This window comes from Oryctolagus cuniculus, chromosome 1 (assembly GCF_051225735.1).
Source record: "Oryctolagus cuniculus isolate XC-2025 breed Fujian yellow rabbit chromosome 1, ASM5122573v1, whole genome shotgun sequence".
Taxonomy (NCBI): Eukaryota; Metazoa; Chordata; class Mammalia; order Lagomorpha; family Leporidae; genus Oryctolagus; species Oryctolagus cuniculus.
Window position 1 is genome coordinate 184484268 of NC_142867.1, and position 72089 is coordinate 184556356.

Consider the following 72089-nt stretch of genomic DNA (forward strand, 5'->3'; position numbering starts at 1 on the left):
TAATAAGCCAATCCCAAAGGGACAAATACCACTTGTTCTCCTTGATAGGTGACAACTAACTGAGCACCAAAAAGGAAACCTGTTAAAGTGAAATGAATATTATGAGAAACAGTGACTTGATCAGCCCTCACCCTGACTGTTGATGAGCAGCTTAATATGTTATCCCTCTTAGTATTTTTTTTGTTTGTTCTACTTAATACTTTTGGTAGAATACTGTAATCAATACACAATTCTTCTTAAGTGCTGAAACTTAACTGAAAAGTGATCGCTGTTAAATATATGAGTGGGAATAAGAGAGGGAAGAGATGTGCAATTCGGAACATGCTCAAGCTGACTTAACTCAAACGGTAGAGTTAGAAACATACCAGGGGATTCCAATTCAATCCCATCAAGGTGGCATGTACCAATGCCATCTCACTAGTCCCAGTGATCAATTTCTGTTCACAATTGATCATAATGATAGGACTAAGAACCAAAGAGATCACATAAACAAGACTAGTGTCTGCAAATACTAGCTGATAGAATCAAAAAGGGAGAGAATGATCCAACATGGGAAGTGAGATACACAGCAGACCCATAGAATGGCAAATGTCCTAACAGCACTCTGGCCTCATAATCAGCCCTTAAGGCATGCAGATCCGGCTGAAATGCCCATGAGGGTATTTCAGGCATGGAAAGCCAAGACACTCTGGGGGGGGAAAAAAAAAAAACTAAATGAAAGATCTCTGCGAGTGAGATCCCAGTGGAAAGAATGGGTCATCAAAGAAGGAGGTACCTTTCTCTGAAGGGAGGAGAGAACTTCCACTTTGACCATGGCCTTGTCTAAATATGATCAGAGTTGGTGAACTCAGGGGGCTTCCATAGCCTTGGCAGCTCATGACAAGAGCCTAGGGTGATTACTGAGGCCATAAACAAGAGTGTCAATTTGTTAAGTCAACAACAGGAGTCATTGTGCACTTACTCCTCATGTAGGATCTTTGTCCTTAGTGTGCTGTACATTGAGATTTAATGCTATAACTAGTACTCAACCAGTATTTTTCACTTTATGTTTCTGTGTGGGAGCAAACTTTTGAAATCTTTACTTAATGTATGCTAAACTGATCTTCTGTATATAAAGAGAATCGAAAATGAATCTTGATGTGAATGGAAGGGGAGAGGGAGTGGATAAGGGGAGGGTTGTGGGTTAGAGGGACGTTATGGGGAGGAAGCCATTGTAATCCATATTCTGTACTTTGGAAATTTATATTCATTAAAGAAAAGTTAAAAAAAAACATAGGAAAGACACACAAAAACCTATTTCTTATCTTGTTAATTGAAATTCTAAGGAAGCCTGTTAAGATTATCAGGAGCTCCACTTGCTGTCATTCAGGCTGAAGCCAGGGAGCATGCTGCACTGATGGCTCTAGGGCACCAGCCCAGCTCCCCAGACCCATCCAGGCCCTTGGAGTGCAAGGTAATACCTGAGCTTCTTAAAATTAATATATCTGCTTTATTATATTGTTGAAGAAAACAAAAATTCAATTTTACACTTTAACTGTTATATTTGCACCAATACTGATATACACATACTTGTATATGTATAAATTTCTTTCGTTCTTTTTTGTTTTTAAAAATTAAACTTCCATGTATAAAGGAGAACATGTGGTACTTGTCTTTCTGGATCTGGCTTATTTCACTCAACATGATGTCTTTGCTGCAAATGGTAGAATTTCATTTTTTATAGTTGAATAATATTCCATTGTGTATATATGCAACATTTCTTTATCCATTCATCTAATAATGGACACCTTGGTTGGTTCCAAATTTTGGCTATTGTGAACAGTGCTGCTATGAATATGGTGTGGTGCAGGTATCTCTTTGACACACTGTGTTCAAGTCTTTTGGGTATATACCTAGTAGTGGGATTGGTGGATCGTTTGGCAAGTCTATTTCTAGTTTGTAAAGAACTTGCCACACTGTTTTCCACAGTGGGGGCACTAATTCATATTCCCACCAACAATGTGAAAGTGTTCCTCTTTGTCCACATCCTTGTCAGCATCTGCCACTCTCTGTGTTTTGGATTTTAGCCATTCTTACAGGGGTGAGGTGATATCTCACTGTGGTTTTGAATTGCGTTTCCCTGATGGCTAGGGATGCAACGTACTCTTTAGGAAGAGTTAGCATGCCCTCAAACAGGAAGGTTTTCCTGGTTTCCCATGAAGTTTCACATCAAGTGTGCATATTCTCCTGCCTCCATGTGCCCCACAGGTCCTAAAGTCAGTGATTGCTCAGAAGGCTCTGGAAGGCTAGAGGCAAGAGACCCTTTCTCCCCTCATCCTGCTGTCCATTGCAGACATGTCTGTGAAACTGGGTTACTTCTCTTCTCAAAGAAACAAAAAGATAAAAAAAATTATTTCCATAGTTATCTCAGTTCCTTCCAGGAAAGCGCTTTTTTTTTTTTCTCCTGTGTAGAACACACCAGCGGAAGGAGACAGCCTTCTGCAACAACAGAATGGACCTTCTTGCCAAACTTGGCACTGTCTGTCTTTGCCAGTAGGTGGTGGCCTTCCCTTGAAAATCTTCTAGTAGTTCCCCGAGTATGATGGGTCCTGCTTTGTCTTTCCTTTTAGTTACATCACTGTGACAGGGGCATTCCCTCATTCAACAATAGTTGTTTGTGTAACTCCTTATTGAAAAACGTTTCAACCCTGTGAGGACCTGGACAGTATCCCTCTGCATCACTTTAGGCAACTCCCAAAAATGTAGCCACAGAGAGATCAGACTGTCCTCCTTCCAGCCCCACACTCTGTCTCTGGGAATGCTTGCTATGGTGTGCTAGAAAGCCCTCCTATATATCTACTAGTTTTTGACCCCCCCAACACTATTTGGATCTAAAATGTATGGAATAATTTAGCATTTTCAATTCTCCTTCTGTAACATTTCATGTAAGTAAATTCTATAATATCTTTTGCTTCTTTCCCATTAAGTCTGACCATTTCAGTACAGCCAAAACTCTGTTTGCTTCATTCACCTGCATTTACGGATGGCAAATCCACATACTGTCACTTTCATCATCAACTTATAGATATCATACAAATGCAATGAATGAATAAGAAAATAAATAATCTGTTGGTTTAAAATACCAGGGTTTGAAATTTGTCTCTTGAAGAAAAAATTTCAGAAATTTTCATTCATATCAATGTATTAAATAAATCAACTTACAATTTAATAAAATATAAAGATAAATGTTTAATAAATTTTAACATAATTGAAAGTGAATATCTGCTCTGAAATATTTAAATAATATAAACATGACAGCATGCAACAATAAATATATAAATAAACAGACACAAATAAGTTCAGGGCTGTCATCTCTTAAAGACTGAATATTTTAAACACGGATTTCCTTAAAATACTGATAAAATATTTATAGAATTAACTCAAAAATTCAACAACTAAAAACGAAATAAGAGACTGTGGAAATATTGAAAGACACATTTGCAAGTGGGATGTGGCAGACAGTCAATGAGAATCAACTGCTGATGAGTCCAGGTCTCCTTCCTTGCTTCTTAATCACTCTTGCAAGTCTCCTGTTGAAGAGAAGGCTCTCATGATTTCTGTTCTAACAATCTCCCAGGCACAGTCATTGTGTTTCTTCTCCTCCAGGTAGAGCGGATTCTCTGGAAGTACCTCTTCAGCATCAGTGTTGGGCTTTCTCGGTCACTCTGTCTGTGTGTCTGCCTCTCTGCCTCTTGAATAAAGATAGTTCATTCATTTGAAGGTACATTACAAGATTTTATAAAACATGTACTTTGGTTTAATATAACAGCCCTATAACTTTTCAACAGTAGTTTACACTTGGGGAACCAAACATTACAGAGGTCAGGTGAGTTGGTGTGTTACCTAGGATCATATATACAAACAGATAGAATGATTAATGCAAAATCCTATATTGGAGCCAAGGATGCATCCTATGTTTCATATTATGATTTCTGTTAATGCTTAAAAAATAATTAATTTGAGATGGAGCTGGAGCTGGAGCTGAGCTGGAAATGGAGATGAAGAGAGAGAGAGAGAGAGAGAGAGAGAGAGAGAGGATCTCTCCTGGGTCTTAACTCATCACTGCTATCTCACGGGATTTGTGTCAGCAGGAAACTGGAATCAGAAACCTGAGACTGTACTCCCTAACATCAAACCCAGGTACTCCAATGTGGGATGTGGGCATCCCAGCTGGCATCTTAACAGCTGGGCTAAATGCCTGCTTCTGTTCATTCTTTTAAAATTTAAATTCACGGACTCCAGAAGCTCCCTATCCCAGTTCTTTCTTATAATGGTGACTACAGTTGCACATCTTGTACAACACAAATTTATAGTTAAAATTTATTACTTTTCATTAATAATGTGTTCTTTGTTCTAGTTGTTAGTAGAAAGATTTTTTATCTGGATGTTGTTTATTTTTATTATGTGTCTTATTCTTTAATATACATTATAATTAGCCACTAAGGAATATACAGATAAGTGTGTATGAGTGTCATGAAACAAAAACAAAAGTCCATTGTAGTGCAATATGAAGATGATTAATAAATAATATAACAAATCATATTGCAAATGAGAAATGGAAATGGAATTTGTAGCCTTAGAAATGCAGAGATTACACTGTCAACAGTAAGGAAAAAAAGTTTAGCAACAAGGAAACTGTACTATCATATTAACAAAGAAAAGTACTTTGATGATAATCAGCAGTAATTTGATTTATGGTAAAGAATAGTGATGAAAAGAAAAAAAAAACAAAATTTAATAACAGATTATAGGAAGATTTCCTAACAGACAGGTATTTAGATCATCTCATAGATTCTATGATTTTTATGGGATACAGAGGTCAATGTAAAAACAGATTCACACAAGAGTTAAAGATACATCAAATAAAAAGAGAAATAAGATTACTGAGAGGCATGGCTATTCTGCGCTAGACATTTTGTATTAATAAAAAGAAACCACCTAGCCCCAGCCCTTTCTATAGAGGTGAGGTGGAAAACAAGTATCCATCAGGAGTATATGCCCACAGTTTTCAGAAAATGTACATGTCAAAGTCTAGAAATTTAGAAATCACAAGGTAAATGATCAACATACACTAGAGAAATTTTTCAAAATTTGGCTGAGAAGTTAATTGACATTAGTGACCAAATGAATTACCATTGTGCTTACTACAAAGTAATATTAATCCAAACACTGGAAATTTTTAACAAATCAATTGCTTACATCAAATATTTAAACTGTTTCTAAATCTTGTGCCAAAACATCCATTGTCTAGAAATAATTCCCAGAAAATATTCAGTGAAATCAAGAACAACATGAACCCACAGTCTCCTCTAGGTCCTGTATTATTAAATTCTGCCACTCAACTAACAAGCTTCCCCAAATAATTTTATGTGCGCATGGATCTAGTTCCCTTGCTTGTGTTTCCTCTTCGATCTATCCTCATATGTTTTCCTGTACCGTAACTCCATTAAACCAGATCTGTTAAAGCCACTACAGACAGATGATTTTAGGTGTATGGGGACAATTCACTCTGACTTCCCCTGAACGCGATTCTGTCTTTTGAACACTGTTCTTACCTATTTGCCCTTCTTTCTTCACTGGCCACTCATTTCAGTAACCTTTGCACATTTTGCTTCCCTATTCTCCCTTTATATATTGAGGGTCTTCTCCATTTGTAACTCACAAAATCCATCCCAATGTCCTTGTTATTAGACGTGCAATAAGGAATCTCAAATTATTCCCTTCACCCATGGCATTTGTTGTTCATTCTAGGACCATGTACCCAACAGCCAACATAACTTCTGTACTTAATTCTCCCAGGTACCTTTAAAAAAGAGATCTACCCCCTTTTGTCCTTTGTAGTATCCGCTGTACCAAAGCTTCCAGTATGAAAACATCTCTGTGCTTTACTCCTTTTTATACTGTTTCAATTAAGGGAAATTAGTACAGTGTTTATGTTTCTTTTCTCATATATATGATGTTGTTTCAAGGCAGCAGGGACTGTGTATTTTTTCAAAGCAATTCCAAAATCTGATACTGTTATTTTTCTCTTTACACATGTCATGTGAGTGGAATAATAAAGTAAATAGTATTACTGTCCATTCTTCAACTTGGTTCAGAAAGCCAGTGTCTCAATATAGGGTAGAAAAAAACACTTTTATTTAACGCACATCTTAATAAAAGGTCTATAGGTAAAAATAAGGCATTTAAACAGCAAAAAATAGTAAATAAGTAGACTTTATTATGATAAATGTACATATTTTAAAAATTTAATAGATAATAAGCACAATATTTCTTGAAATGGAAATGTGAGCCTGATTTCCAATCTTAATACAATGTAAAAGTGAACACCTGCTATGTGAAAAGTATGTCAAATAAAAATAGGATACAATAATAAATGAATAAATAAATAAATAAATACATTCAGTAAATAAATAATATCAGAGCTTTCATCCCCTAGGAATCAACACCCCGGAGCTGAATGCGCTTCACATATACTTCCTTAATATATGAACAAAGTAGTTGCTGAATTAACTCAGCAAGTTCCCTGATGTGACGGAAGCAGAAAGAAGAGCCTTTAGAAATGACCAAATACACATGTACAAGTGTGATGGGGCGATCAGTCAACGAGAACCATCTCAGGATGACGCCAGGTCTCCATCCTTGCTTCTTAAGCTTTCCTGCAAGTCTGCTGTTGAGGAGAAGGCTCTCCTGATCTCCATTCTGACGAGTTCCCAGGCACAGCCACTGTGTTTCTTCTCGTCCAGGTAGAGACGGATTCTCTGGAAGTACCTCTTCAGCATCAGCGTTGGGCTGTCAGCTGTCAGGACAGAGTCTTCCTCTCCCATGGCCTGTACCAAGCAGGTCTCCAGGCCTTGCAGCTGCTGATGAAGTGCAGTGTGCAGTTCCTCCAGGAGGGTGTTGTTCCAGGCAGCAGAGGAGCGTGCTGTGTGGAGGAGGTTGAAGATCTGCTGCAGCATCTCGTGCAGGACAGACACGGTCTGGTTCTTCTGGAACTGGCTGCCGTTCACCACCTCCCGCGGGAACTGGAAGTCTCTTCTGTCCTTGAGACACAAGACAGGGGAGACCCTCCTCATCTGGTCCAGAAGCACCAAGGTCGTCCTGCTCAGAGGGGCAGAGTTGTGAGGCAGGTCACAGCCCAGAGATCCAACAGGGCCATAGCTGCACAGCACCAGGGCCGTCAGCAGAGGGAGTAGCTGGGCCATGGGGAAATGAGGCTGCTGCTGTCCTGGCTGGGCTGGGGTCTGGGTGAACCTTGGACTCTAGGTTCTCTGAAGGCATTCTGGCTGTGCATGGCATTTATATCATACAGAATGGACTTTCTGCTTTTACTTCCCTTTTTTGCTTTCATTTCGGTATTCTTAATCTAAACTACTGATTTTGAAACAAAAGTTGAGTTTTCCCCAGAAACTTCTGACGTTCGACTCCAATAGACAAATATGAATTAAATGAGAAACATCTTTGTCCTAAAGTCAAACATGCATAGATAGAAAGACAGATGGGTGGATGGATAATTGTGCACACAAACACACACTCTTCTCACATGTTGCCCCTTTGTTTTCTAAGAACAAATGTCTAGCCATTTTTTCAAGGTTCCATTTTTGCCCTCCATACTCTGCCCAGAAGTCTGGGTACCTTGGCCCTATAGGTTTCTGTATTTGGTAGTGATTTCCCAGCTATCTTTGGTAAATTAACCTTTTAGAACAAAGACTGTGGTTGTGCTGTTTACTACACAGAAGATGCTGGTGATTATTAGTGGCTAAGTTTCTCCATTGTTTCTCTTCCTTCGAGAACCTCCATGTGCTTAAATTTCAGTGGGACTCCGTGGTCAGGATGAATGTAGACACGACCCTTTTCCAGTATATATATATATATTTTTTTTTACTGCAGATCTGCGGTGCCCCTCAGGCTGGGACAATATCCCTAGGAGGAATTCGTTTGTGCATGTGTGTGTGTGCGTGTATGTGTTGTATGTTTTAGGTGCATAAGGTAACGGAGTTCATAAATCTGAGGCATTGTTATTTCCCCAGCATCACCTCTCTCATGAGGTTGTTATGACATCAACCAACACGGTTTCATCTAAAATGACAAAGTGTCAGTGCCACGCCTCTGCTGAAGGAAGGCCTTCTTTCTTTGTTGCCAAAATAATAAATCCTCCAATTCTCGCTCTTGCCCCTTGCAATTTGTGTGAAGGACCATGGCTCCCAGTGGTGAACCCTTCCTCTCCTGACCACATGTCGCAGCCCTCAGATGCTGATAGCTAATGTTTGTATTGCCTGAGTAGTTGGAAGGCTTTTCCAACTATGCTGATTTTACCCGCAGTGTCTAATAATTTTTATTTTCCCTGTGTGGCTTTTGTTATTCAGTGCTTTTACTCAAACCACTGAGCACCTGTTACCCTCAAAGCTTCTTAACTATTGCCCCTTGATATTCTTGTTGTTTTTTTTTAAAGAAGATTTTATTTTATTTATTTGAAATACAGAGGTACAGAGAGAAGTAGAGACAGAAAGAGAGGTCTTCCATCCGCTGGTTCACTCCCCAGATGGTCGCAATGGCCGGGGCTGTGCTGATCCGAAGCCAGGAACCAAGAGCTTCTTCCAGGTCTCCCATGCAGGTGCAGGGGCCCAAGTACTTGGGCCATCTTCTACTGCTTTCCCAGACATAGCAGAGAGCTGGATCGGAAGAGGAGCAGCCGGAACCAGAACCGGTGCCCATATGGGATGCCAGCACTTCAGGCCAGGGCTTTAATCCACTGCGCCACAGCGCTGGCTCCTTCTTGTTGGTCTTGATGTTGCCTCTCATAAGAAGTTCATATCCCGAAAACCAGGGGCCTTCGGTTTTTCCTCCAGGTAGTGTGAGTCTATTGGGCCCCTTTGGGCTCCTATCTGTGTTTCAGCCTCAGAATTCAGGGCAGTGAGTCAAACTTAAGTAAGTCAAAGAGAAATCAAATGCTTTCCTTTATTGGTTTGCATCTTTTTCACTATAAGATTTTGTGACTTCTTTTTCACATGGTGCTTTACTGGGCAAGGCTGGCCTTGCTGCTGCATCACATTCTACCGTGTCTTGAGTCAATACAGGAGGCTGCAGCAGTTGCTGCATTTTTTTCTCTTTTTTGCATTCTTTTTACAACTCAGATATTTGTTGGTTCGTTTCACTTTTCAACTTCCTAGAAAGCAAAACTTGGCAGTTGTTCATAGGTGAAAAGAAAAAAAAATGCAACTCTGATTGTCATGGAAGTGAAATAAAGGAAGTGACCTATGGTGACTCAAGGACAAAGTGTAAACTAGCAAAATTCAGAACTGCAAAGTGGGAACGATTGGTGGCCATTGCTAATGGGCACAAAGGCAGGAAAGTGGCTGCTTCTGCCAAAGGCAGAATCATTGCTAGTACCCTTCTTTGTCTCTTTTACCAGTTTTTGTCTTTAAGTTTATTTTGTCCAATATTAGTATGGCTACTCTCGCTCATCTTCTATTTCAGTTTGCATGGAGTATTTTTTCCAACATTTCAATTTCAGTCCGTGTGTATGTTTTTTGGTGAGGTATGTTTCTTGGAGGCAGCATATAGATAGGTCTTGTTTGCTTTTTTTTAATCCATTCAACCAGTCTGTATCTTTTAACTGGAGGGTTTAGTTCATTTACATTCAAGGTTATTATTGATATTTAACAACCTGGTCCTGCCATTTTCTCATAAATGTTTCTACTCTTTGGTTTGGATCTGCTTTGCACTTTTACTAGGAATTTTTCTGCCTTTACATTGATTCATTTTACTGATTATTTTCTATAAATTTCTGTGTAGCTCATTCTTCAGTGTCATTTGTAGAGCTGGCCAAGTGTTGACAAATTCTTTCAATTTCTGTTTGTTTTGGAAGCATTTTATTTCACCATTTTTTATAAATAAGAGCTCTACTGGATATAGTATTCTGAGTTCACAGAATTTTTTTTTGTTTTGCATGTTAAATTATATCTGTATTCTCTACTAGCCTTGATTTCTGATGGGAAGTATACAGTCAATCTAGTTGGAATTCCCTAGAATTACTGTGGTGTTTCTGACATAAACATTTTAGGACTTTTTTTTTTTTGTCAGCAAGAGTTAGTGAGAGAGAGAGACAGAGAGACAGGTCTTCCTTTTTCCGTTGGTTCACCTCACAATGCCTGCTGTGGCCAGTGCACGGCATTGATCAAAGCCAGGAGCCAGGTGCTTCTCCTGGTCCCCCATGCGGGTACAAGGCCCAAGCACTTGGGCCATCCTCCACTGCTTTCCCAAGCCACAGCAGAGAGCTGGACTGGAAGAGGAGCAACCGGGACAGAATCCGGTGCCCCAACTGGGACTAGAACCCGGGGTGCCGGCCCTGCAGGCAGAGCATTAGCCAAGTGAGCCGCGGGGCTGGTCAAGACCTTTTCTTTATATTTTACTTCTGAAAGTTTGAATGTAATATGTGCAGTGAAGATATTTTCTGATCATGTCTTTTTGAAGTTCTAGCTCTTCCTATACTTGGATGTCCATATATTTCTCCAATTTAGGGCAATTTTCTGCTATTACTTCACTGAACAAACTTTATAAAACATTTTGCTTTTCCATTCATTCAGGAACGTCTAAGATATTTTTATTTGGTCATTTGCTAGTATCCTGTAGATCTCAAATATTGTTTTTAGTTTTTATAATTTTATTTTTTTGTCTGACAGATATTCCATGGATTTGTCTTCTAACTCAGATATTTTTTTCCGTCTCACCAAGTCTGTTGTTAGGGCTTTCCACTGTACTTGTTATTGGACCTATTGAATTATTTTCAAAAAATATTTATTGATTGATTATTTGAATGACAGAGTTAGAGAGGGAGAGACAGAGGTCTTCCATCCTCTGCCTCATCCCCAAATGGCCTCAGTGGCTGGAGCTGAGCTAGTCCAGAGGCAGGAGCAAGGAACTTCTTCCAGGACTCCCATATGATGCAGGGGCCCAAGGACTTGGACCATCCTCCACTGCTTTCCCAGATACATTAGCAGGGAGCTGGATTGGAAATGGAACAGCTGGAACTTGAGCCAGCGCCCATACGGAATGCTGGCACTGCAGGCAGCAGCTTAGCCTGCTAAGCCACAGCGCTAGCCCTTTGGATTCTTTGTTTCTAATATTTCAGTTTGATTTTTCTTTAATATCTCTATCTCATGGCCAAATTTCTCATTCATGTCATTTACAGATTTATTTAACTCTTTTTTTTAATTTTTATTTAATGAATATAAATTTGCAAAGTACGATTTATGGATTACAATGGCTTCCCCCCATACCGTCCCTCCCGCCCATCACCCTCCCCTTTCCCACTCCCTCTCCCTTTCCATTCACATCAAGATTCATTTTCGATTATCTTAATATACAGAAGATCAGCTTAGTATACATTAAGTAAGGATTTCAACAGTTTGCTCCCACACAGAAACATAAAGTGAAAAACAATAGATGATTTTTTTTAAATGATGATGAAATCAGAGAAGACCTATTGTCATGTTTAATCCCAGTGAGAGTCAAGTTGGGAATTGATAATTTCTTCTTCTTTTTTTTTTTTTTTCAGAAGATCAGTTTAGCATACATTAAGTAAAGCTTTCAACAGTTTGCACCCCCATAGAAACACAAAGTGAAATATATTGTTTGAGTACTCGTTATAGCATTAAATCTCAATGCACAGCACATTAAGGACAGAGATCCTACATGAGGAGTAAGTGCACAGTGACTCCTGTTGTTGACTTTACCATTTGACACTCCTGTCTATGGCATCAGTAATCTCTCTATGCTCCAGTCATGAGTTTCCAAGGCTATGGAAGCCCTCTGAGTTCTCCGATTCTTATCTTGTTTAGACAAGGTCATAGTCAAAGTGGAGGTTCTCTCCTCCCTTCAGAGAAAGGTACCTCCTTCTTTGAAGACCTGTTCTTTCCACTGGGATCTCACTCGCAGAGATCTTTTGCCAGAGTGTCTTGGCTTTCCATGCCTGAAATACTCTCATGGGCTTTTCAGCCAGCTCCGAATGCCTTTAGGGCAGATTCTGAGGCCAGAGTGCTATTTAGGACAACTGCCATTCTATGAGTCTGCTGAGTATCTCGCTTCCCATGTTGGATCACTCTCCCCTTTATTTATTCTATCAGTTAGTGTTAGCAGGTACTAGACTTGTTTATGTGCTCCCTTTGACTCTTAGTCCTTTCATTATGATCAATTGTGAACAGAAATTGATCACTTGGACTAGTGAGATGGCATTGGTACATGCCACCTTGATGGGATTGAATTGGAATCCCCTGGTATGTTTCTAACTCTACAATTTGGGGCAAGTCAGCTTGAGCGTGTCACAAATTATACATCTCTTCCCTCTCTTATTCCCACTCTTATGTTTAACAGGGATCACATTTCAGTTAATTTTCAACACTTAAGAATAACTGTGTATTAATTACAGAATTAAACCAGTCATATTACTTCTCTGTCTTTAAGTAACCTTATAGTCATTCTTCTGAATTCCTTTTCAGACGTTTCTTCAATCTCTTCATCTTCACCGTCTAACATTGAAATGCTGTTGGCCGGCGCCTGGGCTCACTAGGTTAATCCTCCGCCTAGCGGTGCCGGCACACGGGGTTCTAGTCCCAGTTGGGGTGCCAGATTCTTTCCCGGCTGTCCCTCTTCCAGGCCAGCTCTCTGCTGTGGCCTGGGAAGGCAGTGGGGAATGGCCCAAGTGCTTGGGCCCTGCACCCCATGGGAGACCAGGAGAAGCACCTGGCTCCTGCCTTCGGATCAGCGCAGTGCGCCGGCCGCAGCGCGCCAGCCGTGGCGCCATTGGAGGGTGAACCAATGGCAAAAGGAAGACCTTTCTCTCTGTCTCTCTCTCTCACTATCCACTCTGCCTGTCAAAAAAAAAAATGCTATTGTGTTCCTTTTGGGGAGTCATATTGTCTTCCTTATTCATGTTTACTACTACATTTATTTTTATGCATCTAGGGAGAATTTGTTGATATCTGCTCTGAAGAAATTCCAGGAACTGCATCCATGTCTCCCATATGGGTGGTAAGAACTCACGTACATGAGTGTCATCACCTGATTCCCAGAAACATTAGCTGGGAGCTGGACTAGAAACAGAGTAGCTGGGGCCGGTGCTGCGGCTCAATAGGCTAATCCTCTGCCTGTGGCGCCGGCACACCGGGTTCTAGTCCCAGTCGGGGCACTGGGTTCTGTCCCGGTTGCCCCTCTTCCAGGCCTGCTCTCTGCTATGGCCCGGGAAGGCAGTGGAGGATGTAACATACTAAATTTTGTAACATACTAAATTTTTGCACATTCATTTCAGGTAAAGGATCATATATTAGTAGTACTCTTATGCTCGTTTTAGAACTTTCAGCATTTTTTTTGATGCATAAGAATTCAATTGAATTATAAAAATAATTAATAATAAAATTTATTTAGTTCCTTAAAAACATTTTTTTCTATACCTACACTTATACTGACAAACTGATTTTACACTCATGTCATCTGAAGATCATCAAATGATGTGAAATCTCGGCTTCTATGTGACAGAAAATCGATGTCATAATCCTTTATAGTTCAAACATATATCCTAACAGCTTGGCTCCTACTTGCAAAGGGCAGTATTGATAATTCAGGAGATACAGAACTATTACCCTAAAAACAATAGTGTATTATGTTTTCTGATGCCTGTGATCTGTGTGACTCAGGGAGAAATTTCATTTAGATTTTATTCTACATATGACACCAGGGCAATTATGTTCTGTTATGGCAAAGTAGAGAGCAAGTAAGATATGAGTCATACTTGTGAGTTTAATATAGTACTAGAAAGAGGCAACATATTGTGTTGCTCTTGAATTTAGAATCCCCAGAACCACGTGTATCTTAAAGGAACTAGAATTTCATTTGTTTTAACAATAAACTCTAGAGATTAGTGACAGTGAGTAAAGTGGAAATGCTAAAAATTTTCTATTACAGTTCTAGCAACAATGGCCATGATGAAGCAACATAGCTGGATCATTTATGAATGGCTTCCAGTAGCAAAAGAAAATCTGAAAAAAAAAAAACTTCAGTAAAAATTATTTCTTGAGTGATTATATATAGCCTGGTACTGATGACAACAAAGAGAATAAGACAGAGTCCAGTCAATAAGGGAGTGTTTTCCCAAATATGATTCCATTGTTTAAGGAGTAAGAATCCTGAGGACAGGGACAACCCAAGTTGCTATGCAAAATAAAAAAAGTAAAGACAGCAGTGGGTGTTTGGCACAGGAGGTCAGGGCTTGCCTGAGGTGTCTACACCCCGTATCAGGGCACTTGGGTTGAATTTTAGTCCTCTTCCTAATTTCAGCTTCTTGCTAATGTACACCCTGAGAATCAACAGGCAAACTTGAGAAGCAAACTCAAGTGCTTGAATCCCTGCCATCCATGGACGAGACCTAGATGTGCTTCCCACCTATCGGCTGCATGCTGGCCTAGATGTGGCTGTTGTGGACATTTGGGAACTGAAACACAAATTGGGAGGTCTTTATCTCTTTGCCCCCCTCACTTCCTCCCTAACAGTCTGTTCGTTTCTTCCTTTTGAATAAACAAGATTTCTTTGAAAAATGACAAAGAAATTAAAAATAAAATTAACCACAGATACTAAGATCAGGGCTAAAAGTTAATGCTTCACATATGCAACATTCCTCCAGTTATGAATCTGTGGCAAAGGTGGGATGCCTTCATTGCATAGGAATCAACTTCATTTGGGACCTGTTGGAGTTCTTTGGAATATTTGAGCTTTAATGCAACTATATAAAGATTACTTTCTGAATCACATAGTCTCATTAGGCACGATATGGCCCTTAGTGTTTAAAAACAAATTCTTAGGCTGTGGAGAAATCTTAGATATGATGGTTTGTGACCCTCCAAAGCTCAACCATATCCAACAAAACTTTTTCTTAGTATTCATTTTTCTCATTGGCTTTCTTTTTTTAAGTTTTATTTGTTTATTTGAAAGTCAAATAAATAAATATATATTTTTTTTTTTTTTACAGGCAGAGTGGATAGTGAGAGAGAGAGACAGAGAGAAAGGTCTTCCTTTTGCCATTGGTTCACCCTCCAATGGCGCCACGGCTGGCGCGCTGCGGCCGGCGCACTGCGCTGATCCGAAGGCAGGAGCCAGGTGCTTCTCCTGGTCTCCCATGGGGTGCAGGGCCCAAGCACTTGGGCCATCCTCCACTGCACTCCCTGGCCACAGCAGAGAGATGACCTGGAAGAGGGGTAACCGGGACAGAATCCGGCGCCCCGACCGGGACTAGAACACGGTGTGCCGGCACCGCTAGGTGTAGGATTAACCTATTGAGCCGTGTCGCCGGCTAATAAATTAATATTTGAAAGAGTTACACGAAGAGGAAGAGACAGAGAGATATTCCATCTGCTGGTTGACACCCCAAATGGCCGGAGTTGAGTCAAGCCAAAGTGAAAAACCAGCAGCTTCATCCAGGTCTTCTACGGGGATGTCAGGGGCCCAAACACGAGGGCCATCCTCCGTTGACTTTCCCAGGCTGTTAGCAGGGAATAGGATGGGAAGTGGAGCAGCTGGGACACAAACATGCTCCCCTATGAGATGCTAGTGTCACAGGCAGCAGCTATCCCTACTGCATCACAACACCAGTCCCTCATTTGCTTTCTTTATGTATCATATGAAAAGGATTGATAGTGAGCTCATGGGAGATAGCCAAAACATACCCAAGAATATCTCCATAAACCTATGATGAATAGATGGCTGGCTAGTGCATTTTGTTTCCATCATTTGCTTGAGCTCAAGTCATTTTTGGGAAGTACCTTCGGTTAATTTTGTCAGTGACGGCTTTGCGGATGTTACTGAAGTTTAAGCTTCGGTACTTCAGAGTGTGAGGTGGGATTTGAGAATAAAATGCAAACAGCTTATATCTTACTATTCAATTCCACTGAAGTTTTCCTACACACTAACAATTTTGTCAAGTATGGGAAACAAAAAATAAAGAAAAAAGGTGGAGGAATGTCTAGCATCTAATGATGTTAAAAATTATTTTCTCACATGAAGAAAAATTAAAAGTTCAGTACACCAAATATCAATGTGAAGCACATAATTTAATTTTTCACCTCCACAACAGCTAGTCTTATGAGTACTATTAAGTATTTGGGAATTTCAGATTTGTGAAATAAATTGGTACGTGATAATTTATATAAATAAATAAAATGAATTAAAAGTTGCTTCACCAAATAGTACAAAAGATAAGTTAAATGTCAACAGCTTTTAAAGGTAACTTTGAATTGATTTTTTGCCATTATTAACTCTGCAGCAACCAAAAAGATTGAAATTTGAATGCTTTACATTTAGATAAACATATATATAGTGTATGTAGAGAGATGCACAGTAGATATTTTTAAAATTATAATGATGCTCTATTACAAAAAAATTCTAAAAAGGCATTAAAGCAGGAAAGATGAGGCACTGATGGGAAAATGGTGAGGAAAACTGCTTTTGAATCCTGTAGAGTGCACAAAGGAAAGCAAAAAGAGAAGTAGAAAGTGAAGAGAAGGCATTCAGAAAAAGGAAAGCAGCATGTCCCCTATTTAAGGCACTTGAGCAGAGCAAGGTCTTCAGAGAACCTAGAGGCCGAGGCTCTGATCAGCCACCTCAGCCAGGCCAGCAGCATCTGCAAGATCCCCCATGGCCTTGCCCTTCTCTTCGCTGCTGGCCCTGCTGGTGCTCAGCTCCAAGTCCCTCTGCTCTCTGGGCTGTGATCTGCCTCAGACCCACAGCCTCAGTGACGGGAGGTCCTCCATGCTCCTGGGACAAATGAGGAGAGTCTCCCCTCTCTCCTGCTTGCAGGACAGACATGACTTTAAGTGCCCCCTGGAGGAGTTGGGTGGACACCAGGCCCAGAGGGCACAGGCCATCTCTGTGCTCCACGAGATGACCCAGCAGCTCCTCAACCTGTTCAGCACCAAGGAGGCGTCTGCTGCCTGGGACAAGGCCCTCCTGGACAGACTCTGCACTGGACTCTTCGAGCAGCAGAGTGACCTGGAGGTCTGCATGATGCAGGGAGCGGGGGCGGAGGAGACGCCCCTGAAGCATGAGGACTCCGCATGGGCTGTGAGGAAATACTTCCAAGGAATTGCTGTCTATCTGGCAGAGAAGCAATACAGCCCTTGTGCCTGGGAGGTTGTCAGAGCGGAAGCCAGGAGAGCCGTCTCTTTATCAAGAATCTGGCAAGAAAGAATTTGGAGCAAGGAATGAGACCAGGGCCAACACGGAAATGATTCCTGTTGACAAAAACACATATCACACTTGAGCAAATTCTGCCATTAAAAGACTCCTTTCTCCTAAAATGCCCATATTAATTCAATCAGTTTGTTAGATGTTTTCAAGGCTATTAAACAACATCTCGTTAACTTTTGGGGCATTATTTTTTACAGATGAACATTCAATATATCTATTTAAATATTTATGTATTTGTATATTTGAATATTTATATATTTAACTATATTTAAGATTTAAATAGTTTTTATCCGTATGATAATCATGTTCACTTTTGTACTGTGGTTAATGTAATAAAATTACTCTTTATATTAATCAATTCATCATTTCACTTTGTACATTGAATTTTTCCTATAGCAAACTTGCTCTATTTGTCTATCCTATAAAAGAAAATATGAGATTTATTGTGCAATCTGATTAAAGACTCAATGGCACAATTCATTTACACGGGACTATCATATTAAAGATAGAAATATAAATATGCTTTCTCCTAACTAGGTTGTATGTTGCCTTCACAACACAGAACTGAAGAGAACAAATAGAATTGCTGCTTTCTTGAGTCTTTGATGTTGGTAAGAAAGCAACCGAAAGGAATTATCATACTTAAAATATCTGCTCAGTTAAATACTATAATGATAAGAAGAGAAAAACAATTGAAATGGTCCCAGCAGATCTTGGGAAGAGGCAGATCAGGAAATGGAAGCAGAAGCAGCAGATAGTGTGCACAGCTGACTGGGACAGCTAAGTGCACATATGCACTGGCAATGAATATATGAGCTTGCAATTTACAAGCAATGCCAGCAACTGAAAGCCTGCTATCAGAAGTGGCCACATGGGAAGATACTAGAGAATAAGAAAAAGGCTTAAAATTGGTTGGTGTTGGGGGCAGGCGTCGTGGCTCACTTGGTTAATCCTCCACCTGCGGCACCAGCATCCCATATGGGTGCCGTGTTCTAGTCCCAGTTGCTCCTTTTCCAGTCCAACTCTCTGCTGTGGCCCGGGAAGGCTGTGGAGGATGGCCCACGTGCTTGGGCCCCTGCACCCGCGTGGGAGACAGGAGGAAGCACCTGGCTCCTGGCTTTGGATTTGGCCATTTTGCTGGTGAACCAATGGAAGGAAGACCTTTCTCTCTGTCTCTCTCCCTCACTGTCTAACTCTGCCTGTCCAAAATAAATAAATAAATAAAAAGATAAATTAATATTGATTGGTGTGAACTTCAACTTTAAAGGGAGAAGAGTCCCATAGGACATTGAGTTGGAAAGATCATACATTAGAACAAGAGAAATGCTGATAGGAGCATATTTACAATTAAAACTCTAGAATAATCAATGTATCAATAGAAAATGTGGATTGCAATTGCTCACAACAATGGGAAAATAAAAGTCATTGATGACCTTAGTGATAGATGATTTGGTAGAATTAATCAGCAAAACCTCTGTTGGAAGGTGCATCTAGGTGAAAGAGAAAAGAGAAAGTTAGAGACAACATATATAGAAAATACTGTTAACTGGTTTGTCTGCTTGAGTGGAGGAGAGAGAGAGGGTGGGACTTGAGAAATAATGTAGATTATTCTCTTCTCTGCACAATTTTTACTTCTCAAATATATTTGTGTTCAGATAGATTTCAAGGACTAATGTACTAGAGAGTCATATTAACATGTTTACTATTTTATTTATTAAGGCATGACATGTCAAAGTATTTAAAATTATAATTTAATGATATTTATAATCATTATTATTTATCACTATTAGTATATTGAGTGTCAGTGAACTGCTCTGTGGATTAAAAATGTGCACTAAACTGGGAATGTAGATGCAGTCAAAGACATTAGTGAAGGAATAATTAATAAGCAGAAGCCATACTGGAATGAACAGAGTGTGAGTATGTGAGGAGAATTCCCATTGTATTTTTTTTTAACTCAGTGAGTCACTTTCCTTTTTTCACTTTTAGAAGTTTCATATTTGCATTTATTCTCCTTTTGGCTCAACTTATCCCGGTGCAATGACAACTTTCAAGAAAGTTGATTGGAGGGGCCAGCGTTGTGGCTCAGTGGGTTAACGCCCTGGCCTGAAGCGTGGGTATCCCATCTTGATGCCGGTTCGAGACCCAGCTGCTCCACTTCTGATCCAGCTCTCTGCTATGGCCTGGGAAAGCAATAGAAGATGGCCCAAGTTCCTGAGCCCCTGCATCCACTTGGGAGACCCAGAAGAAGCTCCTGGCTCCTGGCTTCGGATCGGTGCAGCTCCAGCCATTGCAGCCGACTGGGGGAGTGAACCATCAGATGGAAGATCTCTCTCTCTCTCTCTCTCTCAATATCTGTGTGTGTGTGTGTGTGTGTGTAATTTTGACTTTCAAATAAATAAATCTTTAAAAAAAAGAAAGTTCATTGGAAAAAGGAAAAAAAATTACATATTGGAAATTTTGGGAAGTTATTTACCTTTCCATTTTTATTGTCTTAATTGAGTACTAACCTCAAGATAAAATAAAAAAATATACCAGCAGCAACAATAGGCAAAGAAAATTATAAATTTAAAAAATGATCTTCCTGGAAGAACTGCACACTGCACACCATCAGCATCTGCAAGACCTGGAGACCTGCGAGGTACAGGTGATGGGAGAGAAAGAATCTGTTTTGATGACTCAGCACCCAACACTGATGCTGAAAAGGTGCTTCCAGGGAACCTGTCTCTATCAGAAAGAGAATACAGTGACTGTGTCAGAATGGAAATCATGAGAACCTTCTTTTCAACAGCAGACTTCAATGAAAGTATAGGAAGTAAGGATGGAGACCTGGAAAAGATTTTTCTTTAATTCATTCATTTGCACTCCTTTGTGGTTGGTCATTTAAAAAGCTTTTATTTTGGGGCCAGTATAATGGCAGAGAGGGATAAGCTACCACCTGTGATGCCAGCATCCCACATGGGCACTGATTTTCATTCTGGCTGTTCCACTGCAGAACCAGTTTCCTGCTAGTGTGTCTGAGAAAGGAAAGGAGAAGAGGCCAAGTTTTTGGGCCCCTGCACCCACGTGGGAGACCAATATGAAGCTCCTGGCTTTGGCCTGGCTCAGCCCCGCCTTTGGGGCCATTTTGGGAGTGAACCAGTGTGTGGAAGGTTCTCTGTCTCTCCTTCCCTCTCTCTTTATAAGTTTCACTTTCAAATAAATAAAACAAACCTTTAAGAAGATGCATTATAAATAGAAATGTTTATAAATGAAAACGCTTATTTCTTCTTTAGTCATAGAATGGATTGAGTTAAATTATTTTCTTGCTATTGAAGTTTTGATGTAAAAATGATTATCTCTAGAAGCATCTGCCCTTAAAAGACTTCTATTTTGATGTTATATACACATTTACACATTTGGAGGGAGTTTGGGCTTCCAATTCACCATGTCACCAGCTTGGGGGTCATCATCCCTCCTGTCCTCACAACAAAATACTGAACAATCCCAAAATCCACAACTCAATCTGTAGCTTCAGAGAACTGAGGCCATAGGTCAAGACTACTCTAATGATCGGAGAGGAAGGAGGATACAGAGACTCCCAGCTTACCTGGAGCACAAGTACAGAAGCAGGATCCTGCAGGTGGAGCTAATATTGGTGGGAACACTTACTATATGGAGAACTGCTGGAGGCCTAGTGTAGATGAGCGTGAGCCTTAAGAACTCCAGGAAATGCAGCTATTGGGGCTAACCCTACACTTCTTTTCCCCATGAATCCCGATAGTTTCTCACTGTGACTATCAAAGAAAGCTCACCCGAGATTCCACACACAGAAACTGCCTTGGCTGAGAAAGAACTTGTAGGATCAGCTTCATTCACAATACCTACAAAATAACTAAATACCTTGGATAAATTTAACCAAGGACATGAAATTACAAGACATTAAGGAAAGAAAGAAAGAAGACAGCAAAAAATGGAAAAAGCTTCCATGTTCATGGATTGGAAGAATTAATAGTATCAAAATGTCCATACTACTCAAAACAATTTACAGATTCATTGTTGAAGACCCAATCAAAATAGCAAGGACATTCTTCTCACATCTAGAGAAAATGACTCTAAAATTCATATAGAAACACAAGAGACACTGAATAGCTAAAGAATACTTAAACATGTGTTTTCTTTTTTCTTTTGTATGAGGCCAAGCATCTCTGACTGCTACAGAAATATAGTAGGCAGGTATAGTGAAGAAACAACCTTATTTTGAGCAGGGGGAATGACAACACAGCACTTAAAAGCTATATTGTAGTCTGGATCATGCTTTGAAATCTTAAACAATTGAAAAACAAACCCAAAGGCATCACAATACCAGGTTTCAAGACATATTGCAGAGCAGTTATAATAAAAACAGCTTGGTACTGGCACAAAAATGGACACGTGGACCAATGAAACAGATTAGAAACCCCAGAAATTAATCCACGTATCTACAATCAGCTAATCTCTGACAAATGCATTAACAATAGCTCTCTGAAGAAAAGACATTCTCCTTAACAATTGGCATGGGGAAAATTGGAAATCTACATGCAGAAGTATGAAGTAAGACCCCTACCTTACACCTTATTAAAAAATCAACTCACAGTTGATCAGGGATCTAAATCTAAGACCTGATGCCATTAAATTATGTTGGAAAACACAGGGGAAATACTGCTAGACATTGGCATATGCAAAGACTTCTTGAATTAAACCCCAGAAGCACAATCAATAAAAACAAAAATAGACAAATGGGATACATCAAGCTTTTAATCTTCTGCACAGCCAGGGAAACACTCAAAAAAAATGAAGAGGCAACTGATAGAATGGGAGGAAATATTTGCAGATTATTCATCTGATAAAGGATTAATATCTAAAATACACAAGGAGCTCACAAAATTCAACAACAAAACAAACATTCCAGTTAAGAAATGGGCGAAGAATATGGACATTTCTCAAAGTATGGAATGCAAATGGTCAACAGACATACAAAAAATGCTCAGGATCACTAACCATCAGGGAAATACACATCAAAACAATAATGAGACTTCACCTCACCCCACTTAGAACTGCCATCATCCAAAAATCAAAAAATAACAAATGCTGATTGTTGCAGTTGATTTCTCAACAATGTTGCAGTGGATTAGTTTCTGAGAGGAGGAGCATGGTGAGGGCAAGAGGCATGGAGTCACCACACAGACCATGGGAGCCGGGTGAAAGCGGGCTTGAGGCAAGCAGCCCACAGGCTCATTTATTTCAGTTAGTACAACAAGTTATATAGCCAAGACCAGGCAATCTGGTCAAGGGGCGGTCTGTGCCCCAACCAATCACAACCTGTTGCCAGGCAGTTTCCAAAACCATCCAATCACAGTCTGTTGCCAGGCAGGCTCTGTTTGCCATATGGGTTTCAAAGCCATTCCTGAGTAACTGATGCTCACTTGCCAGCAGCCATCTTGGCATGGCCTTCATATTCCACCACAGCTGATGAGGATGTAAACAAAAAAGTATACTGTTGGTGGAAATGTAAACAAGTGCAACCAAAATGGAAAAGAGTATGGAGACTCCTCAAGAATCGGAAAATTTGTCCATCATATAACCCAGCTATCTCACTCCTGGAGATAAACCAAGGAAATGAAATTTGCATTTGAAAGAGCTATCCATACCCCCATGCTTACAGCAACTCAGATGTCTAACATCTGATGACTGAATAAAGAAAATGTGGTGTATAACCATGATGGAATACTACTCATCATACAAAACAATACAATCTTATCTTTTGCAATGCAATGGATGCAACTTGAGACCATTACGCTTAGAAAAATAAGTCAGACTCAAAAGGAGAAATATGTTTTCTTCGATGTCTAGTAGCTAATACAAAGAGTACAAAAAGTGTAATGTGTATGAGTAAAATTAGCATCTTCAAATTTGATAATTGTTTATGGCCATAGTCTACACTCATGGACAACAATGGTCCTTTTACTTTCTACTTGTTTAATTCTTTATTTAGTGGATGATCTAAGCCTGTGACTATACAGCAAATTGAAAGTATGCTATTGTGAAAATTGAAAGAAAGGAAAAGAAAGGAAGGAAGGAGGAGGGGGGAGGGCTGGAAGTATCATTATGGACTTAAAATTATATATTTGAAGTACATGACATCTGTTCTGTTTATATAGACAAAAAATAACAAGACAAAAAAGAAAAATGTAATTCCATCTCATCTATAACAATATTTGGGTTATATTCAGTTTTAAAACTTAGAACCCAGAGAGAAGCTCCACAAGACACAGAAAATAAACCCATATAAATAACAAATGCAAAACATTGGCCACTTCTGTGGGTAGTGACTAACAAGCTCCTAAAACAGCAGTGATGACAATTAATCATGAAGCTGGCAATGATGGCTTTTTAAAAAAAACATAGGAAAGACACACAAAAACCTATTTCTTATCTTGTTAATTGAAATTCCAAAGAAGCCTGTTAAGATTATCAGGAGCTCCACTTGCTGTCATTCAGGCTGAAGCCAGGGAGCATGCTGCACTGATGGCTCTAGGGCACCAGCCCAGCTCCCCAGACCCATCCAGGCCCTTGGAGTGCAAGGTAATACCTGAGCTTCTTAAAATTAATATATCTGCTTTATTATATTGTTGAAGAAAACAAAATTTAATTTTACACTTTAATTGTTATATTTGCACCAATACTGATATACACATACTTGTATATGTATCTATTCATCTAATAATGGACACCTTGGTTGGTTCCAAATTTTGGCTATTGTGAACAGTGCTGCTATGAATATGGTGTGGTGCAGGTATCTCTTTGACACACTGTGTTCAAGTCTTTTGGGTATATACCTAGTAGTGGGATATGTGGATCATTTGGCAAGTCTATTTCTAGTTTGTAAAGAACTTGCCACACTGTTTTCCACAGTGGGGGCACTAATTCATATTCCCACCAACAATGTGAAAGTGTTCCTCTTTGTCCACATCCTTGTCAGCATCTGCCACTCTCTGTGTTTTGGATTTTAGCCATTCTTACAGGGGTGAGGTGATATCTCATTGTGGTTTTGAATTGCGTTTCCCTGATGGCTAGGGATGCAACGTACTCTTTAGGAAGAGTTAGCATGCCCTCAAACAGGAAGGTTTTCCTGGTTTCCCATGAAGTTTCACATCAAGTGTGCATATTCTCCTGCCTCCATGTGCCCCACAGGTCCTAAAGTCAGTGATTGCTCAGAAGGCTCTGGAAGGCTAGAGGCAAGAGACCCTTTCTCCCCTCATGCTGCTGTCCATTGCAGACATGTCTATGAAACTGGGTTACTTCTCTTCTCAAAGAAACAAAAAGATAAAAAAAATTATTTCCATAGTTATCTCAGTTCCTTCCAGGAAAGCGCTTTTTTTTTTTTTTTTTTTTTTTTTTTTTCCTGTGTGGAACACACCAGTGGAAGGAGACAGCCTTCTGCAACAACAGAATGGACCTTCTTGCCAAACTTGGCACTGTCTGTCTTTGCCAGTAGGTGGTGGCCTTCCCTTGAAAATCTTCTAGTAGTTCCCCGAGTATGATGGGTCCTGCTTTGTCTTTCCTTTTAGTTACATCACTGTGACAGGGGCATTCCCTCATTCAACAATAGTTGTTTGTGTAACTCCTTATTGAAAAACGTTTCAACCCTGTGAGGACCTGGACAGTATCCCTCTGCATCACTTTAGGCAACTCCCAAAAATGTAGCCACAGAGAGATCAGACTGTCCTCCTTCCAGCCCCACACTCTGTCTCTGGGAATGCTTGCTATGGTGTGCTAGAAAGCCCTCCTATATATCTACTAGTTTTTGACCCCCCCAACACTATTTGGATCTAAAATGTATGGAATAATTTAGCATTTTCAATTTTCCTTCTGTAACATTTCATGTAAGTAAATTCTATAATATCTTTTGCTTCTTTCCCATTAAGTCTGACCATTTCAGTTCAGCCAAAACTGTGTTTGCTTCATTCACCTGCATTTACGGATGGCAAATCCACATACTGTCACTTTCATCATCAACTTATAGATATCATACAAATGCAATGAATGAATAAGAAAATAAATAATCTGTTGGTTTAAAATACCAGGGTTTGAAATTTGTCTCTTGAAGAAAAAATTTCAGAAATTTTCATTCATATCAATGTATTAAATAAAGCAACTTACAATTTAATAAAATATAAATGTTTAATAAATTTTAACATAATTGAAAGTGAATATCTGCTCTAAAATATTTAAATAATAAAAACATGACAGCATGCAACAATAAATAGATAAATAAACAGACACAAATAAGTTCAGGGCTGTCATCTCTTAAAGACTGAATATTTTAAACACGGATTTCCTTAAAATACTGATAAAATATTTATAGAATTAACTCAAAAATTCAACAACTAAAAACGAAATAAGAGACTGTGGAAATACTGAAAGACACATTTGCAAGTGGGATGTGGCAGACAGTCAATGAGAATCAACTGCTGATGAATCCAGGTCTCCTTCCTTGCTTCTTAATCACTCTTGCAAGTCTCCTGTTGAAGAGAAGGCTCTCATGATTTCTGTTCTAACAATCTCCCAGGCACAGTCATTGTGTTTCTTCTCCTCCAGGTAGAGCGGATTCTCTGGAAGTACCTCTTCAGCAACAGTGTTGGGCTTTCTCGGTCACTCTGTCTGTGTGTCTGCCTCTCTGCCTCTTGAATAAAGATAGTTCATTCATTTGAAGGTACATTACAAGATTGTATAAAAGATGTACTTTGGTTTAATATAACAGCCCTATAACTTTTCAACAGTAGTTTACACTTGGGGAACCAAACATTACAGAGGTCAGGTGAGTTGGTGTGTTACCTAGGATCATATATACAAACAGATAGAATGATTAATGCAAAATCCTATATTGGAGCCAAGGATGCATCCTATGTTTCATATTATGATTTCTGTTAATGTTTAAAAAATAATTAATTTGAGATGGAGCTGGAGCTGGAGCTGGAAATGGAGATGAAGAGAGAGAGAGAGAGAGAGAGAGAGAGAGAGAGAGATGATCTCTCCTGGGTCTTAACTCATCACTGCTATCTCACGGGATTTGTGTCAGCAGGAAGCTGGAATCAGAAACCTGAGACTGTACTCCCTAACATCAAACCCAGGTACTCCAATGTGGGATGTGGGCATCCCAGCTGGCATCTTAACAGCTGGGCTAAATGCCTGCTTCTGTTCATTCTTTTAAAATTTAAATTCACAGACTCCAGAAGCTCTCTATCCCAGTTCTTTCTTATAATGGTGACTACAGTTGCACATCTTGTACAACACAAATTTATAGTTAAAATTTATTACTTTGCATTAATAATGTGTTCTTTGTTCTAGTTGTTAGCAGAAAGATTTTTATCCGGTTCTTGTTTATTTTTATTATGTGTCTTATTCTTTTTTTTTAACTTTTATTTAATGAATATAAATTTCCAAAGTACGATTTATGCATTACAATGGCTTCCCCCACATACTGTCCCTCCCACCCACTACCCTCCCCTTTCCCACTCCCTCTCCCCTTCCATTCACATCAAGATTCATTTTTGATTATCTTAATATACAGAAGATCAGCTTAGTATACATTAAGTAAGGATTTCAACAGTTTGCTCTCACACAGAAACATAAAGTGAAAAATAATAGATGATTTTTTTTAAATGATGATGAAATCAGATCAGACCTATTGTCATGTTTAATCCCAGTGAGAGTCAAGTTGGGAGTTGATAATTTCTTTTTTTTTTTTTTTTTTTTTTTTTTTTTTTTTTTTTTACAGAGGATCAGTTTAGTATACATTAAGTTAAGATTTCAACAGTTTGCACCCCCATAGAAACACAAAGTGAAATATATTGTTTGAGTTCTTTAATATACATTATAATTAGCCACTAAGGAATATACAGATAAGTGTGTATGAGTGTCATGAAACAAAAACAAAAGTCCATTGTAGTGCAATATGAAGATGATTAATAAATAATATAGCAAATCATATTGCAAATGAGAAATGGAAATGGAATTTGCAGCCTTTGAAATGCAAATTTTACACTGTCAACAGTAAGGAAAAAAAGTTTAGCAACAAGGAAACTGTACTATCATATTAACAAAGAAAAGTACTTTGATGATAATCAGCAGTAATTTGATTTATGGTAAAGAATAGTGATGAAAAGAAAAAAAAAACAAAATTTAATAACAGATTATAGGAAGATTTCCTAACAGATAGGTATTTAGATCATCTCATAGATTCTATGATTTTTATGGGATACAGAGGTGAATGTAAAAACAGATTCACACAAGAGTTAAAGATACATCAAATAAAAAGAGAAATAAGATTACTGAGAGGCATGGCTATTCTGCGCTAGACATTTTGTATTAATAAAAAGAAACCACCTAGCCCCAGCCCTTTCTATATAGGTGAGGTTGAAAACAAGTATCCATCAGGAGTATATGCCTAGAGTTTTCAGAAAATATACATGTCAAAGACTAGAAATTTAGAAATCACAAGGTAAATGATCAACATACACTAGAGAAATTTTTCAAAATTTGGCTGAGAAGTTAATTGACATTAGTGACCAAATGAATTACCATTGTGCTTACTACAAAGTAATATTAATCCAAACACTGAACATTTTTAACAAATCAATTGCTTACATCAAATATTTAAACTGTTTCTAAATCTTGTGCCAAAACATCCATTGTCTAGAAATAATTCCCAGAAAATATTCAGTGAAATCAGGAACAACATGAACCCACAGTCTCCTCTAGGTCCTGTATTAAATTCCACCACTCAACTAACAAGCTTCCCCAAATAATTTTATGAGCTCATGGTTCTAGTTCTCTTGCTTGTGTTTCCTCTTCGATCTATCCTCATATGTTTTCCTGTACCGTAACTCCATTAAACCAGATCTGTTAAAGCCACTACAGACAGATGATTTTAGGTGTATGGGGACAATTCACTCTGACTTCCCCTGAACGCGATTCTGTCTTTTGAACACTGTTCTTACCTATTTGCCCTTCTTTCTTCACTGGCCACTCATTTCAGTAACCTTTGCACATTTTGCTTCCCTATTCTCCCTTTATATATTGAGGGTCTTCTCCATTTGTAACTCACAAAATCCATCCCAATGTCCTTGTTATTAGACGTGCAATAAGGAATCTCAAATTATTCCCTTCACCCATGGCATTTGTTGTTCATTCTAGGACCATGTACCCAACAGCCAACATAACTTCTGTACTTAATTCTCCCAGGTACCTTTAAAAAAGAGATCTACCCCCTTTTGTCCTTTGTAGTATCAGCTGTACCAAAGCTTCCAGTATGAAAACATCTCTGTGCTTTACTCCTTTTTATACTGTTTCAATTAAGGGAAATTAGTACAATGTTTATGTTTCTTTTCCCATATATATGATGATGTTTCAAGGCAGCAGGGACTGTGTATTTTTTCAAAGCAATTCCAAAATCTGATACTGTTATTTTTCTCTTTACACATGTCATGTGAGTGGAATAATAAAGTAAATAGTATTACTGTCCATTCTTCAACTTGGTTCAGAAAGCCAGTGTCTGAATATAGGGTAGAAAAAAACACTTTTATTTAATGCACATCTTAATAAAAGGTCTATAGGTAAAAATAAGGCATTTAAACAGCAAAAAATAGTAAAGAAGTAGACTTTATTATGATAAATGTACATAACTTTAAAAAATTTAATAGATAATAAATACAATATTTCTTGAAATGGAAATGTGAGCCTGATTTCCAATCTTAATACAATGTAAAAGTGAACATCTGCTATGTGAAAAGTATGTCTTATAAAAATAGGATACAATAATAAATAAATAAGTCAATAAATAAATAAATACATTCAGTAAATAAATAATATCAGAGCTGTCATCTCCTAGGAATCAATACCCCGGAGCGGAATGCGTTTCACATATACTTCCTTAATATATGAACAAAGTAGTTGCTGAATTAATTCAACAAGTTCCCTGATGTGATGGAAGCAGAAAGAAGAGCCTTTAGAAATGACCAAATACACATGTACAAGTGTGATGGGGCGATCAGTCAACGAGAACCATCTCAGGATGACGCCAGGTCTCCATCCTTGCTTCCTAAGCTTTCCTGCAAGTCTGCTGTTGAGGAGAAGGCTCTCCTGATCTCCATTCTGACGAGTTCCCAGGCACAGCCACTGTGTTTCTTCTCGTCCAGGTAGAGACGGATTCTCTGGAAGTACCTCTTCAGCATCAGCGTTGGGCTGTCAGCCGTCAGGACAGAGTCTTCCTCTCCCATGGCCTGTACCAAGCAGGTCTCCAGGCCTTGCAGCTGCTGATGAAGTGCAGTGTGCAGTTCCTCCAGGAGGGTGTTGTTCCAGGCAGCAGAGGAGCGCGCTGTGTGGAGCAGGTTGAAGATCTGCTGCAGCATCTCGTGCAGGACAGACACGGTCTGGTTCTTCTGGAACTGGCTGCCGTTCACCACCTCCCGCGGGAACTGGAAGTCTCTTCTGTCCTTGAGACACAAGACAGGGGAGACCCTCCTCATCTGGTCCAGAAGCACCAAGGTCGTCCTGCTCAGAGGGGCAGAGTTGTGAGGCAGGTCACAGCCCAGAGATCCAACAGGGCCATAGCTGCACAGCACCAGGGCCGTCAGCAGAGGGAGTAGCTGGGCCATGGGGAAATGAGGCTGCTGCTGTCCTGGCTGGGCTGGGGTCTGGGTGAACCTTGGACTCTAGGTTCTCTGAAGGCATTCTGGCTGTGCATGGCATTTATATCATACAGAAATGATTTTCATTTTCTGAACATAGAGAAATGTACTTTTACTTCCTTTTTTTGGTTTTCACTTGTATATTTTCCATGTGGCCTAATAAAATGAGATCAGGCCAAAATATTAATTTTTTCAATAAAGTTTCATTTTCCAGTAAATTTCAGATTTGCAAATAAAAATAGTGTTTGATCATTTAAAAAAGAAGCATCTTCTCCTAAAATCACACGTGTATATATGTGTATAGATAGTTTCCCCTGCCTACATTTATTCATCTATAAATATTGCTTCTCTTTATAGAACAAATTTTTAAACCTGATCCTAGGCTACATTTACTCCCTCTTTACTTAAGTAGGAATTCCTACAGGTTTCTCGACTGAAATAATTATTTCTCAGGGGCTTTTGTTTGCAATTTTACAGAAGAGACTGGTATTTATTAGTAAATGAGATTACCTGGTGTTTATTTACTTTCCAGAATACATTCATGTAGATCCATGGGATTAAGCTTCACTGGGGCCACAAGGTCATGACTAATGTGGACAATGACCCTTTTATCAACCATGTTCTTACTGCAGATCTATGGCGCTCCTCACACAGTCATAACACCCATAGCAAGAATCCATGTTCTTTACAGGACCATAAGGTTGTGGAGATTCTAATTCCAAGATAATTCACTTCCCAGCACCACCTGCCACAACAAGGGCTCACACCTACTAACACATTCACCTGTGGATTCACAAAGTGTCCTCAATCCAAGCTCTTTCCTGAGAGCAGCCTCAACATGTGCTAATGAATTCAGAAATCCTTACTGAAGAGGAACTTGTTGGAAATTATTGACTCCTCTATGATCCCTGCCCTTGTGTGTGAAGGACCCTGTACCTCAGTGGTGATTTCTTCGTCTGTGATTCACATCCCCAGCTACCAAACTGGCAACAGCCCTCAGATGCACATAGAAGTTTCTTCTCAACTCAGTGATGAAATTATCCAATTATGATAATTTCAGCTTTAGTAGTCAAATAATTTTTACTGTGCTATAACACATCTATTTTTCAACTCTTCAACCATTGAGCACATGATATAAGCAGAATATCTGAGCTGGGCAAAAGAGATTCAATAACAACTTTTGTTCTCATTAGAAGATCATCTGACTATTACAGAATCCAGGGAATTCCAGTGTCTCCAAAGTCTGCATTACTCTAGGGCTCTACTCTACTCTACTCTAGGGCTATTTCCTTCTCTCTTTGCTTTGGGACCTGAATGCAGGTGGTGGGCAATGGAATTTAAGCCAGAGAAACACGACATGCTCTCCTTTGCTTGTTTGTGATTGTTTCATTTAAACTTTAACTAAAAGTGTTCTTTATGTGGCAATTGACTAGGCATGGTTGGTGGTGTTATTCCTTTATTACTTTTTACTTCAATCTGAGCTTAATACAAACAAAGACAAGGCTACACAATTTTTCTCTTTTACTTTTCATTACATAAAACTCTTTATCATTTCAGTTGTCCTACAAAGCAAAACTCAGTTATTCGTGTTCAAAAAGAAACAAATGTAATTCTGATTGCCTTTAAAGTGAAATAAAGGGAGTGATCTACATGTCACAGAGGCAAAGCATAAATTAGCAGAATTCAGAGCTGTCCCACTGGGGACTGGGGCTGAGGCAGAGTGGGAGAGTGGGGGCCATTGCTGAAGCACCCAAAGCAGGAAAGTTGCTACCTCTGTCAGAAGCTTCAAGACAGCCTCTCCTGGGTCAATGGACTGCCCTGGGCTGTGAAGTGGAGTCACTGGGCTTACCTCCTCTTCAATCCAGCAGTGATCAGCTCTGAGGAGAGAAAGAAGGAGTCACACCAACCAACTCACAAGAACCAAAGACAGTGGCAGTCATGGGATCACTAACTGTTAGGACAGGAGTCTTTAGCTTTGTCTGAACACTCTACCTGGTTAATAATCCTCCCAGGCAGGAACAATGATTGGCTTGAGAAACCTAGAATTAAAAGAGAGGGAATTGGATGATCAAAGGGATTCTGCTGTAGTCTAGATAAAAGTAATTATTACAATGAAAATTGTTACATCGTATTTTCCCTGTGTTTAAGTTTTCACTAGTCACACTTCCATGATCTTGAAAAATTGATTCAATCCCCTCCATAACTGTTTGGATTACATTTTTTATACACCTGGTTGGTGACAAATATAAACCTGGTTTAAATGAATTTAGACTAAGACCAAAACCCAAGTCAGAGCTGAAGGTATGTCTTATCTAGAAAGACTTATTAAAAGAAGTGGAGAATATGAAGATAGTATAAAAGTTCATTGAGAAAACAATTCAATTGATATCTATGTATATGAAAGGTCTTCAAAAGGTTCAAGAACATGTGTATGTGGAAACATTTTGCATGGATCTCAAAAATTCTTGAACTGGTATAATGTTATATTTTTACAAATGACTTATTTATTTACTTCTTTGCCAAGATCAGTGAGATATAGAGATAGGGACAGAGAGAAAAGGGATCTTCCATTTGCTAATTCACTCTGCAAATGGCTGCAATGGCTGGGTTGAAGCTAATCTAAGCCTGGAGTTAGGAACCCCTTCCAAGTTTCCCCTGTGGGTGAAAAGAGTTCAATTACTTGAACTCTCCCCAACTGTTTCCCAGGATCATTAGCAAAGAGCTGGTTTGGAAGATGAGCAGCCCGAACTCAAATTGGTCTCCCAATATGGGATGAAAGCAAAGAGTGGCCTAACCTGCTGGACCACAACACTTAACCCTTAAGCTTTTAGTTCCAATTCTTCACAAATTTTTGCAATTCTTTCTTAGATTAGACCTGAGATTTGTCATGTGAGGCATTGGCATAAATTCACTGGAGCAAGAAAGATGTGTGACAAAGAATTCCAGTTCCACTTTAAATGTTAGATATTTGTGATCTATGCTATTATAAAGCAAGAGAGTGTGTGATTTGAGCCGCTTGATTTAATGTTTTAAGGAAAGTAGAAAAAAATCTTAAAATAGTTTTAAAGAATAGATTTTGGTCACCCAACATTTCTATTCTACACAAAAATCATTCAAAGTGCATCAGAGACCTCAATCTATTACCTGATATCCTCAAATTATCAGAGAACAATGGGAAAATATTTTCAAACTATGCAAATGACAAAGGATTAACTTCTAGAATCTATAAAATATTTTCTCCCATTCTGTTGGTTGCCTCTTCACTTTCCTGAGTGTTTCTTTTATAGTACAGAAGCTTCTCGGTCTGATGTAATCCCACTTGTTAATTTTGGCTTTGATTGCCTGTGCTTCTGTGATCATTTCCAGGAAGTTTTTCCCTATGCCAACACTGCTCTGTTAGCCCATCCTAACTGCATAGAAACTAAGGTGTTCCCACAACTTCTGTCCATATCTGTTCCAGCCTGCTGGATTGAGTCAGTTCATCCCAACCAGTTTTGATGACAGTGAGGAACACAAGTTTTTTTCTCTCTGGTAGAATTTCAGGTTCACAGGCACGCAAAATACCCACCAGATGCACCCTCACTTACTTCACAATTGTGCTGGGCACCTAGGGGAATCCTGCAGGTGGCCCTTTCCTTCCAAAGGGATGCCTTCCACACAGGTCCAGGCCATTTCTACTGCTTTTGCAGGATCTCCCACTGCAGTTCCCTGGCAGTTCCTTTATCCTAGCAGTATACTTTCTCCACTTTTTTAATAGTAATTTTGCCCAGCCTAAATTAGACCATCCTGTTGCTATACCACCATCTTTTAATCCCTCCAGGGAAGATTTTGTAAGAGAGATTCTTAGCAAATAAAGTGGCTTTGACTCTACCTGTGGCCCCATTGCTTAGTGTGGTTGTCTTACAATATTCTGGTTGTCTTGCACAATACCATGTTTGATCCAAAGTCCTCACTTCTATACATCTATCTTCCTTAAGTTTTGGAAAGATTATTACTGTTGTGTGAACAATTATCAAAATCTGAAATAAATCCCTGATGTTGATTAGATCTTACTCTGCTTCCACTGTGGACAAATATCTACAGTCCACACAGACACAAAATCACATTGAACTTTCTCCTCTGACCCTAGATTGCAAGCACACAGTATATATGCACTGAAGGATTTCATGCTGTATCACTACAGGGCTGTCCAGGAACTTCAATAGCTGTCTTAAGAGTTGAAATAGTGCTTTAGTGTCACCAGTGCAGCAGGTTTATGTGCATCACCTTGAATCATAGCAAACTGAGCTTGTGTGTACCCTTTCAACATACTTGTTTGTATTTTCCTTTTATAGGACAATAAGCAAGTCTTTAGTTTACATATTTGTTTGATTTTGAAGAGACTCCATTATCAGTTTCATGAGTAACTGTCATGGGTTGCTATATCATGGTTGTTTTGTTATTTACATTAATGACTGACAGTTCTAATTTATGTTTACTGGCTTGTGTTTGCTTTATGGACCTTAATCCTTTGGTAATATTCCAACTACACAGAATAGAATCTACTAATTTAAAGAGAGGCATGAGGGTTGGTCCACCAATGTCTACTTTTCAATTAAATAAATTAATAAATGAATGTTCCTAAAAGTCTTTGCTGCCATATAAAATTGTGACCTTCTTATATAGTTATTACTAATACCTGTCTTTCTGGGAGGGCTCTATCCCCATGATTGCTAAGTGGACTTAAATACCTGCCTGTGTCCCCATTATTCAAGTATTGTTTGGCACTTTTTGCTTTTCAGAAACTGTGCCACAAGTGGATTTTAAGAGATTCTTTGGAATATATTGGTCCCGTGACTAATTTTTCCCTGAACTGTGATAACTGGCAGAGGCAGACTCCTAGGAAGGAAATAAAGATTTTTAGCAGGATCAAGAATAATCATCTTCTCTTCCACTACCCTGCAGATTCCTGTGGGGTCACTGTCACTCATTTTGGTGACACTGCTATTGGCCATGTCTCTGTGGGAAAACTCTACACATGCATTTCAATCATTTCTCTCTTAAGAGAATAGTCTGTAAACAGTTTACTAAAGGCTGCCTATTGCTATTGCTTCTTCTTCTAAGGCCTGCCACTGATCCAGGCATTGCCATAAATATCTCTCTTCTAAGTTCTGAAGCTGCACTTGCTATTTTAAATACGTGTTTTTAGGGCTGTGCTGTGGTTTTCTGAGTAAATAAGATCATGTGCCTCATGCAGTTTCTTTCTAGTGCCATCAGAAGATATAAGTGTCTACACAGAGGCATACAAGAGCTGAGGTGTTCTTCAGTAACTCCTCTAGTGTAGTGGCAGAGGGTCACCTCTACTTACTGTGTATCCCTGTCTGGCAGAACATCAATAAGTTTTGACCACTGCAGCTCAGGAAGCAGCAAGCAAGAATGGTTGAGAAGTAGCCATCATCACACTCTTTCTCCTGAGGCTCAAAAAATTTGCCTGTCTCCCAAACTCTGGCTGCATGAAGATTCTGGCCAATTCTACCTGCTCACTGGCATTTGCTCTCTACCTCCCCAGGACCTCTTCTGGGTGGATTAGATGCACCTTGGGGAGGTGGGTTTTGGTGTGGGGATTAAACTCTGGCAGATAAGTGTCATTTCTCTACACTGTCTCTTATCTTGATATCTCTAGCCCTGCTGCAAGAATCTCCAATACTAGTGAATGCATAACAAGATAATTACTTTTCCCAAGCCCAGGAACAAATATTCTTTTACATGTATATTGGAGCCACCTGGTCCATCATAGGAGTGTAGCAATCAAAAGCTTGGGTCTCTAACCTCAGGAACACATTTGAGAGATGCACAAAATCAAGCCTCTCCTTTCCTATCTGAGTAATAGACACATAATCAGTTTACTCATACTTCCTAACTACCTTCAATTGCAATAATTTACTCAATTCCACCCACATAGATACCTCAAAGGTATCAGTCGATTATCATTCTCTTCACTTATTTTTTTTACTTATGTCTATGTTCTAAAAGAGGCAAGTCAAAGTGATTCAAGTTACCTCATTATTCCAAGTGAGAGTGGAGTTTTCTCCTGATTCTGAAGACATGAGACAGGATCTGACATTTGTAAAATGGACAACTTACTCTTCAGAAAGAGCTTATGTGCCTTGAGACAGATTTTTCCTGATTTCTGTTGCAGTTTATTCCCCACCCAGATGTGCAGGATCTCCCACCTTTCTGTGCCCTACAGAACTTAGAGACAATAGTGAGTCATGGAGCCTTTGAAAGCTGAGGAGGCTGTAGACAGGATCCATTCTCGCCCTTTCTGTCCATATACAGCTTCCTATTGCTCAAACAGGACATTCTCTGCCTTCAGCTGGGAATATTTCCTCTCTCCAAGATATGAAATTTAAGGAAATTGGCTGATTCTGGTAGGAGGCTCAGTTCTTTCCAGGATAGAACCTCCTTTTAGCTTTGAAGAAAACTCTACACAAAACAGAAGTCTGCTAGCCACACAAGTTGCTCCTTTTGTCCATCTGCACAGTTTGGTGCTGAGATTCCTATGTAGATCTTTTCATTGCCCCAAGCATAACATTCATTCTTTCTCTTTCCTTTGTGTTATAGCAACTATTACATCACTGTGACAGGAACTTTCCTTCATATAAAAAATATTTACCAAAAGAAAAAATAATAACCCTTTTTGTAGGAGTTTCTGACAAATAGAATTTTCAGCCAACTTTTGATTTTAATTCATGGTTTGGTACCCTTAAAGAGAACGTGATGGCAAAAAAAAAAAAAAAATCTCAAGGAACAGGAAACATCTAGGCAATACAAGTAGTGAAGAATGAATGAGGAGACAGAGTAGGGATTTCTAGGGGAAAAAAGGAACTTATGTGAAAGGAGAATGATAGTATATGGTCCAGAAAAATAGGGAGGGAAAAGTTCCAGTGTAAGAATCAGTAAAGGAATATGATATGTAATTTACTGCAGTTTGGAAGATTACTCTTCTAGATCTGTCTCCCTCTCTCTTTCTCTCTCTCCCTCTCTCTCATTCTGTAAGCCACCATTTCCAGACTGCCTGCAGAAGTGAATTGGATTTGTCTTCCATGTGAGGAGCAACAATTCCTCAGGCTTTTTAAAAACATTATCTGGATTATATACTGTCATGTTTTGACAGGTAGTTGCTGAAATGGAGGTGGGAACTCTCACTATTTTGGCACACATGTTTATGTAAAATAGAACAAAATAGTTACCATATCCCATAAAAATTTCATGCCCTGATAATATAACAAAAACAGTTAAATAACAAATGGAATAGTCCACACCCAAGTAGCAATTGCTGCATATGAATCTCTAGTAATTGTGTTCCTAATAAATTGTAAACTCATATAATGACTAACAATGGACATTGCATACAGATGTCTATGAGTCAATGAAGAAGGAGAACTCTGCTTTTAGTTTTCAGTTCCTGAAATGCCTCAGGCTGCCTTCTCCTGAAGGTCTTTTTTGCTTGTTTTTTTTTTTTTTCATCCTTCTTGTTTTAATATTTGATATAACTGATATTAACTAACATTATTGTTATTTCATTTCTCTCACTACAAAAAATGAAAGATCAAAAGAACAGGAAAGTTCCTTGTTAATTCAACTGTATACCCCTGGGTCAACATACAACCCCAATTAGAGAAGGACATTTGTCTCTGAATATTGAATCTACTTTAACCAGTTTAACCTATTCTTTAATCAAGTTGCACAGTAAAGCCTGCAGTTTCTTTTTAAACAATGAACAGATATAAGAAATTTTTGATAGTAGCACTTTAATGAATGAAATAAAATGATAAACTAGCAATATAATAGAAATATTTAGCATGAATCATAGAATAAATGTGTACATACTATAATATGAAAAAAACAATTTAAATATCATAAATAGTTAAATAAATAAATATTAAAATACGTCCACATGGTCATCTATGAAGGACTAGTGAGGGACTAGTGCCTGTGCAGTTGGACATGAGGTTTCTTAATGGTAATATAACATTCAATAAGTAATGTAAACATTCGTATCATCATTCTAACAGAAAAACATTTTGAAATGAAATAAATTGCACAGATGTTAAACATTTTGTTTTAGTCAACAGGAATCATTTTATGTTGGTCCTGGTCTCATTCCTTGCTCCAAATTCTTTCTTTCAAGATTCATGATAAAGAGATGGCTCTCCTGGCTTCTGCTCTGACAACCTCCCAGGCACAAGGGCTGTATTGCTTCTCTGCCAGATAGACAGCAATTCCTTGGAAGTATTTCCTCACAGCCCATGCGGAGTCCTCATGCTTCAGGGGCGTCTCCTCCGCCCCCGCTCCCTGCATCATGCAGACCTCCAGGTCACTCTGCTGCTCGAAGAGTCCAGTGCAGAGTCTGTCCAGGAGGGCCTTGTCCCAGGCAGCAGGCGCCTCCTTGGTGCTGAACAGGTTGAGGAGCTGCTGGGTCATCTCGTGGAGCACAGAGATGGCCTGTGCCCTCTGGGCCTGGTGTCCACCCAACTCCTCCAGGGGGAACTCAAAGTCATGTCTGTCCTGCAAGCAGGAAAGAGGGGAGACTCTCCTCATTTGTCCCAGGAGCATGGAGGACCTCCCGTCACTGAGGCTGTGGGTCTGAGGCAGATCACAGCCCAGAGAGCAGAGGGACTTGGAGCTGAGCACCAGCAGGGCCAGCAGTGAAGAGAAGGGCAAGGCCATGGGGGATCTTGCAGATGCTGCTGGCCTGGCTGAGGTGGGTGATCAGAGCCTCGGCCTCTAGGTTCTCTGAAGACCTTGCTCTGCTCAAGTGCCTTAAGTAGAGGACGTGCAACTTTCCTTTTTCTGAATGTCTTCCCTCACTTTCTACTTCTGTTTTTGCTTTCCTTTGTGCACTCAGCATGGATTTACAGTCACGTTTCTCATCATTGTTTTTATTAATTCCTCATCTCTCCTGTTCCCAATACTATTTTGGATTTTTTTCTAATTGTCAATCAGAAAAAAAACTTTAATATCACAGATATCCTGTATATCTATGTATGTACTCTATGCATATCTCTATAGCTAAAAAGGAAATTTATGAAGTTTATGCTTTTACTGATTTCATAATTTAGAATAACAAAAAGTTAAGCTGGAAGATAAAGTCAAAACTATTGAGGAGACAGCTTTTGCCCAATTGTTAATATGATGACTAAGGCACAAGTCTCCCACAGTGGGAATGCCTGGGTTCCAAATCCAACTCACTTCCTGACTCCATCTTCCTGCTAATCTGGAACCTGGGAGGCATCAGGCAATGTCTCAAACAATCAGGCTCCTGACTCCCATATGGGAGACCTGGATTGAGCTCCTGTCTCTTGGTTTTGGTTGAGGACCTGGGGCCACTGGGAACATTTGAGGAGTATCTACAGTATCTTTATCACTGCTTCTCAAATAAATTGCTGAATAGTTAATTAAAAATCTTAAAGCTGTTGATATTGAACTTTCTCACTAAATTTAGCAGCAACATTTAATTCAATTTATTATATTAATTGTAATCATGAAATTACATTAAAATTTCAAAATGTATATTATTAATAATATCAATATAATAATGAATTTATAAATAAACTAGCTCTAGCTATTAAAAATATTAACAAATAAAATTCAAAAGTAACTAAAAGGATTATACACCAAGACTAAGCTGAACTTAATAGTGGAATGCAGGGATGGTTTAATATTTGAAAAAATCATTCAAAATCATACACTTCATTAAGAAAATGTTAGAATAAAATGCACAATCATCTCAATGGATGTGTAAAAAGCACTTGAGAAAAGTCAAGATTCTTTCATTGTAAAAACACTCAACAAACTTGGAATAGAAAGAAACTACCTCTGGCCAGCGCCGTGGCTCAATAGGCTAATCCTCCACCTTGCGGCGCCGGCACACCGGGTTCTAGTCCCGGTCGGGGCGCCGGATTCTGTCCCGGTTGCCCCTCTTCCAGGCCAGCTCTCTGCTATGGCCAGGGAGTGCAGTGGAGGATGGCCCAGGTGCTTGGGCCCTGCACCCCATGGGAGACCAGGAAAAGCACCTGGCTCCTGGCTCCTGCCATCGGATCAGCGCGGTGCGCCGGCTGCAGCGGCGGCCATTGGAGGGTGAACCAATGGCAAAGGAAGACCTTTCTCTCTCTGTCTCTCTCTCTCACTGTCCACTCTGCCTGTCAAAAAATAATAAAAAAAAAAAAGAAAGAAACTACCTCTATTAAGGCCATATATGAAAAACCCACAGCTAATACTATATCAATGATGAAAAACTAGAACCTTTTCCTTAAAGATTAAGAACAAGATAAGGATAACACATTTGACCCTTCTGGTCAACACAGTACATGAAGTTCTAGCTAGAACAATTAGGCAATAAAAAGAAATAAAAGATATCCAAATTATAAAGGAATAAGTAAAATCATCTATATGTCCAGATTAAATGTTCTTGCATATAGAAAATCCTAAAATTACATACACAAAACCACGCACAAAATTTTGCAACCAATAAAAAAACAGCAAATTTGCAGGAGTCAAAAGTAAGTGCAAAAAATAGCAGCATATTTTTTAAAAGTCTGGAAATAATTTGGCTCCCAAAACATACCAATGTTTAAACTCTGAAGTCTTATGTTAATGGCTAATTTGTTGATGTTCATTAATTGAGAGTGGAGTTGATCTAATCACATTATTTGGGCTGTGATTCGATGTGTTCCCGTGTTTGACCCTGAATCAAGGAAGAGGAGTTCATGAGAACCCTTCCAACAGGCATCATTAGCACTTTCACTCATAAGACAAGGAATAGGTTTTTATTTGTATGTGCCCATGTTTGATATTTTAAAGACTCCATCATCACCAAGCTCAGAATTTACCATCATTGTTGCTATATAACAATTTTTAGCTACTTGTATTAGTTACCTGACGATCCTCATCTATTTTTGATGAGGTTATTTTCTTTCTTTTGTGGAATGTAATCTCCAGGAAGGAATGTTCCGAAAATGCCTACTCAGTGCTGAATGCACCAACTGGAAATGAAAGAAGATGGGTCCACCAGTGTCCGCTTTTCAATTTAAGAAGTGAAATAAATGAATGTCACAAAGCTCATTGCTGCCAGAAGAAACTGTCATCTTCCAATGCGGGTTTTATTAGCACTCTTTTCTGTCCTGCTGGGAAGACTCTGTCCTGCTTGTTGGTCAATGAACTCAAATACCTATCTGTCTCCCTTTGTTCAGGTCTGGTTTTCAGTTAAAAAAAAAAAAAAAAAGAAGAAAGCAGCATCATACTTAGAAGTGAAGAGATCCCCTGTTGTGCGTTGACCTCATGAATTAGTTTTCCCTGTGCTGTGATGATGCTGGTTTCTAGGGAGAACACAATTTGAGTCTGGCACTGGAAAACCCTCTTTCTTTCCCATCCTCTGCATATTGCTGTAGTATTTGTGTGTCCCATGCTGGAGACGCCAGTGTTGGCTACACCTCCATGGAAGCACTCAGCCTTCTCTGCATCCACTTAATGTTCTTCCCCAAGCAATCAGAATTATTTGAACAGTTGCCATCCACTGGCATTGCTCCATCTCCTGAAGACCTGTTGTTGATTCAGCTGATGCTAGAAGCATCTCTGTTCTTCCAAGTTCTCATGGTGAGCTGATTGATATCTTCATGTTTCTAAACGTGTGCTCTAGGATTTCGAGGCAATGAGAGTCATGTGCATGGTGCAGTCTCCTCCTAGTGAAATTAGAGTATGGAAACCTCTATACTGGGCACAGATAAGTTCCAAGGCTCCTTAGCAGCTCATCAGGTACAATGCACAGGGTTCCCACTATTCATTAGGTATCTTTGCTGGGTAGAACACCAGGAGGTCTTGATCACTGCAGTTCAGGAACCAGGAGGTAGGAAGGGCTGTATTGTAGCCTTGTTCACACTTTTGGCCTTGAGATTTAAAATCTTAGCTGCATTTCCTGGGGCTGCCTGGTGATCACTGGCCTCTTCTGTGTAGGCAGCAGAGTGTTGATCCCCTCCTCTCTGTGCCCATGCTCAGGTGGGATAGATGAGCCTTAGCATGGCTGTGGGTGGTGGAAGTGAAGTCAGGCTCTGCTGCAGGACATTGATCTGCAGGATTAGAGCTCAATTTCCCCTGGCTAGGTTTCTCTAGCCACACTGCCAAGCCCATCTGTGCTCTTTGACATACAGCACGTTAATAAATCTAGGGTATGAAACATGACTATAGATATTATCAGGACAAAGGGACAACATGGAGAAAATTCATAGGAAACTTTATGTATGATAGATCTCTAATGTAAAAATAATACAAATATAATGAAAAATGACATTTCAAAAGTAAGTAGTAGCTGAAGACAGCAAGGGGTCATAATACGTAAAAGGTACTAGACAGTCACAAAAACAAAGCCAGGTATATCAAATTATAGCCAGGTTGCTCTGCTTTGAAGATAATTGTCCGAGAAGTTGTGGAGGGGGTAAGAAAGGTTTGTAATAAAAAAATCCTTTAATATGGGCCAGCACTGTGGCGTAGTGGGTAAAGCTGCTGTCTGCAGTGCCGCCATCTCATATGGGTGCCAGTTCGAGTCTGGCTGCTCCTCTTCCAATCCAGCTCTCTGCTATGGCCTGAGAAAGCAGTAGAAGAAGGCACAAGTCCTTGGGCCCCTACACCCACGTGGGAAACCTGGAAGAAGCTCCTGGCTCCTGGCTTCAGATTGGCACAGCTCCGACCGTTGCGGCCAGTTGGGGAGTGAACCAGCAGATGGAAGAGCTCTCTCTCTCTCTCTCTCTGTGCTTCTCTTTCTGTCTCTGTGTAACTCTGACTTTCAAATAAATAAATACATCTGAAAAATCCTTTAGCATGTAAATTAGAACACACTGACCCATGGCAGAGTAGCAAGCTAAAGGGTAAGTATCTAACCTGAGGTTCATTTTAGAGATCTGCTAAATTGAGCTTCCTCCCTGCCATCTGAGTGATTCACACACACACACACACACATACACACACATTGAGAGAGAGGGAGGGAGAGAGAGAGGGGATCACCTCCTCAATTACAATGTGCCAAAGTTGACCTTAGCACCTCTCAGTTCCATGTAGTGTCTATACGCAAACATTGTCTTCTCTAAAGTCCTTTACTTAGGTCAGTGCTCAGCTATTGAGTCAAGATGGACTGATGTAAGCTCCTTCATTATTTATGCAATACTGAGAATATTTTCCTGATTGTAAAGTTGAGAGACAAGATCTGCTAGCTTATGAAACTGACAATTTATACTTAAGAAAGAGTTAATGTATCTTCAAGCAGAGGTTGTCCTGTGTCTCTTGGAGTTCCCCACCCAAATGTGCAGGACTTCCTGCCTTCCTGTGCCCTTACAGACCCTAGAAGCAGTGAAAAGTCAGGAGGCTCTGAAGAAATGAGCAGGCTGGAGACAAAGGACCCATTCTGACCGTTTCTCTCCAAATGTAACTGCCCATTGCCCACAAGGACATGATCCGCCTGAAGCTAGGACAGTTTCTCATCTTAAAGATAAAAAAACCTAATGAAATGGATTTATTCCTCCTCTTTGGCTTAGTTCTTTCCAGCAAAGAGCCTCATTTGGGACTTTTTAGATAAGGCCAGTGGATGCAGACAGCTCTTTCCATTGACAGGAGCCTTATAATAGACTCTGACTTTGTCCACCGTGGCCGGTAGGTGGCGAACTTACTCTGTAAGTCATCTAATAGCATCCAGAATACAATGCATCCTGGTTCTCTTTCCTTTTTGCTACAGTTACCATTGCATTTAGGTGACAGGGACATTCCCTCATTTCATAGATAGTCATTAGCAAATCTATTGTACAGGAGATTCTGAAATATACCATTTACATCAACTTTCGTTTTTCCTTGGTTGTTTTGGACTCTTAAGGGGAAGTTAATGTTCAGAAACCTCAAGGGAAGAGAAAACAGCTGTGTGATGACACAGCACAGGTTAAGGAAGAGCGATTGAAGAGTACTTCCTGGGTATTTCTGCCCTGTAGATGAAGGTAGGAGCTGTTATGCTATAGCAAAGAGAAAGGGAGTCAGGAAAGGGAAAGTGTGCCAGGTGTCTAGTCAGCCAAAGAATTTGGCCTGTATTCCAATTTAGGAGCCTTCCTTCCATTTGTTGACTAAGTGTAGGAATCAAACCTGCCTCCCCAGTGCAAAGTAACTGCTCTACAGTCTTCTCCAGAATACTTCAAGAAGTCCCACTTTTACCTCACATCTTTGCAGTTATTACTGAGATGGAATGGGAAATTTCACCACTCAGATATATTTCTGTAGGAAAACATAAGAAGATAATTATACTTTAGATCCTCACCCTCGAGTTCTTTAGTTTTAATTAAAATTTAAAATTAACATTAAAATTATTTAATAAAATAACTTTACCCATATTCTATAATTCTGTTCTATTTTACATTTGAGAAAGCTGAGGCTCAGAGAAGTCAAATAAATTTCCTAGGATTGCAAAGAAGTGGTGGCAGAATTGTGATTCAGTGCCTGCCTTAGGTTGCATGCAAGGATAATGTGAAAAGTTTCATATTTTAGAATTCTGTTGTTTAACATATCATTTGATCACTAAATTAAAAGCACATCTTGCTCCTTGACTTCTTATATTTGAAAAATTTTACTTGAGAGAAAGAGAGAGGGAGGGAGAGGAAAGGACATGGATTGTGAGCGCTACAGTCCGCTTGTCCACTTCTCCAAATGTCTGCCTGTGTGTGTGTGTGTGTGTGTGTGTGTGTGTAGTGGGTGGGAGGCAAGTGGGGATGAGTGGGGATGAGGGGTAGGAGGCAGGAACTTTGTCCAGGTTGTCATGAACTGAACTACTTTAGTGATCACAGTTGCCTCCCAGTGTCTCCATTAACTGGAAATTCCAATCAGGATCCAGAACAGAGTTTTGAACCCAAAAACTCTGATGTGAACCACAGACATTCCATCTAGCAGTTTAATCACTATGCCAAACATCCACTCCTCTTGTCATTCTTTTATTGGTGTGTGCCACTGTATCTTTTCACTGGTTCTTTTCTATTATTTATTTATATACCACAAAAGAAAAGTCCTGATTCAGTTTTAACTTTTCCATCTTTTGAAGGAATCATGCCATACTATTAGCTTCATTGCAATTGTGTTGTTTGTGCATCTCCATCAGCCTGAGATTTTTCATGAAATAGATGATCCACCTCATAGGTGAAACATAAATGTAATCAGAAGAATGCATTGCTAATAATGTTTAAGAATAGAAAAAATCCTGGTATACTTATCTACTAGAAAAGAAAGAGTCTATAACAGTAATACTAAAAATGTGTTTAGGGAAAATATCAAGTAATCAGATTTTTATTTGTTTAATTTATTTTTTGTGAGACAGAAAAAGGAGAGAGAGGCCATACCCACCCTTTCATTACCCAAATACATATTAAAGTCTGGCTTGGGTTGGGGCTGATGCAAGAGCCAGGAACACAATCCAGGCCTCCCCTGTGTGTGGCAGGAACCCAGTTACATGGCTGCCACACAGTGCTGTATTTGCAGGATGCTGGAGTGAGGACCTGGAGCCAGAAATTGAACCAAAGTATTCCAATACAGGACATGGGTCCTGTCCTAACCACTAGGGGAAAATTCCTTATCCTTGGAAAGTAGATTATTAAAATTTTTAAAAATCTATGAAATTGCCTTTTTTTAAATTTAAAAACAAGATTTATTTAAGTCAGTTACCTCCAGCCATAGTGGCCAGGATGGGGGCTCCAAGACAGGCAGAATCTGAAGGGGCTCATGGTAGTGGCGTTTTTAAGCACAATTTGGGGAAGAAAAAGACTTGATAATCAGGTCGACATTGAGTTATAAGGCAAGAACGAAACCCACCGAAACACCTGATCTATAATCTTATTTGCTGAGGGGTGGGATAGATAATTTGTTAAATGCATTTTCTAGGAAAATATGACAAGAAGAAAAGCCTGTACAATTTCAGTACAGATGCATCCAAAACAGGCACAACTACACAAAAATCACCAACAATATGTATGAACCTCCATTTGTTGAGCTTGTGAAATCTGCCACCATGAGAGCTACCTGTTCTGGGGTAACACATTCTACAGATCCTGTTCCCCTACAGGTGAGGAAGCCTAGCATTTCCAGACATTGTCTTTCTCCCCAATTTGTCCACCCGGATCACAAGGCAAAAGCCAAAATCTGTGGAGATTTACAGAAGGTCCTGGCCAACGTTTGATGAGAGCAGCAAATCCGTATGTTGAATACAAAACCCAAGGACAAGACTGGAGAGGCTCCTCTGCAAGAGCACCCTGTAGCCGCTGCCTCCGCAATTCTCCCCATCCCTGATGATACACATCAGAGTAGGTGTGGTGCTGTCTGCAGAACTGATTCACAAAGTATACAAAAATTGGTAAATTTGAATAAAATACAACCACCTTAGCTCTCTGAGAGCAATGATTCTGTTCATCCATGTTTCTTGGCTTTTCTGGGACATTTCTTTCTTGCTATCTAGATGGAGATTTTACTCCTCGGCAGAAGAGGTATCAACATTATGGAAACTGACAGCTAGGGTATTTAGTCTACTGGTTAAAATTTGAAGTCTGAAATTAGATGTGAAACTTGGAGACTAAGATTGTATTACAGAAATTAACGCACAATGGACAGGAGCCTTCTCTGGTTAGCAGGGAACTTCACGCTCAGACTGGCAACCCTCCCTTCCCCTGGAGTCCCACATGCATGGAGGGCGTGAGATTGGGATGCTGTGGTCTGCACAGTGGAAGCAGGCAGGGAGCACGTGTTTCTCTGTTTCTACAGCTCTCAAGTCTCACAGAGTCCATGCCCTGATCAAAGCCAGGTCTTTTTTTACAGCAGATGAACGGTGAAGGAAACAGGCCCACTAAAGCATGGGACTCAGTTCTTTCCGAGAACTAGCATTTTTGCTGCATGATATTCGATTTTTACTCAGAGTAGCATTTCTGCGCAGCTCAGAATCCTGCCCTCCTGTGCGTCTTGGTTGCTGCCTTTGTCACACGTGGCTCCAGGGCGCCGTCTTTCCCTGAGATGATGTCAGTGGCCCACACAGAAACCCAACCCTGCTTTCTGTTTCCCTTAGCTGCAGCGACTGTTACATCATATGCACCGGAAGTTAGGAGAGTCTCTCCTGCAGACGTTTAGGCCAACCCAGAACTTTTGTTAAACTGCTGCTGTCTTTGTGGTTCCCTACTCTCTAGGGAAAATGTTCAGTCGAAACCACAACTGAGCACAGAGCAGCTATGTGTGAATGGGCAGGAAGGTGAAGGGAATCAATGACAAGCGCCCTCTGGGAAATTTTACATCAGACAAGAGGGAAACTGTGATGATGGGGGGATGGATTCTGAAAAGCCAGGTGCCAAAATCGGTGAACATGCAACTGCTGTCTTCTGCACCTCATACAGCTGTGTATCTCCTGTTTCAGGGGTGTATACAAGGCACCATGTCCTGACTGACTACAGCAGGAACAGCATGGAAATGAGGAGGGACGGTTTCTCAGCCCCTCTGGAATTCTTGACAGAATTCTGGGTTTTCAGGCTGCCTCCACTGCTGGCCAGTAGCTGAAGTGCTAGGACGTGGTTCCTAAGAATGTTATAGAAAGACAATTCATGTTACAAAGACAGTGAAGGAGAAGGACAATATTAGCAATAGTTTGAATTCTTACTGTATGGAAGATTTTCTACTGAGTGCTCTAAAATGCATGTATTCACTTAATATACACAACAAAATAAATTTTTAACCAACTTTGCAGGAAAATTGAGGGTCATAGAATCTAAGTGGGTGACTCAGCATCACCAGTAAGTCCAGGTAGAATGGAATTTCACTATGAAATGGTGAATTTGTAAGTTTCATACACTGAATTTCTGTTATCATCAGTAAGTTTCCTTTTTTTCCTGAATCAGTCTTGATGTCAGGATTTCCATCGTCCATGTTGGTTTTGGCCTTTTTTAAAGTTTTGCTTCCCACCTTTATTAGATGAGGGTACTTTATCGGTGTATATGTCTGTGGTAATTTGTTTATTGTGGATCCACATGAGATTGTAATACTCATATAATCAGGAAACTTACAATGAGTAATGTAAAACAATGCTTATCATAATATCTAGCTCTCCTAGAAAATGGAGTGTGTGATAAGGCAGCTGTCATGGGCTAGAGTAGAAGCAACAGAAATTTACCTAAGTTAATTACCAAAGCAACTAATATCAGAAATCAATACATAATCAATAATAACTAGATATTTTGAGGGAGGATTGAATAAGTAATTCATTCCTGCCTAATAATTATCAAAAACAGCAGCTCCCTGATATTTAAAGTAGCACTAATTAAAATAATAATTCATTATGATGTAAAATATGCATCTTGAGTTAAAACAAATGTATTGAATACATTAATTTGATTTTCCAGTATGTCACTTGTGTGGATTCTAACCAGAAAAAAAACAGGTAACCTATAGACAGAAAAATAGCCTGCATCATTTTGCACCTCTCCCATTGCCCTCCGCCCTTGAGAGTAACTGAACTCTTGTTGGCACACCCACTTCTCCATAAGGTTAAGGCCTTTCAGTTGAGCTTCTGGGTTCATCATTCTCTGTCTCACAGTAAAAATGCTGGGCAGTAAGTCTCAGACTATGATGTTAGATAAAATCACCCTGCTTTCCTTTACTGCTTTCAAGCTTTAATATTTGATGTTTGTTGGCACAACTTCTCTTAGTGCCTCTGAATTTGTTTCTCTTTCAACCTGAGGGCAGAACCAAAATAGCAAAGTAAAAATGAAAACTTAAGGGCCTATGCATTATTTTCCATAATTTTCTGTTACAACCCTTTTATTTCTCCATTTAATATTCTCAGAAGGTTGTCAAGGCATTCGTATCAGTTTAGGTGAAAATAAACAGTGCAAGTCTGAGTATCATGAAGATGAAGAAGGAAGTGACTCCTCAGGTGAAAATTCAACAATGGGAGTTCTCTTCTCTTATTCCCCCTTCCAGCTACTCCATGTGGTTTCTGCTGATTGATCTGCACATCCAGTGCCCAGCAGGGTCTCCATTTCCACCTATTTTCCCACTGCAGTGGTGCAGTGGACACTCTCAATTCACAGTGCAGCTTACTGACATTCAACATAATTAACATTTGGATTAATATGCTAATACAAATTTTAAAAATCATTGCAAATTCTTTAATATGCCATAAATTAAAATAAGTGTAATATTCAAGATAATAATATAATTTGCCAATATATTTAACCTATGAAATCTATCCTGACACAATATTTAATTAACATTCATTAATACATATCCTTTCCTTCTACCAATCCTGTCTGTTCCCTTCTTTGCTGAAGGCCAATCTCTCAAAATTAGTCTTTATGTGCGTTATGACTAATTTTTCTATTCATGTCTTGACCTACGCTAATGTGGTTTCTGGTTATGAATTCTACAAAATCATCACAAACTCAGATCATCGTTGCCATTCACTTTCCTACTGTGGTGGACAATTTCCATTCATGTGTTTCATAAATCCTCCGATTCCTCATCGAGGTAATTTAATTTTGTTTAGGGCACTTTTATCATCCTCTCTTGTCCTTCCCATGGTGGGCAATTCCGCTTCAGTTTCCTAGGTGACTTTTGCCTTAAAAAATGAGTGTACTCAGAATCATGTTTGAGTTTGTTCTCCCTCTACACTCTCTCCCCACGATGACCTCCGTGGCTGCATTTGCAATTGCCACAAGTGGACCTTCAGCTACTGCATTCCTTGTAGACTGCCTGCTCATATATCCAACTGACAATGGACATTTTCTTTTAGATTTGTACCAGTCAATTTTTGGACGATGTCTCTGTTTTTCATCTCTCAAAGACCCCTAGTCCACTGTCAAGTCAGAGACTTTCATTGTTCATTTTTTTTATTACAGTATTTAACACAGCTGATGAGAAATGTGGTTATTGATATACTGAATTTATTTTCTTGTGAAAAAGTTAAATGACAACAGAACTGTGTTTGTGTTGTTCATTCTATGCACTGGGTGTAACATGGAACATCATTAAGGGAAAAGAAAATTTTAGTATACCTTGAATGTAATATTGATCAGTAAATTAACTCTATCACCAACTCTTTATTAATGTTGCACAACAAGATTTGCAGTTTCATAATAAAGTATAAACAAATATTAGAAGTTTGGTATAGTAAAAATTTAATTAACAAAATAAAATAATGAAATATTGAATATAGACAAAATACTTCATTATGTTGTCACAGAGCCAATGTATACATGATATTGTATGGACAGAAATAATATAAGTCTCATATATAAACAAATAAGCATTTAAATGTATACACAAATAGATATATGCATGGATATCTGTACAGGACTAGTCCCTGAGGATTTGAACACAATGTGCCTTAATAGTCCTCAAGACGTCTGACAAACTGAACTCATGTAAACCAGTACTACAAAAATGACAGTCTCTGAAACGGTAGCACTTCCCCATATGTGGCAATGTATAATACACAGTAAGAATTATCTCTATATTGAACCAAGTCTCAATCCTTACTTCTTAATCTTTCTTGCAAGAATCTTGATAAAGACATGGCTCTCGAAACTTCTAGTGTGACAGTCATCCAGGCACAAGGGCTGTCTTCCTTCTCTGTCAGATAGAGGCGGATATTTCTGAAGTACTTATTCACAGCTCGTACAGAGGGATTCTGTATCGTGGGTGTCTGTTTCACTTCCACTTCTTGCTTCACACAGGCTTCCAGGTCACTCAGCTGCTGGTGGAGTCTAGAGCACAGTATGTCCAGGATGGTATTGTTCCAGGTAGCAGATGAGTCCGGTGCGCAGAAAAGTGTGAAGACCCCCTGGGTCACCTCATGCAGCACAGCAATAGTTTGAGCCTTCTGGACCTGGTGTCCTTCAAGCTCCTCCCGTGGTAACCCAAAATCGTGAATGTACTGCATGCAGAAGAAGCCCATCACTTTCCTCATTTCTCTCAGCTTCTTGAAAGTTTCTTTGTTATTCTGGCTGTGAGTCTGAGGTAGATCACAATTCAGAGCACAGACAGACATACAGTTGAATACTACCAGCACCAGCACAAGACAAAATGCCGAGGCCATCTGGGATCTTGCCGATGCTGCTAGGCTGGCTGAGCTGAGTGACTCTCAACCTTGGCTCCTTCGTTCTCTGAAGACCCTGCTTCATTCGGATGTCTAAAATAGGGGGCATGCCATTTTCCATTTTCTGGATGCCACCCCTTACTTTCCACTACTGTTTTGCTTTCCTTTTGACGTTGAATCTGACCATTTTCTCAAGCATTTTTTCCATTGTTGCCTCTTCTCCTTTGCCCACTGAACTGATTCATAACATTTTTATAATTAACAATCAAGTTTTTTTTCTTTTATAAAGCTTTTATTTGGTAGAAACAAAGAAAGACCATGAGAGGTAATTCCCATCCATTGGTTTATTCCCAGATACCTGCATTGGCCAGCACTGCTCTGGGTCAAATCGAAGAGGTGGGAAGTCATTGCAGGTGATAGAGATCCAATTACTTGAGTCATAATCTCCTGCATCCCAGGATCTGCACTAGCAGCAAACTGGAATTGGGAGCTGGATCTGGGAATAGAATCCATGCGTTGTGATATGAACATGGGCATCTCAAGTGTTGTCTTAATTGCTAGACCCAAAGCCTGACCCTGTTAAATTTTAATAATAGGGATATACTGAATATATGTTTATATAACATGTGAAAATCCACACTTTAAACATTAAAATATGTAATTTAATCTTTTTACTCAATCCAGGGTTAAAAATGACTAAATGATATGTGTAAGCTCAAAGTTAAAAGTTATATTTGTAGCCTTTGATTACACAATAAAATTTACTGAATGACTTTGAATGCAATTAATTTATCACATAAATTGTAATATATCACATTCTCACGCAAATTAGCAATTTATAAAAATATATAACAGATAGTATGTAATGAGATATTCAATAATCACTTGCAACTGGTATATATTATTAAAAGTTCAATTTTTTAAATATTTATTTTTTATTTATTTGAAAGGCAGAGTTAGAGAGAGATAGGGAGAGAGACAGAGAGAGAGAGAGAGACCTTCTACCCTCTGGTTCTCTCCTCATATGTCCACAGTGGCTGGGGACATGCTAGGCTGAAGCCAGGATCCAGGTTCTTCTTCCAGGTCTCCAACAAAAGTGCATTAGCAGGGAGCTGAATGAAAAATATTATATTAGACAAAAAAAAGTCACAATGTAACTAAGCTACATGCAACTCAACCAACATGGAGATTAGAGATGGAGTAGAGCAGAAACAAAATAGTGGAAAGAATGTGGATTAAAGGTAACAAGCAGGCATGGGCTCAGAAAAAGTGTGTAGCCCCTGGTCCAGGGGTTAATTTTCAACTTTGATCAATACACCTTGAAAAGACAGTAAAGGAAGAATTGACAACCACAGGAGTTTAAACACAAGGAAGGCACATTTGTGTATATGAGTGTATGTGATTCTCTCTGGATAATGGATAAGTATTAACTGCACCATATTCTCCCCTCATAGATGAATAAACTCATAGTGTCAACATTTTCCTTCTCATTTCTCTGAAAAGAAGGAAGGGAATGCAAACTTTCAAAGGACATTTCTCCCAATCAAACTAATGTTACTAAAAAGTATATACTAACCTTAAATAATAAGTTCTATGTGTGTATGCAAACATTGTTCTTTTTTTCTTTTTTTTTTTTTTTTTTTTGACAGGCAGAGTGGACGGTGAGAGAGAGAGACAGAGAGAAAGGTCTTCCTTTTGCCGTTGGTTCACCCCCCAACGGCTGCTGTGGCTGGCACGCTGTGGCCAGCGCACCGCACTGATCTGAAGCCAGGAGCCAGGTGCTTCTCCTGGTCTCCCATGCGGGTGCAGGGCCCAAGGACCTGGGCCATCCTCCACTGAACTCCCGGGCTACAGCAGAGAGCTGGCCTGGAAGAGGAGCGACCGGGACAGAATCCGGCTCCCCAACCGGGACTAGAACCCGGGTGCAGGCGCCGCAGGTGGAGGATTAGCCTATTGAGCCGCGGTGCCGGCCTGCAAGCGTTGTTCTTAAACATACAAAAGAGTGACCTTCACCTTCCGAATGAGGATTACTCTCATTTTTCACATTTGTTGAGCACCCAACATGTGTCCAGCCCCATTTAGTCAATGGAGATATCAACGTTCAAAGCAAATAGTGAGATGTGCTACTACAGTTCAGATTTATCAAAAACAAAAAAACAACCTCGAAACATAAACCCAGGGAATTAATTAACTGTGGAATTATTCTTAGAACCTAGAAAGCCCAACCCTTGAATCCTCAGGTCTTACATCTCTCTTGGAGTATTTCTGGCCATAAGACCCACAGCTGGTTTCTAGACAGATCAAGACTTTTTATAATTACCTTTATACTTGTTTTTTTTTTTTTTTTTTTTGAGAAACCAAAAAACTGGTGAATGGGGGCAGGGGTATGTGTGTGTGTGTGTGTGTGTGTGTATGTATGAGAGAGAGAGAGAGAGAGAGAGAATGTTTCCTTGCACATTTGGTTCACTCTCCAAATGCCCAAAATGACCAGGCTGGGCAGGCCAAACTCAAAACAGGGATTACTTAACACATTACTATTGCCTTCTAGGGTGTGCATTAGCACAAAGCTGGAACTGGGAGCCAGGGACAGGTGGAAACCCAAGTACTATTATATGCAATGCAGGTGTCTTAATCACTAGAGCCAAATGCCTGCTCCTAAACTGATGAATATTTTTCCAGTAAAATCACCCCTAAATAATGTCAGTGTCTCTCTTTTAGGATTCCACTTTTCTTCTTCTCTGAAAAGCCCCATTAGCTCACATCAGCAGTTTCTGTTAGAATTATATTGAGCTGCATTTTACTTACATATGTTATACCTTAGTTTTGTCTTCTTGAGAATATGTTTTTATTTTTTTAATTTTTTTGACAGGCAGAGTGGACAGTGAGAGAGAGAGACAGAGAGAAAGGTCTTCCTTTTGCCATTGCTTCACCACCCCAATGGCCGTTGCGGCCAGCGCACCACGCTGATCCGAAGCCAGGAGCCAGGTGCTTCTCCTGGTCTCCCATGCGGGTACAGGGCCTAGGGACTTGGGCCATCCTCTACTGCACTACCGGGCCACAGCAGAGAGCTGGACTGGAAGAGGAGCAACTGGGACAGAATCCGGTGTGCTGGCGCCGCAGGCAGAGGATTAGCCTATTGAGCCTCGGTGCCAGCCTATTTTTTAAATTTTTTGATTATTTATTTATTTATTTGAGAGGTAGAGTTACAGGCAGTGAGAGAGAAAGACAGAAACGTCTTCCATCCATTGGTTTCACTCCAGTGGTCGCAATGGCTGGAGCTGCGCCGATCCGAACCAGGAGCCAGGTGCTTCTTCCTGGTCTCCCACACGGGTGCAGGGACCCAAGCACTTGGGTCATCCTCCACTGCTTTCCCAGGCCACAGCAGAGAGTTGGATTGGAAGAGGAGCAGCTGAGACAGAACCAGCACCCATGTGGGATGCTGGCGCTGCAAGTGGAGGGTTAACCTACTGTGCCATGGCGTCAGCCTCGAGAATATGTTTTTAAAGCTTGATTTTATTTATAAACCACTTTGTGAACCCCAGTTAAATATGAAAAAATTTTAAAATGGTATTTAAAAATCCTGCATATTTCTAAACATTCATTCTAATATTCCAAAGGCTTTAATTTCTACCTGTTTCAGGCAAACCTGAGATTGTGGATCCTGATTAGGTTAAATGTATGAGATAAATCAGAGCTGAACCAATGAGCTATGGCTTACAGTTCAGGGACATTATATCTGGAGGCAATCACTAAAGGAATTCTAGGTATGGCCTGTGATGACAAAAGCCTGTAAGTCTCCTAATTGCCCCGTTGGTCAATGCAATTTTGTTTTTTAGGCCAGTGGTTTTGCTCCTATGTTAACTGTAATGACTTTAGTTTGTAGAACTGGCAAAGAGAAAATTATGCTGACACTTAGTAAAATGGTTAGGAAAGTTTTATTCTTGTCTTTTGGGTCTGGTTTCAAGACTATCACAATAGGGAGAAAGATCAGGGCTCAATTCTCAATATACCAGACTGCCTGTGATCTCATAGTGAACAAGTGGAATGAGTAGATGGAAAATTACTAATAGGAGATACCATGTGTAGTGAGTTCCTTGCTAAACCAACCTAATGGAATCTTGCTGAAGTATAGCCAAGGTGGTCTGATACCCAGAGTGAGAGGTGAGCAATTGGAAAACATATTAGTGCAATCAGATTTCAAGCGGAAGTGAGTCTTGTAAAACTGACACAGCTACAATTAACTAGGAAGACTGGGCCCAAAGAAAGGACTACTTGAAAAGAGGGCTGAGTAGAGATTGATGAAAATTGGTCAAGGAGTGAAGGAGCATTTTTGTCAGAACTTTGAAGGCTAAGGAGAAACAGAACTATCTTCTAAACAGCTATATGACAGAATATTACTTCTCTTTGGAAACTGTGAAATTTAATGGATTCTTTTTATTTATTTATTTATTTATTTTGACAGGCAGAGTGGACAGTGAGAGAGAGAGAGACAGAGAGAAAGGTCTTCCTTTTCCATTGGATCACCCCACAATGGCAGCTGCGGCTGGCACGCTGTGGCCAGCGCACCGCACTGATCTGAAGCCAGGAGCCAGGTGCTTCTCCTGGTCTCCCATGCGGGTGCAGGGCCCAAGGACCTGGGCCATCCTCCACTGAACTCCCAGGCCACAGCAGAGAGCTGGACTGGAAGAGGAGCAACCGGGACAGAATCCGGTGCCCCAACCGGGACTAGAACCTGGGGTGCTGGCGCCGCAGGTGGAGGATTAGCCTATTGAGCCGCAGTGCCGGCTAATGGATTATTTTAATCAGAAAAATAGTGTTTAAAAATTATAATTGATAATGTCAAGTATCTGAAAGCCTGCACTTTTTAAACTTTTATTTGGAACAAGTGTAGGCTTACAGAGAGCTTAAATAATAATCTAGAAAACTCCTGTGTTTCCCTTACCAAGCTTCTCCTAAAGTTAACAGGTCATATAATCGTGGCACAATAATTAAAACTAAGAAATTAGCATTTGTGTGATAGTAATAACTAGAAGTCAGGCTTCCATCAGATTTCCTTGTTTCTTCTCATTGTTCGCTGAAGTCCATCTACTGCTCCATAAATCAGTTTACGATCTCACTTTACATTACAAACCTCTATAATCTCCTCCCATCTGAGACACCTGCCCAGGCTTCCCAGACTATCATGAACTGGAGACTTCTGACATACAACGAACAGGTACTTTGTAATATTTCCATCGATTGGGATTTTGTGATGTATTCTCAAAATTAGACTGAAGTTATGAATTTAAGGGAAGAGTACAGTAGAATTGGTTTTGTCTCTCTAAGTAACAATCAGAGAGTTTTTGAATGAATAGTGACATTTATTCTTGGCAGAACAGAGCATTGCAATAAGAACGCACTTACCATAGAAAACAAGGGTATATTGAGGAGATGGTAGTTGTAAAAGTTGAAAGGAAGAAATCTACATAAGCCTCTTGGATAGAAAATTTACAAGTATTAGAGACCTAAGACAGGCATTGCCTCCAGCTTATTAGTGGTGATTTACTGTTTGCTTAAGGCTTTTGTATAAAGACCCTTATGTGATTTGTTGTCATTGTAAAGACTGTTGATGATTAGATTTGCTACAGGAGTTTGTGCTTATGTGCAAAGCATTGGATAGGTAAAGAATAAGAAGAAATCTCTTGTGGGAACTTAGAAGGTCCTTGAAACAGTATTTCAGACAGGCAGGAATGGGGCCCCTTTCCTGTTTCTTCCTCAATTCAATTCTATCTGAGTATGGCAAATTCTGTTCGTCTTGGTATCATTGCCTTTCACAATATGTTCTTCATCTTACATATTCCCACTTTGACAACTCCTAATCTGATACACCTCAGGGTTCCAACTGTGAGGTGCACTATCTCCCATCCTTTGGAGCTCCAAGTGAGGGCCTAAAAAAAGTTTGAGCAGTGTGATGACCTGGACAGTGTCCTCCTGCATCGCTGCAGGTGTCTCCCAAAATGTGGCCACAGACAGATCAGACTGTCCTCCTCCCTGCCCACTCTCTGTCTCTGGGAATGTTTGCTCAGGTATGCCAGAAAGCCCCCTACTTGTTTACCATTATTTGCCTCCCCAACACCATATAGACCTAAATTTTGTGGAATATTTCATAATTTCTCCTTTTCTGTCTATAATATTTCATGTACACAAATTTTAGAACATCTTTTATTTCCCTCCCAATAAGATGGAAAATGTCAATACAGCCAGAACTGTGTTTGCTTCATTCACCTGCATTGCTGGATGGAAATTACACAAATCACTGCTTTCATCATCAATTTCTAGATGGAATATAAGTGAAATGCATGAGTAAGAAAACAAATGTTCCAGAGGCTGGAGTCCATCATGACAGTCTGTCTGTCTAACCTGCTGTTAGACCTGGTGTCCCTGTAGGTGTCAGTGGGGACCCTGACTTGGCAGACAGCCCCTGCTGCTCCTGGGCAGGACTGGCTCTGAACTTTCAGATGGCAGTGCCAGGGGGTGGAGGGCTCTCTGGGGAGAGCACTCCTGCCTGTGTGAGAGTCCCCAGGTCGGGGATGCCTCAATCCTCACTGCCAGCCTCCCCTTGCAAAGATGGGCATCCTTCACACTCACTGGTATCTGATCCTGGCAAAGGTTTTCGGTGACACAGCCCCTTGCTGGAGGAGGCTGCTGGCCTGTGGGCTCTGCTCGCCTCTGAGGAAGGCAGCCTTAGTGGTGTCTGCCAGCAAGGTCTCAGTTTGAGTAACACAGGAAGCTGGGATGGAATCAACTGCTAAGAGCATCTGCAGCTGCCAGAGAGCTTCACTCACTCTTCGTGGTCAGGAGACAGAGATCCTGGACCAGAACAGAAGTAGCATCCCAGAAGGTGGCAGTAGTTCACAAGCCTGGCATAGAGCATGGAGCTGCACTGTAGAGAGCTGTAACAGGAGACCTGTAACACGAAGAGCACCAACACCACAGCTGTGTTGCTCCTGAAGAATCCAGAAAGGCCGAGAATCAGCTATACCTCTTCAAGACAAGATGCAAATCACAGCATCTAGAGCTGTAGACTCCTCCTGCCACTGATGCTGCAACATGGACCCCAGAACTCCCTCCCTGGTTGGGAATTGGCCTGAGATGTCACCTGAGATCACTGGAGGGGTGAATGAACGTGGACCAAGACATGGTCACTGATCCTGGCCAGCAGATCAGTCATTATTCTGGTCTCCTGATTGGTTAAATCTTTACTCATTTCTCAGAAAGGGCCAACAGAGAGAAAGAGAGAGACAGAGACAGAGAGACAGAGAGACAGAGAGAGAGACAGAGAAAGCCACTTTGTGTATGAAAGAACCTGCAGTTGCAGGCTGCCTGGGCAACTCCTCCCTTGGAGTCACCCTCCTGACTGCAGCAGTAGGAGGCTTCTTGCTTTCAATCTCATTTTGCTGATTGCACCTGTCCTCACGGAAATTATTCTCCAATGTGAGAAATAACGAAGGCCTCATTGTCCTGCACAGCACACTGACCATCTGCAGAGGGAGCAAATGGGCCCTGGGGAAAAGATGCTGCTGGCCTGGCTGAACTGGGTCTGCATGGACATTTTTGGACATTTTTTTTAAAGATTTTATTTTTATTTATTTGAGAAGTAGATTTACAGACAGTGAGAGGGAGAGACAGAGAGAAAGGTCTTCCATTCACTGGTTCACTCGCCAAATGGTCACAACAGCCGGAGCTGAGCTGATCTGAAGTTAGGAGCCAGGAGCTTCTTCCGGGTCTCCCACACTGGTGCAGGGGCCCAAGAATCTGGGCCATGTTCTACTGCTTTCCCAGGCCATAGCAGAGAGCTGGATCAGAAGAGGATCAGCTGGGACTAGAACCAGCACCCATATGGGATTCTGGTGCCTCAGGCAGAGGCTTAGCCTTCTATGCCACAGCACTGGCTCCCTGGGTTTTGACCCTAGGTTTTCTGAAGACATTCTGACTATCCATGGCTTTTGTATAAGTCAGAAATTTTCATTTTATGAAATTTTTCAATCTATGCTTTTACTTCCTGTATTTCTTTTCATTTGTATATTCTCCATATGGCCAAATAAAATGACATTGGACTAAACAATCTTTGCAATAGAATTGTAATTTTCCACTAAGTTCTTGATATGGAAATCCAAGTACGCATTGATGAATTAAGTCAGAAGCATCTTAGTCCGACAATCAGGAGTGCATATATGTATATAGATAATGGCACATGCCTATACTTTTTTATATTTATAAATATTGCCCTTCTCAGTTCCAAGAACAAAGTTTTAGCCCTAATCCTGGGCTACATTTTCACCCTTGTTTCTCCATATGGGAACCCCGGCTCCTATAGTCCTATAGCTTTCTGTATATGGAGAGTGATTCAGACCAGTGTGGCAAATCAAGTCTTTACACAGAAAACTGTGGGGCTAGTATTATGACATAATGAGTTAAGCCCCTGCCTACAATGCTGGCATCCCATGTGGAAGCTGGTTTGAGTCCTAGCTACTTCACTTCCCATCCAGCTCCCTGGTTATGCACCTAAGAAAGAAGCAGTAGATGGCTCAAGTGCTTGGGCCCCTGTCATCCATGTGGGAGACCTGGAAGAAGCTCCTGGTTCCTGGCCATGTCCTGGTCCAGCCACTGAAGCCAGTTGGGGAGTGAATCAGCTGATGGAATACGTGTGTGTGTGTGAGTGTCTAACTCTGCCATTCAAAAATCCTTAATAAAAGAATGGTGGGTATTTTTGTTGTTTGTTTCACAGAAGAGATATTTATTATTAAATGAGATTATCTGGTAGATCCATGGGGTTAAGCTTTGCTGGGGCCACAAGGTCATGACTAATGTGGACAATGACCCTTTTCTTCTATTTTTTTTATTTTTTTATTATTTTTTTATTTTTGACAGGCAGAGTGATGTTTTTACTGCAGATCTATGGCGCTCTTCACACAGTGATAATACCCATAGCAAGAATCCATGTTCTTTTCAGGAACATAAGGTTGCAGAGATTCTAATTCCAAGATAATTTACTTCCCAGCACCACCTGCCACACAAAGGGATCACACCTGGTAACACATTCACCTGTGGATTCACAAAGTGTCCTCAATCCAAGCTCTTTCCTGAGAGCAGCCTCAACATGTGCTAATGAATTCAGAAATCGTTACTGAGGAGAGATTTGTTGGAAATCATTGACTCCTCTAGGATCCCTGCCCTTGTGTGTGAAGGACCCTGCATCTCAGTGGTGATCTCCGTCTCCTGACTCACGTCCCCAGCTACCAAAGTGGCAACAGCCCTCAGATGCTCATAAAGAAGCTTGCATTTTTAACTCAGTGATGAAATTATTCAACTATGATCTCTTCAACTTTAGTTGGTGAATAATTTTTATTCTGCTATAGTTTCATTTTTCAACTCTTAAATCATTGAGCACATGATATGCACAAATTTCTGAGCTGAGCACAAGGGATTCAATAACAACTTTCTTTCTCATTAGAAGCTCATCTAAGTATAACAGAAGTCAGGGACCCTCCACTGCCCCTCCAGTCCCAGGACTCCATTGGCTGCTTTCTTCTATCTTTGCTTTGGGGTCAGAATGCAAGCAGTGGGCCATAAAATTTAAGCCAGAGAGACATTACATGCTCTCCTTTGCTTGTTTGTGATTGTTTAAACATTTAAACTTTATGTAACAATGTTTTTTACATGGGGGTTGCCTTGTCATGGTTGATCATATTATTCCTTTATTACTTTCTACTTCAACCTGAGCTTAATATAAACAGGGAATTCAAGAAAGACAATGAGACTACACCATTTTTCTCTTTAATTTTCATTACATCAGATTGTCATTTCAGCTGTTCTAGAAAGAAAAGCTCATTTATTTGTGTGCAAAAAGAAACAAATGTAATTCTGATTGCCTTGAAAGTGAAATAAAAGGAGTGATCTATGGTGACACATAGGCAAAGTGTAAATTAGCAAAATTCAGAGCTGTCCCACTGGGGACCAGGAGCTGAGGCAGAGGGGGAGAATGGAGGCCATTGCTGAAGCGTCCAAACAGGAAAGTGGCTGCTTCTGGCAGAGGCTCCAAGACAGCCTCTCCTGGGTCAATGGACTGCCCTGAGCTGTGCAAGGCAGCCGCCGGGCTAGCCTCCTGGTCAGTCCAGCAGTGATCAGCTCTGGGGAGAGAAGGGAAGAATCATGCCAATCAACCTTCAAGAAGTAAAGACAGTCACAGTCACTTGATCCCCAGCTCTGTTAGGACAGGGCTTCTTGGGCTTGTCTGAACACTCTACTTGGTTAATAACCTTCCCAGGTAGTAACAACTGCTGACTTGAGAAATCTAGAATTTAAAAAGGGGGAATTGAATGATCCAAAGTATTCTGCCATAACCTGGATAAAAATAATGATGATAATGGAAATTATAACAGCATAATTTGTTCTTTGCTAAATTTTCACTAGTCACACTTCTATGATCTTTGAAAATTTGATTCAATTCCCTCCATAACTGTGTTTGGATCACACTGTTTATAAACCTGGTTGGTGACAAATATAAACCCGGTTGAAAAGAACATAGACTAAGACTAAAACCCTAGCCAGAGTTGAGAACACGTCTTGTCCAGAAGGACTCATTAAAGGAAGTGAAGCATATGAAGATAGTATAAAAATTTCACAGAGAAAGGAATTAAAAGTTAATTTATTTTGGTGCAAAAAGTTTTGAAGTATATACGTATGAAAGATCTTCAAAAATTTGGGAAAATGGGGACTAGCACTGTGGCATAGCAGGTAGTGCTGCCTGTAGTGCTGACATCCCATATGGGCACCAGTTCAAGTTCTGGCTGCTCCACTTCTGATCCAGCTTTCTGCTATGGCCTGGGAAGGCAGTGGAAGATGGCCTGAGTCCTTGGGCCCCTGCACCCGTGTAGGAGACCTGGAGTAAGGTCTTGGCTTCTGGCTTTGGATTGGCCCAGCTCTGGCCATTGCAGCCATTTGGGAAGTGAATCAGTGGATGGAAGACCTCTCTCTCTATCTTTTTCTCTCTGTAAATAATAAATAAAAAAATCTTAAAAATTTTTCAGGAAAATGTGTATTTGGAAAATCTATGCATGGACTTCAAAAATTGGTTAAAAAGATAATCTTATCTTTTTACAAAAATATTACTTATTTACTTGTTTGCCAGGAAATGTCACTGAGAGATAGAGAGAGTAAGAGAAAAGGGTCTTTCATTTTCTGGTTCACTCTCCAAATGGCTTCAATGGCTGGAAATGGGCCAGGTCTGAACCAGTTGCCAGGAACTCCATCTAGCTCTCCCACATGGGAGCCCAATTACTTGAGCCATTCTCTGTTGTCTCCCAGGCTCATTGACAAGGAGCAGGATTGGAAGCAGAGCAGCCTGGACTTGAATTCGCCCTCCAATTCGGGATGCTGACAAACAGCAGTTTAACCTGATGCACCACAATCCAGATCCTAAAACTTACCTTCTAATTCCATTCTCCACAAACTTTTGCAGTACTCTTACATATTTAGTCACATGATTTGTGAGCCACGTGAGGTCATGGCATGAATTCTATAGAGCAAGAAGGATGAACAGCAAACAATTCCAGTTCCTCTTTTAAATGCCAGAAAGCTGTGATCTATTTTATAAAAAGCAAAAGAGGATGTGCTTTGGGCATTGTTGTGCTTGCTGATTTGATGTTCTAAGGAAATTATACAAAATACTTTTGTGTAGTTTTAAACTATAGATTTTTATGCCACTTGAAAAAATATTCTATAATTTTATGAAATGTTTGTTCAGTGAAATATGGTAGAACAATTCTTATAAACCATAAACTGCAGATCTCTGAATGACCATAATTGGCTCTTTTTTGTTGAACTGAAGAATAACCAAAAGTCACCCAACAATTTCCATGCTACCCAGGGTCCAGCTTTGTGAGCTAGGACTCTCTCCTTCAGGTCATCCCTGTCCCCTAGAAGACCCTCTTCTGTTTAGCCTGTGATTCTAGTTCCCAGGGATGGAAAATCGCATTCAGTCCATAGAACTTCATCCTGTCCACTGACAGAAACCAAAAGCATCTCTCCTATTATTTTTTTTATATTTCCACTGAATAATTGAGTTGTGACATAAAGATCTTTTACATGACCACAAAGCAAGGATATTATGTCTTTCCTGTGTGGAAGCAATGAGAGTTTTGTAAGAGAGCTCCTTAGCGAGGGGCATGGCTTATAATGTGATTGCACAACAATATTCTGATTATCTACTAGGGTCACCACAAAAGATGTTTTATCAAAGTGTTCACCTCTCCTTCATCTATTCTTTTTAAGTTTTGAAAGATTATTGTTTTGTGAACAGTTGTCAAACTCTAAAATAAAACCCCTGTCATTGATGAGATCTTGTGCCTACCTGTGTGCCCAAAAAGCTATGGCTCATATACACATAAAATCACATGGAGTTTTCCCATCTGATCCCAGACTTCAAACACAATGTACGTATGTGGCAAGGAGCTGGAGGCAAGGAGAAACAGGCAGATTTCTGGCTGCAGAGGCTGACCTAAGGCATGGGGCAATCTGTAGCCCTAGGGAACAAGATATGCCTGAAGGCAGGCAGTCAGGGCAGTTCTTTGTAGCTCATAGCGTCAGCCTTGGGGGAGTGAAGATAAGAGAAGAAATGTGCTGTTTTGCTGAGAAGCTGTTGGCTGAGAACACGCAGATGTCTTCTTGCTTAGTGCTCAGGAGATTGTTGAGGCAGTCTTGTCGCTAATCCCTAGGCCATGTAAAGCAAATAAAAGTATGAGAACAGATGCAGTCCCAGCTTAGAGCTGAGAGTCTGCAGCCCCGTGACCCTTGCATTTTCCTGCCTGAAACTACCTCAGTAGTTTTTCATCTAACTACACACAGAGGTGGCTGGACCAACCTGGTAAGTGGCACCTGAACTAGGACACCTAGCGACAGCAAGGAACCGCATGCCCTGGCTCCACAAGGCTATCCAGAGGCTTCAGCGGCTGTCTTGAGAGTTGGGATGATGCCCCAGTGCCATCAGTGCAGCAGGTTTATGAGCTTCATCTTAAACCACATCATGTTGAACTTGTATGAGCAATTTCAACCTGCTTCTTTGTATTTTCCTTTAATAAGAACAAGAAATGAGGTTTTGTTTATCTATTTCTTTGCTTTTTTTAAAGACTCCATCATCATCATCATCATCATCATCATCATCATCAGTTTCATTAGTTGTTATATATTTCTGTTGGCTGTCACAAAACACACCAAACACTGGAGTAAGGAAAAGGGTTTATTGGGGAAAACGCAGCAGACCGGAGGGAAGGGGCAAAGAAGGAAAAGGAGAGTAAGGGAGAAAGAGAAGAGAGGAGAGGAGAGAGGGAAGTGAGAGAGGAGAGAAGGCTAGAGAGAGTAAGCAGGAGAGAAGAGAGAAGCCAAGAGAGAGCGCAGAAGAGAAGAGCCAAGAGAGAGGAGCCAAGAGAACACCAGGAACAGACCCTTTTAAAACTTTGCCCGAGGGTGGGCAGGAAAGCAGGAACAGCGAATCCCATTAGGAGGGGGTGGAGCTTGACAACAGAAGTTGGGCCATGTGGCCACCTGGCTTCCAGCAATGGCGGCGGGGGCTAGAGCTTGGGATGTAAATCAGGGTGTAGATCACGCCATAGATAAAACTTCGCCAGTTTCCTAACATTAGTAACTGTCATGGGCTGCTATATTATGGTTCTTTTGCCATTCACCTTAATGACTGACACCTGTAAATCATTTTGATTGGTCTGATGATTGGTTTGTGTGCCCTGATCCTCACCTATGGTTTCAAGTTCTATATAGATCTACTCATACAAAGCAGAATCTATCAACTGGAAGAGAAAATGAGGAATGGTCCACCCATGTCTTCTTTTCAATTAAATAAGTGGAATAAATGAATATTTCCCAGAAGTCCTTGTTGCCATTTGAGATTGTTACCTTTCTTTTTTTTAAAGTTTTTTTTATTTATTTGAAAGTCAGAGTTATACAGAAATAGAAGAGCGACAGAGATAGAGAGAAAGAGAGAGAAATAGAGAGAGAGGTCTTCCATCTGATGGTTCATTCTCCAATTGGCCACAAGGGCCAGAGCTGCACCTATCCCAAGCCAGGAGCCAGGAGCTTCTTCCAGGTCTCCCACGCGGGTGTAGGGGCCCAAGGACTTGAGCCATCTTCTACTGCTTTCCTAGGCCATAGCAGAGAGCTGGATTGGAAGTGGAGCAGTCAGGACTTGAACTGGCAACCATATGGGATTCTGGCGCTTCAGGCCAGGGCGTTAACCCACTGTGCCATAGCGCCGGCCCCAAGATTATTACCTTTCAATATCGTTATTACTACTATCTGTACTGCTGAGTGGTCTCTGCTCCCCTTATTGCTAAATGCACTGAAATATCTAACTGTGTCCCTTCTATTCAAGTATTATTTGACATTTTTTGAATCAGAGTATATATTATGACTGCACTTTAAGGGATTCATTGTAATACATTGGTCCCATGATAATTTTTCCCAACACTCTGATGACTTACAGGCTCTTTGTTAGGAATCAAAGTTTGTAGAATATACAAAAATACCCAATTCCCTTCCAGCACTCTGCAGGTTGCTCTGGGGCCAGTGTCACCCATGCTGGACACATTACTGTTGGCCATGGCTCTGTGCAAGAACTCTATGTATGCACTTCAAACTTCTGTCCTTCTGATGAGATCAATGTGAACAGTTGACTCAAGGATGCCCATTGGTTTGCTTATCTCCTGAAGACCTGCCATTGATCCACTCAATATTGTAATTTTCTCCCTTTTTCCAAATTCTCCAGCTGCTGCTGACTCTTTTAATTTCATGTTTTTAGGCCGGTGCCGTGACACACTTGGCTAATCCTCTGCGTGCAGCGCCAGCACCCCGGGTTCTAGTCCTGGTTGGGGCACCTGTTCTGTCCCGGTTGCTCCTCTTCCAGTCCAGCTCTCTGCTGTGGCCCAGGAAGGCAGTGGAGAATGGCCCAGGTCCTTGGGCCCTGCACCTGCATGGGAGACCAGGAGGAAGCACCTGGCTCCTGGTTTTGGATTGGCAAAGCATGCCAGCCATAGTGGCCATTTGAGGGGGTGAACCAATGGAAAAGGAAGACCTTTCTCTCTCACACACAGTCTAAATCTGCTTGTCAAAAAAAAAAAAAAAAAAGCCAGCATTGGCTGGCATTTAATTTCATGTTTTTAGATGTGTGCTTTGGTTTTCTGAGTAAGAGTTATTGCCTGGTACAGTCTCCACCTAATGCAATCAAAGGATGAAAGTGTCTAACAGGCAAAAAAGAGCTGTGAGATTCTTCTGCACCTCCTCAGGTGTAGTGGGGAAGGTTCTCTCTATTTACTGTGCATCTTTGCTGGACAGAACATAAATGAGTCTTGACCACTGCAGCTCAAGAATCAGTAGGTAGGAAGGGTTGAGATGTTACCACCATCATACTCTTGCTCTTGGGGCCCCCAAATTTTGACTGTTTCCAACTGTGACTTCTTGGTGATCCTGGCCACTTCTCCCTGAGCAATTGTGTTTGCCCCCTGCTTTCCCAACAAGTCTTCTCAGGAGGATTATGTGTGCCTTGGAGTGCAGGTGTGAGGTTGGGGATTAAAGTCTGGCTATGCTGAGAGATGTGGGAGGTGCTGTTAGGTTAGGGTCATTCCTGCACCCTGTCTACTGTCCTGATATCTCCAGCCCTGCAGCTAGATTTTCCAATATTGTTGAATACATACCAGGAATTACTTTTCCCAAGCAAAGGGACAAAAACCTTTTAACATGTAAATAGGAGCCCACTGATCTATCACAGGAGAGTAGCAATCAAAAGCTTGGGTTGCTAACTTCAGGCCCAGATTTGAGAAATCTACTAAGTTAAACCTCTTCCCTGGCATCAGTGCTTTGGTGTAGTAGCTTAAGCGTCAGCATTCAGCACTGGAATCCCATAGGGGCACCAGTTCAAGTCCCAACTACTACACTTTTGATCCAGTCTCTTTTAATGGCCTGGGAAACCAGGGAGAACAGCCCAATTCCTTGGACACCTGCACCCATGTGGGAGACCCAGAGGAAGGTCCTGGCTCCTGGCTTCAGATTGGCCCAGCTCCAGCCATTGTGGCCACTGGGGGAGTGAACCAGCAGATGGAAGACCCCCCTCCCTGTCTATGCCTCTCTGTCTCTTTGTAAGTCTGCCTCTCAAATAAATTAATCTTAAAAAAAAATTCTTCCCTGCTACCTGAGCAATTTACACATGCTTCCTGATTACTTTCAATTACAATGTGGCACAATTTCATCTACATCTCTCAGTTCTACCCATATAGATACTCAAAATGGATCAGTTGACCACCATCATCCTGCCTTAATGCCTTTGTATAACCACTACTATCAAAGTGATACAAGCTCTCTCATTGTTCCCACTGAAAGCAAGAATTTTCTTCTGATTTTTAAAATCAAGAGACAGGATCTGACATCTGTAAAATGGACAACTTACTCTTCAGAAAGAGCTTATGTGTCCTGAGACAGATTTTCCTGATTTCCCTGGCAGTTTATCCCCCACCCAGATGTGTAGGCTGTCCAGCCTTCCTGTGCCCTACAGAACTTAGAGACAATGGTGAGTCAGGAAGATTTGCAGGTTGAGCAGCCTGCAGACAAGTATCCATTCTGACCCTTTCTCTCCCCACAACTACCTATTGCCCAAGGAAGACATACTCTGCCTGCAGCTGGGACTATTTCCTCTCTCCAAGGTATGAACTTTAAGAAATTGGACTTATTCCAGTCCTAGGCTCAGTTCTTTCAGGAAAAAGTTTCCTTTTAGTTCTGAAGCAAGATTTCCTGCAACAGGACATACTTCTGCATAAAACACAACCCTGTAAGCTACACTGAGGTTCCCTGGCAAAATTCCTCTGCAGATCTTTTCATTGCCCTAAGAGTATCATTTATCCTTTCTCTTTCCTTTGTGCCGCAGCTACTACGTCCCTGTGACAAGGACATTCCCTCATATCTAAAAATATTCACTGGAAGAAAAGAATGTCCTTTTCATAGGAATGTCTTACAAACATAGAACTTTCACTCAACTTTTGCTTTCAACTGGTTGGTACTCTTAAAGTGAAATTGATGGCCAAACAAATGAAAAAACTACAAAACGAAACAACGTCGAGGAAACAGGAAATCCTGCTTGAAGTGGTAGTGCAGGCAAGTGAGAAGTTAATGAAAGGAGAGCTGTGTGGATTTCTAGAAGAAAGGGGACCTTTTATGAAATGAGAATGAAAGTATATGGGCCAGCGCCGCGGCTCACTAGGCTAATCCTCTGCCTTGCGGCGCCGGCACACCGGGTTCTAGTTCCAGTCGGGCGCCAGATTCTGTCCCGGTTGCCCCTCTTCCAGGCCAGCTCTCTACTGTGGCCAGGGAGTACAGTGGAGGATGGCCCAAGTCCTTGGGCCCTGCACCCCATGGGAGACCAGGATAAGTACCTGGCTCCTGCCATTGGATCAGCACAGTGCGCCGGCCGCAGCACGCCAGCTGCAGTGGCCATTGGAGGGTGAACCAATGGCAAAGGAAGACCTTTCTCTCTGTCTCTCTCTCTCACTGTCCACTCTGCCTGTGAAAAAAATAAAAAAATAAAAAAATAAAACACAGCGCTGGCCCCCCAAAACCTCTTTAAAAGAAAATAAATTTTCATGAAATCCAGAATATAATATTGATAGATAAATGAATTATGAAATCCATTCATTTATCAGGTGGCACAATAAGACCTGCAGTATCTTTTTAAACAAAGATACAAGAAACTTTTGATAGTAAAACTTTAATGAATGAAATAAAATAAAAAACCAGCTAAATACAATAAAAATATTTAACATGAATCATAGCATAAATGTGTGCATAATTTAATATAGAAAAATAATTTAAATCTCATAAATAGTTAAATAAATAAATATTTAAATACATCCACATGGTCATCTGTGAGGGACTAGAGCCTCTGAAGTTGAACATGATGTTTCCTAATAGTAATGTAAACATTCAGTAAGTTTACTGCATTCATATCAACATTCTAGCAAGAAAACATCTTTGAGATGCCAGAACTTGTGCAGATGTTAAACATTTTGTTTTAGTCAACAGGAATCATTTTATGTTGAACCTGGTCTCATTCCTTGCTCCAAATTCTTTCTTGCCAGATTCTTGATAAAGAGACGGCTCTCCTGGCTTCTGCTCTGACAACCTCCCAGGCACAAGGGCTGTATTGCTTCTCTGCCAGATAGACAGCAATTCCTTGGAAGTATTTCCTCACAGCCCATGCGGAGTCCTCATGCTTCAGGGGCGTCTCCTCCGCCCCCGCTCCCTGCATCATGCAGACCTCCAGGTCACTCTGCTGCTCGAAGAGTCCAGTGCAGAGTCTGTCCAGGAGGGCCTTGTCCCAGGCAGCAGACGCCTCCTTGGTGCTGAACAGGTTGAGGAGCTGCTGGGTCATCTCATGGAGCACAGAGATGGCCTGTGTCCTCTGAGCCTGGTGTCCACCCAACTCCTCCAGGGGGCACTCAAAGTCATGTCTGTCCTGCAAGCAGGAGAGAGGGAGACTCTCCTCATTTGTCCCAGGAGCATGGAGGACCTCCCGTCATTGAGGCTGTGGGTCTGAGGCAGATCACAGCCCAGAGAGCAGAGGGACTTGGAGCTGAGCACCAGCAGGGCCAGCAGTGAAGAGAAGGGCAAGGCCATGGGGGATCTTGCAGATGCTGCTGGCCTGGCTGAGGTGGGTGATCAGAGCCTCGGCCTCTAGGTTCTCTGAAGACCTTGCTCTGCTCAAGTGCCTTAAATAGGGGACGCGCTACTTTCCTTTTTCTGAATGCCTTCTCTTCACTTTCTACTTCTGTTTTTGCTTTTCTCTATGCACTGCCCACATGGGTTTACAGTCACGTTTCTCATCATTTTTAAAAGTAATTCCTCTGTCTCCTCTCCCAGTGTCTTTTTGGGTTTATTTTCATAGTTGACCATAAGAATAAGCTTTAATAACACAGATTTCCTGTATATCTATATAATCTACGTATATCTCTATCCTTAAAAGGAAGTGTTTGAAATTTGTGTTTTTATTAAATTCAGAATTAAGAATGAAAAAAAAATCAAGCTGAAAGATAAATTTCAAAACTATTGAGGAGACAACTTTTGCCCAATTGTTAATATGATGACTAAGGCACCTGTCTCCCACAGTGGAATGTCTGGGTTCCAAATCCAGCTCACTTCCTGGCTCCATCTTCCTGCTAATCTGGAACCTGGGAGGCATCAGACAATGTCTCAAACAATTGGGCTCCTGACTCCCATATGGGAGACCTGGATGGAGTTTCTGGGTCTTGGTTTTGGTTGAGGACCTGGGGCCACTGGGAACATTTGAGGAGTATCTACAGTATCTTTATCACTGCTTCTCAAATAAATTGCTGAATAGTTAATTAAAAATCTTAAAGCTGTTGATATTGAACTTTTCTCACTAAATTAGCAGCAACATTTAATTCAATTTATTATATTAATTGTAATCATGAAATTACATTAAAAATCTCAAAATACACAACACTATTAACAATAATACCAATATAATGACTTATTTTAAATTATTTGAAGCATTTTGTATAGATGAAAAATTATGTTCTTCACATTGATTTTTAGTGTATTGACTTTGCTTCATATGTGAAAATAATTTTAAATTCAGTATCTGCTAGATATGCCTCCACATATTGTCAACATTTTTCATTTTGCTTGGCATAGGTATTGATGTGTTGAAAACCTTCAGCTGAATTAAATAATATGATATAAGCTATTTGCATTTAGTTCTCAAAACCCAACTCACACTCACAAGCATGAGGCTCAAAGATCAGAAACATCCACAAGACAGTCACTGACAAAAATCCAAACACCACCTCCTTCTATATGACTTGAGAGCAACCAAATCATGAAAGTGAAGTCTAGCAAGAAGCCATCTGGTCACAGTAAGTTTATGGCACCAGTGTGTACCTGTTCTGTCTATTTCTGCAAACTCAAAGTCAATGTTTCTCATTGAGAAAGCAATGAGAATAATGAATACCAAAAAATAAGGTTTTGTTGAATAGGGTTGAACTTCGGAACATCACAAGCTACTGCAATGCCTAAGATTTGTTCATAGGCCAAGAATTCATTTTCATACTATTGGGAAACATATCACACCCAATGTGATTTAGAAAATATGATCAATTTGAATCTTTATATATTTGCATTAAAATTCAAGTTTTCCAAAAAGCCTTTATAGACCCCAAACCCAGTTGACTTTTATCCAACAAAAGAAAGTTGTCTTTGTGTGACATTAATAACCAGACAAATATTGAGTATTATTTTGTGAGGCATTAACTTTCAACCCTGATTTTCAACTCTGTCTTTTTCTTTTAAAGATTTATTTTATTTATTTGAGAGACACTCCAGATAGACAGAGGGAAAAAGAGGGGGGGGGGTCTTCCATCCACTCATTCACACCAAATGGCTGTAATGACCAGAGCTTGGCAGATCCAAAGCCAGGAGTCAGAAGCTTCCTTGGGGTCTGACATGGGTGCAGGAGACCAAGTACTTGGGCCATTTCCACTGCTTTCCCAGGCCATTAGCAGGGGGCTGGATCAGAAGTGGAGTGGCTGAGACCTGAGCCAGCACCTGTATGGGACGCAGCGCTACAGGCAGAGGTTTAAACTACTATGCCACAGTGCTGGCCCCCTCAGCTCTGTCTTTATTTCTATATTCTGCACAGAAATTTAGGTTGCCACGATCCTCCGGATTTCTACTCTTTAAATGATAGAATCTGTTTTGACAAATCATCTCTTTAGTAGTTGAACTCTCTTATCCACTTTGTTCTCTAGGCAAGGCTCAGTGAAATCACTTGAAAACTTTTTTCTCCGAAGCAATTTCCCAGATTTCCTGTTCCTACTGGAAGGTATTCATGAATGATCCACCCATTTTGCTTCATCATAGCCATAGTTTGTTAG

The 72089-nt window shown here is 40.5% G+C and overlaps 4 protein-coding genes, 1 non-coding gene and 2 pseudogenes across 5 annotated transcripts; 1 reads left to right on the forward strand and 6 right to left on the reverse strand.

Annotated features, from left to right (window-relative positions):
• Positions 1-6656: 6656 nt before the first annotated feature.
• On the reverse strand, positions 6657-7244 carry LOC138846684 (interferon omega-1-like). Its single transcript, XM_070063162.2, has one exon. The coding sequence runs from the start codon at positions 7242-7244 to the stop codon at positions 6657-6659; it is 588 nt and encodes a 195-aa protein (XP_069919263.1).
• Positions 7245-16719: 9475 nt separating this feature from the next.
• LOC138846686 (interferon alpha-10) lies at positions 16720-17289 on the forward strand. The gene has a single exon (XM_070063167.1). It carries the CDS (start codon positions 16720-16722, stop codon positions 17287-17289), a length of 570 nt encoding a protein of 189 aa, XP_069919268.1.
• A 4149-nt stretch (positions 17290-21438) lies between these two features.
• On the reverse strand, positions 21439-21570 carry LOC127482550 (small nucleolar RNA SNORA63). The gene has a single exon (XR_007912312.1). It is a non-coding gene; the product is annotated as a small nucleolar RNA SNORA63 (small nucleolar RNA).
• Positions 21571-29360: 7790 nt separating this feature from the next.
• Positions 29361-29948, reverse strand: LOC127490959 (interferon omega-1). The gene has a single exon (XM_051845086.2). It carries the CDS (start codon positions 29946-29948, stop codon positions 29361-29363), a length of 588 nt encoding a protein of 195 aa, XP_051701046.2.
• Positions 29949-38123: 8175 nt separating this feature from the next.
• On the reverse strand, positions 38124-38693 carry LOC100357194 (interferon alpha-5-like; annotated as a pseudogene).
• An 11842-nt stretch (positions 38694-50535) lies between these two features.
• Positions 50536-51105, reverse strand: LOC100356678 (interferon alpha-1). Its single transcript, XM_002708067.4, has one exon. The coding sequence runs from the start codon at positions 51103-51105 to the stop codon at positions 50536-50538; it is 570 nt and encodes a 189-aa protein (XP_002708113.1).
• An 18139-nt stretch (positions 51106-69244) lies between these two features.
• On the reverse strand, positions 69245-69813 carry LOC100356419 (interferon alpha-2-like; annotated as a pseudogene).
• Between the last annotated feature and the right edge of the window lie 2276 nt (positions 69814-72089).

Coding starts and splice junctions, on each gene's coding strand:
- LOC127490959 (XM_051845086.2), bottom strand. CDS start 29,948: ATGGCCCAGCTACTCCCTCTGCTGACGGCCCTGGTGCTGTGCAGCTAT.
- LOC138846686 (XM_070063167.1), top strand. CDS start 16,720: ATGGCCTTGCCCTTCTCTTCGCTGCTGGCCCTGCTGGTGCTCAGCTCC.
- LOC100356678 (XM_002708067.4), bottom strand. CDS start 51,105: ATGGCCTCGGCATTTTGTCTTGTGCTGGTGCTGGTAGTATTCAACTGT.
- LOC138846684 (XM_070063162.2), bottom strand. CDS start 7,244: ATGGCCCAGCTACTCCCTCTGCTGACGGCCCTGGTGCTGTGCAGCTAT.